This window comes from Caretta caretta, chromosome 18 (genome assembly GCF_965140235.1).
Source record: "Caretta caretta isolate rCarCar2 chromosome 18, rCarCar1.hap1, whole genome shotgun sequence".
In the NCBI taxonomy this organism is placed as follows: domain Eukaryota; kingdom Metazoa; phylum Chordata; order Testudines; family Cheloniidae; genus Caretta; species Caretta caretta.
The window spans coordinates 16,546,775-16,618,091 of NC_134223.1; the positions used below are offsets into that span (position 1 = coordinate 16,546,775).

At 48.5% G+C, this 71,317-nt stretch overlaps 2 protein-coding genes across 6 annotated transcripts; both read right to left on the bottom strand.

The window, feature by feature from the left end:
- Positions 1-16,785: 16,785 nt before the first annotated feature.
- Positions 16,786-24,092, bottom strand: AURKAIP1 (aurora kinase A interacting protein 1). 5 transcript variants are annotated; one of them, XM_048825188.2, is made up of 6 exons: positions 23,911-24,052; positions 23,393-23,485; positions 23,207-23,272; positions 21,501-21,952; positions 20,264-20,410; positions 16,786-18,792 (listed from the first exon to the last, which is right to left on the bottom strand). In XM_048825188.2, exons 2-5 carry the CDS (start codon positions 23,442-23,444, stop codon positions 20,309-20,311), a joined length of 672 nt encoding a protein of 223 aa, XP_048681145.1. In that variant the 5' UTR covers positions 23,445-23,485; positions 23,911-24,052; the 3' UTR covers positions 16,786-18,792; positions 20,264-20,308. The 5 variants fall into 5 exon arrangements, with proteins under 5 accessions (XP_048681145.1, XP_048681147.1, XP_048681144.1 ...); XM_048825190.2 differs by lacking the exon at positions 16,786-18,792 and having other exon boundaries at positions 20,251-20,410; positions 23,954-24,092; XM_048825187.2 differs by lacking the exon at positions 16,786-18,792 and having other exon boundaries at positions 20,251-20,410.
- A 5,011-nt stretch (positions 24,093-29,103) lies between these two features.
- LOC125624468 (C-signal) lies at positions 29,104-48,056 on the bottom strand. The gene is made up of 6 exons (XM_048825184.2): positions 47,888-48,056; positions 33,539-33,590; positions 32,360-32,547; positions 31,519-31,674; positions 30,183-30,293; positions 29,104-29,906 (listed from the first exon to the last, which is right to left on the bottom strand). The coding sequence occupies exons 1-6, from the start codon at positions 48,026-48,028 to the stop codon at positions 29,793-29,795; spliced, it is 762 nt and encodes a 253-aa protein (XP_048681141.1). The 5' UTR covers positions 48,029-48,056; the 3' UTR covers positions 29,104-29,792.
- Between the last annotated feature and the right edge of the window lie 23,261 nt (positions 48,057-71,317).

Genomic DNA, 71,317 nt, shown 5'->3' on the forward strand with positions numbered 1-71,317 from the left:
AGCCACCCCCTTCGGCATATATCTCGCGCTTGTCCCTGTCTGCAGATTACAGACAGCTCTAAGAGCCAGGAGGAAATGACAATGGAATCAAATCAGCCAGTTTGTTTGTCTTAGGCGTGCAAGACAAGCCAGCATTCCAGGAGCCTGCCATTCCACTCACTGTTACTCATCCCTGTTTGTTATTGATTTGAAAAATCTCTTAAAGACAATCAGGGAAAGAGGAGACCCTGATGTGTAGCGGAATAGGCAGACTCAGGTCCTGTTGACATTCCTGGGGGACTCGGTTACAGTACAGCAGCCTCCAGCACGGTTACAAGACAGCTAATTGTAAAATCTAGCTCTTATAGAGAGTTTTTCCTTAGTAGATCTCAAAGCACATTACAAAGGAGGTCAGTATCATTATCCTCATTTGATAGATGGGGAAACTGAGGCACAGAAAGGAGTACTTACTGACTCAAGGTCACCCAGCAGGCCAGTGGCCGAGCCGGAGAAAAAAATCCTCGTCTCCTGAGTCCCAGTCCAGGGCTCTATCCACTCGCCCACACTGCCTCCTCGGTCACACACACTAGATGGGGCCATATCAGGTGGTTGGCTGGTGCAGAAGTCCAAGGCGTAGCACGGATCGGGAGCCCAGTCAAGACACCCTTCATTCCACCTTTGCATCACAATAAACCCTCTTCTAACAAAAACAACGAGGAGTCCTCCTTGCGGCACCTTAGAGATAACAAATTTATTTGGGCATAAGTGGGTTCTAACCCATGAAAGCTTACGCCCAAATAAATTGGTTGGTCTCTAAGGTGCCACAAGGACTCCTCGTTGTTTTTGCTGATACAGACTAACATGGCTACCACTCTGAACCCTCTTCTAACAGTGGCCCTCACCCTACAACTAGAACCTCACGGTCAGAACCCCAAACCCCGTGTGAATCTGACTGAAGCCTAGAATGGGAGTCAGCTGTTGACGAAGTGGGGTTTGGCTCACGAAAGCTTATGCCCAAATAAATTTGTTAGTCCCTAAGGTGCCACAAGGACTCCTCGTTTTTTTTGCTGATACAGATTAACATGGCTACCACTCTGAAACCTGTTCTAAGCAGGTTCCCCTAGCTGCAATAGCCAGCAGCACGAAGCCCTACAGTTCTGCCTGTATTTGGGGTGATGGGGTTCAGCGTGCGCACATCGACTGCCACTGACTTTGGATCAGGCCTGGAGTCCCTCTCCGTTCTCCTTGACCCCTCTTCCCATTCACCGGCAAGCTGCGACACCTCTAACAGGCGCTAGGCTGCTCCTCCTCACTGGAGCATCCCCTCATTTACCTTTGGAAATAACCACTGCTGAGAGCGTGAGTGAATTTGGTGCTGGTGAAGAGGGCTGAAGTGCCAGTCCTCTGCCTCTCCGAGAGCAGCAGCAAGCCAGTCGTCCACCGCCTGGACCTCAGGGGCCACACCGCGAGCTCTCCATGCTATTTCCGTGACTAACGGAAGCAGGCGGGACTCAAAGGTACTCAGGGAGTGGACCCTGTGCTGCAGAAAGGTGTCATTTTCAGAGTCACTTTTCTGACCATCAGCCTCGTGCTTGAAACCACATTGTCTAGCCCCTCCCCACATGAGAACCAGGCTCTGGTGAAACTAGCTTTTGAAGGGACTCCGTTCCCCACGCTAATTGCAGCCCATCAGCTCTGCCCGCCTATAATAATGAGGCAGCAGCATTGCAAGCCCAGCAGCTTATTTTGAGATCGCAAATGACGGAGAGGGAAAAAGAGGGCTGGGAAAATCAATAGCTTTGTCCTGAAAAGAGTGCTTGGAGGCTGCCTCCCAAGAGGGTTTATTATTTTCCGAGGGTTTCCAGACCGCTTCATTTACAAGAAAAGAAAATATCATTTGGGCTTAAAGAAGGCTGCCCTCCAGAATGCCATATAAGCCTGTTGCAAAATTCAGAGGTGTAAACACGGAGCTGGGTCAGCTTTTCAGACCTGGGGCTGCTTTGAAAGGGCAACTTGTGTTTAACTGTATATACACTTTGGGCCCAATTTTCAGAAGTGCTGAACATCCCCAGTTCCAGCTGAACATAGCGGGGAGCTGCTGCTGTTGACCACCTCTGGAAATTGGATGCCACGTGTTTCTCTCTGCTTGGAAACCTACATCCCCCCACTTTTAATGATCACCGTTTGCACCTCTATTGCGCCTTCCATCCAAGGGCCGCAATGCCCTACACAGCACCAGTTAATTTAGTCTCACAACACCCTTGTCAGGCAGATAAGGACTGTTATTCCCAATTTTAGAACTGAGGAAGCTGAATTGATTAAGTGACTTGCCAAAGGCCATAGAGGGAATCAGTGTTCCTGGCTCCTAGGCCCAGCTCCTCTAAGGTATTAGGTGCCTACCTCTCATTGAAACTGGGCCATATATCTTACTCAAACCTTATCTCAGTAGGTCCTGGATGTTACTGCGGTAGTTAGTAATGCACTAGCTCCCCTGAAAGGAATGCTGTAATGTGGAACCTCGCAGCGCACTCCTGTGGGCCTGAGGATCTAGTGTTCTAATAAGCTTCATTATAATCAGTTTCATTTGTGAAACCAGCTGGGGGTAATTTTACCTGTTCATTATCCACGAAGGCCCATTGAGAGCAGCCAGCCATTAACCACGAAATTAATAGTTTTCATAAGTCATCGTGGCCTCGGAAAAGTACAGTTTCTGAAACCACGGCTGAAAAGCACCTCTCCATCATTCCTAATCTTCGTTTTGCAGGTTGATCGCTCTCCGAGTGGCCCTAGAGGACTCATGAAAGAGACACAATGCCCTAGAAGATGGGTCTAGCAACATTAACTTCCAGAGCATGCGGATCCGGGGGGATGGATTGGATTTAGAGAAATACACAGTTTACCAATTTACAGAAAATGGGCTTTTTCAAGCCAGGAAGAGTAGGGGGGCTTCTGCCAGACCACTACAGAAAGGGGGGCGAGCCGCGGTCAGTTCTTTGCAGATGGGCTGCTTGAACAGGGAGCTGGGAAGAGGAGGTACAAAGAAGAGAGTTTGGTTTACTGTGCAGGGCAGCAGGCAAGGCATTCATCCATGGCAAACTGAAATGGGAAAATGTTGCCTCGGGGGTGAAAGAGACATTGACATAGCAACTTCATCACAAAGAGCTGGGCACAGCAACCACTGTCACGCATTACTGAAATGCGGCCACTTCTGAGGTGGAACACAGCAGCACATAGAAACACTGCACAATAGTTTAGAACAGGAAGCGAAGAAGAATCCCATATCCGAATAAAACTGCAGGGGAATTTAGGCAGGTGGAAATGGGAATCTGGCCAGAACACTGGGGCTAGCACCCCTATTCTTGCAAAAAGATACCAGGAAATCTTTAATACTCTGGAGTGGAAGCCCCTGACCAGCAGTCAGAGCTTACAGAATCACAAATCCCCTACCCCCAGTCGATACAGAGTTGATATTCCGCATGCCCGGAAATGGGGACATGAAAAAAGTGTACTCAAAAAGGGGACACACTCTTTTAGGATGTTGAGGGAGGCCTCTCTGAAAACCTGCCTCGTGCATCCAACCTACTGCACCCCTTACACAGTGGCTTGCAGAACAGTGAGAAGGCCAGTAACAGTGATCAGGGTGAGAGAGAAGCAAGAGTCACTCACTAAGTTCAAGTCAAAATTTATGAACACATCAGAGCTGATTTGGACTAAGATCCATACTGGACAATGCTCCTTAAATTCATATCAAGCAAACTACCTCCCCCACCCCTTACTTTTTGTTTAATCTGGCATCCCCCTTTAAATGCAGGGCAGAACTCTCCTCTTGGCTACATACATCAGATCCCAACTCTGCACTGAGAATTTTATCCTGTGCGAAACTTCCAGACAGGAAAACAAGAGCTAGGTTTGCCTGGAGTGGAGTGGATCTGTGCTTGCTCTAAGTTTAAGGCAGGGATGCTTTATATTTCTCCTTACTTTGTCCATCCCCTTGCAACTGCTCAGCATAGCATAGGCCCACAGAAGTGCTGGGCAAGAAGAGAGCGGGCCAAACAGTGCAGCAGGCCCTTTTCATCTCTTCCAACAGCCCCACAGCTCATGCTGCTCAGATCAGGGAGTCTGCCGAAAAAGCTCTTTAAAAGTTCCTGCTCCAAGCTGGAGGAAGCTTGTCTCTGACACCAGCTCAGCACTGGACACCACACAAAGAGACGGTAAAGAGCAGGGAAATCAGAGAAAAGCTGGCCACCCATCTGCAAACCCCAGAACCTCCTCATGGCAGGAGGTAGACAGCCACTTATTACATCTCCTGTCACTCATCCAAGCACATTTCCCCTTCATTTGCCGTCTTCTATTTCCCTGCTTGGCTGATTAGCCTGGTATAGCCTGCTGGAGGGAAGCCCTCCCCCCGTGATTAGCTGGCCAGGGCTATAGTAGGAAGTCTGTTTTCACCAAGCAAGATTTCAAAATTGCTTGTGAGCAACGCTAAGCTAAACCAGTATCAACAGTTTCCACAGTATGCATCCAATGAAGTGAGCTGTAGCTCACGAAAGCTTATGCTCAAATAAATTGGTTAGTCTCTAAGCCCTGGTCTACACTAGGACTTTAGGTCGAATTTAGCAGCATTAAATCAATGTAAACCTGCACCCGTCCACACGATGAAGCCCTTTATTTCGACTTAAAGGGCTCTTAAAATCGATTTCCTTACTCCACCCCTGACAAGTGGATTAGCGCTTAAATCGACGTTGCCGGCTCGAATTTCGGGTACTGTGGACACAATTCGACGGTATTGGCCTCCGGGAGCTATCCCAGAGTGCTCCATTTTGACCGCTCTGGACAGCACTCTCAACTCAGATGCACTGGCCAAGTAGACAGGAAAAGAACCGTGAACTTTTGAATCTCATTTCCTGTTTGGCCAGCGTGGCAAGCTGCAGGTGACCATGCAGAGCTCATCAGCAGAGGTGACCATGATGGAGTCCCAGAATCGCAAAAGAGCTCCAGCATGGACCGAACGGGAGGTACAGGATCTGATCGCTGTATGGGGAGAGGAATCCATGCTATCAGAACTCCGTTCCAGTTTTCGAAATGCCAAAAGCTTTGTCAAAATCTCCCAGGGCATGAAGGACAGAGGCCATAACAGGGACCCGAAACAGTGCCACGTGAAACTGAAGGAGCTGAGGCAAGCCTACCAGAAAACCAGAGAGGCGAACGGCCGCTACGGGTCAGAGCCCCAAACATGCCGCTTCTATGATGAGCTGAATGCCATTTTAGGGAGTTCAGCCACCACTGCCCCAGCCATGTTGTTTGACTCCTTCAATGGAGATGGAGGCAATACGGAAGCAGGTTTTGGGGACGAAGAAGATGATGATGATGAGGTTGTAGATAGCTCACAGCAAGCAAGCGGAGAAACCGGTTTTCCCGACAGCCAGGAACTGTTTCTCATCCTGGACCTGGAGCCAGTACCCCCCGAACCCACCCAAGGCTGCCTCCTGGACTCAGCAGGCAGAGAAGGGACCTCCGGTGACCTTTTAAAATACTATACATGGTTTAAAAGCAAGCATGTGAAAGGATTACTTTGCCCTGGCATTCGCGGCTCTCCTGGATATACTCCCAAAGCCTTTGCAAAAGGCTTCTGGGGAGGGCAGCCTTATTGCATCCTTCATGGTAGGACACTTTACCAGGCCAGTAACACGTACTTGGGAATCATTGTACAACAAAGCATTGCAGTGTATGTTTGCTGGCGTTCAAACAACATCCATTCTTTATCTCTCTGTCTTATCCTCAGGAGAGTGAGATATAATTCATGGTCACCTGGTTGAAATAGAGTGCTTTTCTTCAGGGGACACTCAGAGGAGCCCATTCCTGCTGGGCTGTTTGCCTGTGGCTAAACAGAAATGTTCCCCGCTGTTAGCCACAGGGAGGGGGGAGGGTTGAGGGGGTAGCCACGCAGTGGGGGGGAGGCAAAATGCGACCTTGTAACGAAAGCACATGTGCTATGTATGTAATGTTAACAGCAAGGTTTACCCTGAAAGAGTGTAGCCATTGTTTTATAAAATGTGTCTTTTTAAATACCGCTGTCCCTTTTTTTTTCTCCACCAGCTGCACGTGTTTCAATGATCACAGGATCTTCTCCTTCCCAGAGGCTAGTGAAGCTTAGAAAGAAAGAAAAAACGCACTCGAGATGAAATGTTCTCCGAGCTCATGCTGTCCTCCCACACTGACAGAGCACAGACGAATGCGTGGAGGCAAATAATGTCAGAGTGCAGGAAAGCACAAAATGACCGGGAGGAGAGGTGGCGGGCTGAAGAGAGTAAGTGGCGGGCTGAAGAGAGGGCTGAAGCTCAAATGTGGCGGCAGCGTGATGAGAGGAGGCAGGATTCAATGCTGAGGCTGCTGCAGGACCAAACCAGTATGCTCCAGTGTATGGTTGAGCTGCAGCAAAGGCAGCTGGAGCACAGACTGCCACTACAGCCCCTGTGTAACCAACCGCCCTCCTCCCCAAGTTCCATAGCCTCCACACCCAGACGCCCAAGAATGTAGTGGGGGGCCACCGGCCAACCAGCCACTCCGCCACAGAGGATTGCCCCAAAAAAAGAAGGCTGGCATTCAATAAATTTTAAAGTTGTAAACTTTTAAAGTGCTGTGTGGCATTTTCCTTCCCTCCTCCACCACCCCTCCTGGGCTACCTTGGTAGTCATCCCCCTATTTGTGTGATGAATGAATAAAGAATGCATGAATGTGAAGCAACAATGACTTTATTGCCTCTGCAAGCGGTGATCGAAGGGAGGAGGGGAGGGTGGTTAGCTTACAAGGAAGTGGAGTGAACCAAGGGGCGGGGGGTTTCATCAAGGAGAAACCAACAGAACTTTCACACCGTAGCCTGGCCAGTCATGAAACTGGTTTTCAAAGCTTCTCTGATGCGTACCGCGCCCTCCTGTGCTCTTCTAACCGCCCTGGTGTCTGGCTGCGTGTAACCAGCAGCCAGGCGATTTGCCTCAACCTCCCACCCCGCCATAAACGTCTCCCCCTTACTCTCACAGATATTGTGGAGCACACAGCAAGCAGTAATAACAGTGGGAATATTGGTTTCGCTGAGGTCTAAGCGAGTCAGTAAACTGCGCCAACGCACCTTTAAACGTCCAAATGCACATTCTACCACCATTCTGCACTTGCTCAGCCTGTAGTTGAACAGCTCCTGACTACTGTCCAGGCTGCCTGTGTACGGCTTCATGAGCCATGGCATTAAGGGGTAGGCTGGGTCCCCAAGGATACATATAGGCATTTCAACATCCCCAACAGTTATTTTCTGGTCTGGGAATAAAGTCCCTTCCTGCAGCTTTTGAAACAGACCAGAGTTCCTGAAGATGCGAGCGTCATGTACCTTTCCCGGCCATCCCACGTTGATGTTGGTGAAACGTCCCTTGTGATCCACCAGAGCTTGCAGCACTATTGAAAAGTACCCCTTGCAGTTTATGTACTCGGCAGCTTGGTGCTCCGGTGCCAAGATAGGGATATGGGTTCCGTTCATGGCCCCACCACAGTTAGGGAATCCCATTGCAGCAAAGCCATCCACTATGACCTGCACATTTCCCAGGGTCACTACCTTTGATATCAGCAGATCTTTGATTGCGTGGGCTACTTGCATCACAGCAGCCCCAACAGTAGATTTGCCCACTCCAAATTGATTCCCAACTGACCGGTAGCTGTCTGGCGTTGCAAGCTTCCACAGGGCTATCGCCACTCGCTTCTCAACTGTGAGGGCTGCTCTCATCTTGGTATTCATGCGCCTCAGGGCAGGGGAAAGCAAATCACAAAGTTCCATGAAAGTGCCCTTACGCATGCGAAAGTTTCGCAGCCACTGGGAATCGTCCCAGACCTGCAACACTATGCGGTCCCACCAGTCTGTGCTTGTTTCCCGAGCCCAGAATCGGCGTTCCACAGCATGAACCTGCCCCATTAGCACCATGATGCATGCATTGGCAGGGCCCATGCTTTCAGAGAAATCTGTGTCCATGTCCTGATCACTCACGTGACCACGCTGACGTCGCCTCCTCGCCCGGTATCGCTCTGCCAGGTTCTGGTGCTGCATATACTGCTGGATAATGTGTGTGGTGTTTAATGTGCTCCTAATTGCCAAAGTGAGCTGAGCGGCCTCCATGCTTGCCTTGGTATGGTGTCCGCACAGAAAAAAGGTGCGGAATGATTGTCTGCCGTTGCTCTGACGGAGGGAGGGGCTTCTGATGACACGGCTTACAGGGTTGGCTTCAGGGAGCTAAAATTAACAAAGGGGTTGTCTTTAAATCAAGGAGTATTTCAGGCAGGACTTCACGGAGGGTTCCAATAAGAAATGGTGTACCTAAGTTATTGTTCTTATTGGAACAAGGAGGTTAGCCTGGCCTCTGATTGATACATGGCTAGATTTACCTCGCTGCACCTTCTCTGTGAGTGACTGCAGTGTGACCTAGAAGAATGAGTCCCCTAGACGGGGGAGGAGGCAAATGAGTACAAAACAAATCTGGTCTATTTCTTGTTTTGATCCACTCCATCTATCTTTTACATCTTTGGCTGGCAACAGACAGTGCAGAAGGACTGCATGCCATCCACATCTCATGGCTACTCGGCAGAAGATGGTGCAGTAGGACTGCTAGCCATCCTCATCTCTTGCCTGCCCGGCAGAAGATGATGCAATAGGACTGCTAGCAATCCATATCACCTGCCCGCTCACCATAAGACAGTTCAATAGGACTGACTGCAGGACTAAAGAGAATGACCTGGTCAAGTCACTCCAAATTGGGGAGGGGGGGAAGCAAATGAGTACAAAACAAATCTGGTCTATTTCTTGTTTTGATCCATTCCATCTACCTTTTACATCTTTGGCTAGCAGCAGACGCTGCAGAAGGACTGCATGCCATCCACATCTCATTGCTGCTCGGCAGAAGATGGTACAGTACGACTGCTAGCCATCCTCATCTCTTGCCTGCCCGGCAGAAGATGGTACAATACGACTGCTAGCCATCGTCATCTCTTGCCTGCCCGGCAGAAGATGGTACAGTATGACTGCTAGCAATCCGTATTGCCTGCCTGCTCACCATAAGACGGTTCAATAGGACTGACTGCAGGACTAAAGAGAATGACCTGGTCAAGTCACTCCAAATTTAGTCCCTGCACCCATGTCTGCCCAGGCGCTCCCAGCCGATGTGGCCAGGAGCACCTCGGACATGACGAGGACGGCTACCTGTCGTACTGTACCGTCTGCTGCCACAAGGCAATGGATTGCTGCTACTGTGTAGCAATGCCGTACCGCATCTGCCAGCACCCAGGAGACATACGGTGATGGTTACCTGAGCGGGCTCCATGCTTGCCGTGGTATGGTGTCTGCACAGGTAACTCAGGAAAAAAGGCGTGAAATGATTGTCTGCCCTTGCTTTCACGGAGGGAGGGAGGAAGGGAGGGAATGGGGGCCTGACGATATGTACCCAGAACCACCCGCGACAATGTTTTAGCCCCATCAGGCATTGGGATCTCAACCCAGAATTCCAATGGGCAGCGGAGACTGCGGGAACTGTGGGATAGCTACCCACAGTGCAACGCTCCGGAAGTCGACTCTAGCCTCAGTACTGTGGAAGCGCTCCGCCGAGTTAATGCACTTAATGCACTTAGAGCATTTTCTGTGGGGACACACACACTCGAATATATAAAACCGATTTCTAAAATACCGACTTCTATAAATTCGACCTTATTCCGTAGTGTAGACATACCCCAAGGTGCCACAAGTACTCCTTTTCTTTTTGCGAATACAGACTAACACGGCTGTTACTCTGAAACCTAACAGTATCAACTGGGGGTATTCTGGGGCAAAAATGAAAATGGGCGGAACCAACTGGCACAAAGAGGGTAGGAGTTTCTCATTCTCCTCTTGTTTAGTTTGGTTTTACATCAGGATGCAGTGCTGCCTAGTGGATACAGACCCAGGGGTCCCTTTCCTGGCTCTGCCACTGACTTGCTGGGTGACTTTGGGCAAGTCACTTCACCACTCTGTGCCTGAGTTTCCATCTCAGGTTTACTGATGATAGAATTGGGTAGTAAGGACTTCAGTGGCATCTCCCTGGCTTTCCCAGTGTAACTGAGATCAGAGTCCAGCCCTACATGTTTGCCTGCCTCCTATCCCTGAGAATTCCAAGGCAGAACTAGGGGTTTTTATCTTCTCCCCTACTTTCCAGCTGGAAAGGGATCATGTGCTCAATCCCAGCCTTTATCATGGCTCTTCCCCACCTCCTGGTTCTTCCTTCCCTAGTCCCTTTTCTCTTTCTTTTGTTGACATCATACCTGCTGATAGCTGCTCCCTGCACCACAAGCTGAGTCTTTGCAGAAAGAAGCCAAAATGGAGGACAGACCATTTATAGGAGCCCCACCCACAGGCAGGTCTAAGCTAATTAGTAGGAGGAGTTTGTGCACTATAAATAGGCTTGCCAGAATTCCATTTTTATGTTTTTAATAATTTTGATGGATAACCGTTTACTTTTAGGTTTCAGAGTAGCAGCCGTGTTAGTCTGTATTCGCACCAAGAACAGGAGGACTTGTGGCACCTTAGAGACTAGCCCATTTATTTGAGCATAAGCTAGTTTATTTTTAAGCATTTTTTCTGCGGGTATGGATTTACGTTTTCACAGCTGTGCAAAATTAAGGGGGTTACGCCCTTTTGTTTTATTTGTATCCATTTAACTATTCACACTTCTATGTGAAATTATGGGGGGGGGATCAGACAAGGAAGGGGTCAGTCAATAATGACAGAAGAGGCTGAGATTCAAAAAAAAGCTGAAGCTTTAGAATGGTTAAAACGCAGATGATCAACATCACATGCGTATATAAAGTAGATATCCTGAACTCAAACTCTAAGACGTTCTCAAGCAGCATTTTCCTTACTTTGCCGAGCTGTAACTTTTATCAATGGAAACATTTTTTCATAAGTTTGTGGATGCCATTGCCATTTAATGACACTGACCAGTAAAAATGTCATCCTTCCAAACCTAACAACTACAATACCCACCTGCGGAAGTGAAGAAACAGACTGACAGAGCCAGAAGAGTACCCAGAAGTTACCTACTACAGGACAGGCCCAACAGAGAAAATAACAGAACGCCACTAGCCGTCACCTTCAGCCCCCAACTAAAACCTCTCCAACGCATTATCAAGGATCTACAACCTATCCTAAAGGACGACCCATCACTCTCACAAATCTTGGGAAACAGGCCAGTCCTTGCCTACAGACAGCCCCCCAACCTGAAGCAAATACTCACCAGCAACTACATACCACACAACAGAACCATTAACCCAGGAACCTATCCTTGCAACAAAGCCCATTGCCAACTGTGTCCACATATCTATTCAGGGGACACCATCACAGGGCCTAATAACATCAGCCACATTATCAGAGGCTCGTTCACCTGCACATCCACCAATGTGATATATGCCATCATGTGACAGCAATGCCCCTCTGCCATGTACATTGGTCAAAGTGGACAGTCTCTACGTAAAAGAATAAATGGACACAAATCAGATGTCAAGAATTATAACATTCATAAACCAGTTGGAGAATACTTCAATCTCTCTGGTCACGCGATTACAGACATGAAAGTTGCGATATTACAACAGAAAAACTTCATAATCAGAGTCCAGCGAGAGACTGCTGAATTGGAATTCATTTGCAAATTGGATACAATTAACTTAGGCTTGAATAGAGACTGGGAGTGGCTAAGTCATTATGCAAGGTAACCTATTTCCCCTTGTTTTTTCCTACCCCACCCCCCACCCCCCTGTTCCTCAGATGTTCTTGTTAAACCCTGGATTTGTGCTGGAAATGGCCCACCTTGATTATCATACACATTGTAAGGAGAGTGATCACTTTAGATAAGCTATTACCAGCAGGAGAGTGGGGTGCGGGGAGAAAACCTTTTGAAGTGATAAACACCCATTTTTTCATGGTCTGTGTGTATAAAAAACATCCTCACTGCATTTTCCACTTTTATGCATCCGATGAAGTGAGTTGTAGCTCACGAAAGCTTATGCTCAAATAAATTGGTTAGTCTCTAAGGTGCCACAAGTACTCCTTTTCTTTTTGCTATAAAAATTGTTCCAACACCCCTGATTGGAACAGTACGGATGCCCTGAGGATCCAAAGCTGGGCGGTCTGGTCTGGAGGGAAGGCTGCCATGATGACCTCTCTCAAAGCTTCTGCCCTGAGGACAATTCTGACCTGAATTCAGCTGGCTCTTTCATGGCTGAGCTGGCCCTGTAAAGCTAGCAGGAGTGAGAATACTTTGTCAGTAGAAGAAACGGATCTGACTCAAAGTCACCCAGGGAGCAGAGCTGCTGAGTAAGACAGTGCCATTAACCTACAGTCACATTGTTGGCTATAACCACACCTCAGGCCTCTTTTACTGTTCTCGCTTCTGGCAGGCTTTGTCCCCGGTTGATCATTATTCTGCTTCAGCTCACCCCCACTGCTGGCTTGGGTCACAGTTCAGCTGTGAGACCTCTGCCAAGTTTTGCAAAGCCACTTCAAATATAAAGTCTTAAATATTTCCAAAATCTTTATTTTTATGGAGCTTGCCACATCCTCGGGGAGGGCTTTCCCTCTTAGCGCCTTGGCGCTACGTCACTCCAGGACTATTCGCAGGACTTACTGAGCGCTCGATGCTGCGAGTCCTCCCAAGTGCTGTTCATGTCAGTGAAAAGGCAGAGAACTCAGCCCCACCAGAACTCATCCAGCACCACAGCTGGTTGAGCTCCCTTAAAGATTTTGTGACGAAAAATGACTTTTTGGATGATAACAAAATCCCTGTAAATTTGTCGTATCATTTGAAATGTTCAGCTGTTCCATCAAAATAAAACGAGAGCTTTCACTGTGAATTGAAACCAAATTACTTCCGGTTTTTGCCTCTTTCTCCCTCCCCCGCCAGCTTCTCTCCCATCAAGAGGGGAAAAAGAAAGACAGGGAGAGGAGTGCTAAAAGCTCCCCAGAGAGAAAGAGATGGTTGGTTGATTGGTTTGAATAGAATCAAAACAAATGTTTTTGTTTCAGAGCAAATGCACATGAAATTTCTCATTACAATTAGATGAAAAGTTGAAAAATTCTGCCTGAAATTTAAAAAAGAAAAAAAGGCTTTGTTTCTTTTGAATTTTATGTGGAAAATCCATGTCATTTTTGACCAGTCCTCCTCTGCACATTGTAGGACTGGGCCTAACTCAGCAGCCGCAGCATTTCAATACACAAAGTCCAGGGCAGGACTTTATTAAAATATTTTTTTTCACAATCAGGTTTCATTATCTACGGTGCTGTTTGCCATCAGTGGAGGATCTGGCGCAAATGATCTTTCGATGATGCTATCGGCACAATTTCATTAACTCCACTGGAACCCCACCAGTTTACAGCAGAGCTTAGGACCATTTACTTTTAAAATACATGGGGCCAGGTCCTCCTCAGCTCAATCCCATTGAAGTTAACGGAAACATGCCTATTTACACCAGCTAAAGATTTGGCCCATTGTTTTTAACCTGGCAGTGTCCCTATTAGCTCACCGGTGTAAAAGCCCCCATTGTTTTTGCTCAGGAATTGTTGGGCTGCAGTACCCCTGGGTTTTTAATAAATCCAATCAGCAGCTAGCTGATAAACAGCAGGGGAGCTCGGCGCTTCACTCTCTGAAAGGTAGGCATTGCTCACAGGCCGCTCGTAAAACTTCCAGGACACAGTGGAGGTGGGAATTAGATGGGGTAGAAAAGATCCCTGGCATGTGCCCCTTCGTCTGAGATTGCCCTGGAGCCTTAATGACTCAAGCGAAGAGGATGGTGCCCAAAATACACACTAGGAACCTGGCCCCTGGCATCAGAGTCTTAGCACTGAGCACAGATGGAACCCCTCAGGGTGCAAACAGAAGGAAATTTGCTTTGCAGCCTGGTGAAATCTTCCAGCAGTCAATACAACACTGAAGAATAACTTCCTTTCACATTTTCTTTTACAGCCACACACGGCTGGGTCTACTGGGCACCCCGCAGCCTGTACCCAGCACTTCAGACACACGTGCCTGCTCCTATGAGATCACAGCAGGACTCACTGCCAATACACATCATAAAGAGCTGTTTCAGGTCATACTGTTTGGAGGAAGCGTGTTACCCTGACAAGGCTCCATTATGTGGGCAGCGCCAGCATAAACTGGCAAGCGGGTTTCTCCCAGCTCTCTCTGGTGCTTTCGGATTAGCGCGGGGCCAGCTGAACCTTCACACACAACTCAAACCAACACCAGGCCTTGATCAAAACTTTGAAAGAGCTCCGGGCACATTCCCTACCCCATTATATCCAGGCCTTGCACTGCAGTGCTTGGTGCAGACACACGCAAGAGCCTGGTTTCTTGGTATTTTGAGGATGACCTTGTATGTAGTAGTTCCCTGAACTATTCCAAGGCTCATACAGGAGCAGGGCCTCTCCCTTTGGTTCTGCCACTGGGAGGGGAAGCCAAATCAGAGTTGCTGGCAGGGCTGGTGAGTTTCAGAACCCAGTGAATCATGGGCTGAGAGCTGATTAAAGTCAGCCTGGAGCAGAAATATTCCCAAGAAGCCTGTTCTCAGGAGACTTGCAGCCCACGGTTTGGATAAGCAGCTCAAATCTGTGTTCCTCTGACTCAAACCCATATTCCACACCTTTGAAGGTTCACCCATCACTACGTGTATGGTAGGAATTACCCCCGCTGTCAAAGTTGCCCAGAAGTCAGTCAAGCTAATGCTCTGCCCATGCAGCACGTGTAACATCATCACTTGAATCAGGTGTGGTTTTCACACAAGAAGAATGCTGCAGTGTTGTGACTAACACGGGGTGGAACTGTTGCTATCTTTCATCCATTTCAATTTGATATTCATGGCCATATTGGACTGAATGCACCTGATCTTGTCTGACCTTGGAAACTAAACCGTCCACGGCCTGGATAGTATTTGAACAGGAGACCACCTGGGAATCTTGAGTGCGGTAGGCAGCCTTTCAATTTGATCCTCGTTACCAAAAGGCTTTACTCCACATATGGATAGTTTCCTGTTTGACTGGTGATGAGACAGGATTTGAAATTTCAGTTTGTGCTTTATAAAAGCACACTTGGAATAGACTCTTCCCACAATTTCAGTATCACAGGCCATGTGTGCACCAGCCTTATCCTAAAAATCTCCCGCTGCTACCAATGCAGTGATTGCTAGTGCAGCCAGACCACTGGGAACTGTGGAGTTATTTTCACCATAGCGTGTAGACCTCCTGTGAACAGGAGCGGACACTCCAGTGGTTAAAAAGCCAGTGGCCAGCAAGGAGTTCTGTCTACACGGGCTCTACCCCATCGCCATGGTAGTCAACTGACCTAACAGGCCTGATCCTCAGCTGCTATAAATCAATGTATCTCCAGTGAAGTCAAGGGAACTATATCGATCAACGCCAGCTGAGGATCTGCCCCAGCATTTGACAGGTATCTTGAGCTCAGGATATCTTGAATGCAGAAGCTATTATTTCACAACCAGAAACCACTGGGAATCTCACACAAATCTGGACTCCTGAGATTTTTTCTAGTTCAGCATCTAGACCTGAGCAGGTGGGATACATTTCAATCAGCACCTCATTACTACACTGATAACAGCCACACGCATCTAAATGGAGACACACTCCCAGCCCTTCTGAAGTTCACCCATCACCATTATGAGCTGCCAGTTTTGCAGCAGATTCAGCCCATCCCAGCTGTTTAACGCCACCGTCTTGCTGTGTCCTGGGAAGGGAGCAGGCCGTCTGTGTGAGGTTTATACACTGCTTTGACTGATGGGGAACAAAATACAGCCCCTTTATATCTCTTTGGAGAACAACCGTATTTCTATCTGAGATCCAAACCATGGTTTCAGTTCAAACCAGGTAGCTCTGTAATCACGTTGAGCCAGACGATAAAACTAACAGACTGACTGAGACACAATATTCTGCTCAACAGTCTAATTTGCTCTCTGTATTCAAGCACACATAACCCAAGCACTGGGGGGGGGGGGAAGGAAGGGGTCCATGCGTATAATTGGTTTCATATTCCAGTTTTCAGAGCTCCTTCCTGAGCAATGTCTGAGTCCCAGTTTCAAACATCCATCACGTTGTCTTCCCTGGATAGTTCCAGTCTCTGGAATACTTAGTATGGGTTCCTCTGGCAGCTTCCTGCTGTTTTTCAACCATAATAGGGAGATGAAGGAAGAATCCTTGAAACCTCTTGATTTACCTGAGTCAGATAAAGGTCAAAGCATGTCCTTCCACAGGCTTTCAGCTGCTACCATATAGGTGCATACACATATAGGTGTATACATATTTCCAGCCAGTAGAAGTTCATAACGTTTCCAGAATGGAATATTATGTGCTGGTGCTTCCCCTACAGACAAATATGGGGAACTCTCTTTCATCTATTCCTCCCCAACAAGAGCAGGACGAGGTTAACACAAAGGATAAAGGGCTGTATTAGAGTAGAAAACCTGATCTGTGATTGAGCGACCTAGGACATGGTGATTTTAATCTTGGTGGAGGATTACACAGAGAGAATGAGAGTGTGAATGTGTGTGTCTGTGTGTCCTTATAGTGTCTGGCACTGAAACAGCATGAGAGACTTCAACCATGCTTTACGACAGTGAGTTTCAGCCTGGGGTCCGCAGACTATGTCTAAGATTTCCAAAGGATTCGGACCATGCTTTAGGATAACCATGATTTAACCATGCGACCCCACCTAGAAAAAAAATACACAACTAAGAGCAGGGCACAAATGTCTTGTCCCCAGCCTTTAATTATATAGGAACATACTGGGGCTTATTTGTAAGCACCATTGCAAATTACACAGTACTTCCATATACCTGCAGATTAGGCTGCCATTACGTTTAGTAGATGTAAAGATGATGACTATATGTACTGAACTATGATTTAGAGGGCAGATATAATCAGACTTATACTTAGTGAAGAGATGGAATTCACTACAGAGACCTCCAGCTGTAACATGGTGCCTGCCCTGTAACGAAACAATCCAGCTCTCCTAGGTGAAGAAGAATTGCATGAGGTCTGTGCCATGGAACTTCAAGTGTTTCAGAATTCTTTCCTAGCAGCTGATTCGGTGTTAAAGAACTGGGTTGTCATATCAAGAGGTGGCTTTAACGCTATTGGGCTAATCCCAGAATATGACACGTCCCCTCCCTCCACTCTTGAGCTACCAGACATGACTGCAGTGAACTGCTTTGTGTTCCACAGCCTTCCAGAGTGACTACTGCAGGCAGTGCAACAATGACAGACATTGCTCTCCTACCCAAAGACTAAAGAGCTTTGCATGTTATGTTCTTTCCTATGGCATGCCCAGTAGATTCCAAGGTAGAGTGAGATCAGAACAACCCACAAAGCCATGACCCCAACCCTGCACCCCCTGAAGTAGTAAAATGGGGGCAGAGGGGGAATTGGTTAAGATGGCCATGGGTATTTGATGTACATGGCCAGTCTCCGTATGTTCACTGCCGAGTTACAAAAAGAGGGAGAGTACAACCGTGTTTGTGGCACCACTATCAATATTCCACAGACTATCACAGGGAAAGTCAGGGACGCACGCACCTCACACCAGGTGCCACATTCCAATCACTCACACACCCATTAGGCTGGAAGATGGGATGGCATATCAGTGTTTCTGGATTAAAAGCAGGAGTCACAGGATTCTGTCTGCTCAGGCTGGCAAGAGCAGAGAACATCACAGCAGCACAGCTGTGTTAAACGAGGCATAGGAGGCAGCTAGTCTTTTGGAACAGGTTTTTGCTTGTAATTTTGAAGACCTCTCCCCCCCACCCCCGATACCACAGCAACCAGCACCCTAGAAACACACAGATTGACTGTTCAGACAGGAGGGCAATAAGCGAGAGGCCTAAGAGCCAGTCCCAAAAGCAGCAGGAACGGGAGTGACAGAGCTGTGGACACAGCCCATAGGAATGAGCATGAAGGGATAAAAAAAACCCCAAGGGCCTCACTCCAAATGAGCTAATACTCTAGGCGCCTGCTCAGAGAGAGGCCAGACTGAAAGGACCGGATAGCAAGGCACTGTTGTGCAGTTACACTGTAACACATTCAGACTCTTTAGTGACCCCTGGGTGCCTGCTGAATATTAACCATTCCCCTGAAGTCAGGAGCCAGCATTATATATAGGGACCTTTTAAGGCAGAGGGTTAAGTGCTCCCCTTGTTGATTGGAGCCCTGAAGGAATAGTCTGAAAAAAGCCCCATTTGAGTTGGTTAAAAAGAACTGCAGCTGTAGCCCTTTTTAAAGCTTTACGAGGAGGCAGGGGGTTGTTTTTAAAGCGCTGATCAAAGTCACCTGCTAATACCAGACTTGAGCCTATAGTCTGGAAAACCCACCAACCGTAGCAATGTTCTAGTTCTGCATGTCTCTCAGGGGTCACTTCAATTTAATCTGAAGAAGTGGGGGGTTTTACTCACAAAAGCTTATGCCCAAATAATTCTGTTAGTCTTTAAAGGTACCACCAGACTCCTGACTGTTTTTGTGGATACAGACTAACATGGCTACCCTCTGATCAATTTAATAAACCTCTCATTATAGCAATATGTTTCTGTCAAGAATAATGATTTTTACACACACACACCAATTCTTTAAAATACAAGAACTAGAAAATTAGCCAGCAGGTTCCTACTACAACTCCTATGGCGTTTCAGAGAGCCTTGACTCTACTACCATCTACTGACAGCAAGAAGCGTAGCAGGTGTCTTTTGGTTGCATTGGCAGATGACCTACAGAAGGATACAACAGAAATTAATCAAAAATGTTACCTTGTAGCAATGAGTTCCACAGGCCAATGTACTTAAGAAGTATATTCTTTTATTGCCTTTTAATTTTGTTGCCTTTTGGTTTAATCAGGTGTCCCCTTATTCTTGGATTATGAAGGAAGGAACAGGAGCATGCAATTTATCACCTATGCACCATTTATTATTTTGTATACCTCTAACATAACCCCTCCAAACTAAAATGCCTCAGTCTTTTCCATCTTTTTTCATAGGACATCACCTCTAATTGTTTTCATCACCTGTCTCTGGTGGGATATGGTATTTCACCTCACAGATGGAAAGATTGAGGCATGGAGAAGGAAAGTGACTTGCCCCCGTGCAAGTCAAAGAAGGGCCAAAACCAGAAACCAGGACTCTGGACCCCCACTAAAAATGGTTCAGAGAATACAAATAAAAATCTTTAGCTGCTTCTTCTCTTCAGGACTGTTGCTGAATGCTTTCGCTCGAAGAAGGTGCACACTGAGGCTTCAAGCAAGTGGAACTGCATTGTATTTTGTAATGCTGATTAATGCAACTTCCACTCCTGCCCCAACTCTGCTACAGAAATAATGCTGTTCACAGGCTGTCTTGAGAAGCAAGTAGCAGGATGTATGATGAGAATGAGACATTAAGCCTCCCAGGTATGTAACAGGCAGTATGCCACTATTTTACAACCAACAGAGAGCTTCTCCTGCAGGAACATTTGATATGTGATGGACAAATGACCCTGTCTTCTGCACCAGTATGAGGTGCAGTCCCTCTCACACTCAGAGGCCATTGGTGCAGCAGGGAATGCTTTCCTCCGTCACATTAAGACTATTGTATCACACTTGTGACTCTCTCATTCCATCTCCACCAAGGTAACAAAGCCTACCACATTCATACCCCCATTTGGGACTGGAGACTATGTGCTAGGGTGGTTACACTTCAAGGACTTATTACCAATACAAAAAGGCCCTGATCTAGGAGGAAGGTATGTGCAGAATCATTTCTGCCTTATGCCTTGCACTAAGAAAACTGAGAACAGCTGGATCAGCTTTGATTTCAGTCCCTCACAGCAAATTAGTCCAAATCTGGCTCTCACTGGAACTCCATGAGAATATTCCTCAGAACTGGCAAGTCCTGTGGGTTGGGTCATTTTATTCAGAACCTTACTTGCTCTATTTCCCCTCTCTTCTCCATGCAGCTAGATAGAGGGGCTGGCGCTGGGAGACAGAGGGCTGATTTGAGCGAATGAACCCACAAATTGATTTTTAACTCAGGTCATTTTTAGTTACTATGCCCACAGGCTTTTTTCAGCAAATGGCATTTTATTATTTCAACAGCCAGTATTGCACAGGGTTCGGAATGATCTCCTCACCAAGATTTTAAACATCTACACACCTCTGGACTCATCATTCAGAACAAAGTTAAAAGAACTTTGACTTATTTTAAATACCTTTTAATTACAATTAAATGCCAAAACACATTTGAGGTGTTCCAGTCATTTAGTTCTCACAAATATCTTGGGCAGCTGCCAGCCCTCAGAAGGCTTTTTCAACCCAGCTCTCCTCCAGATGCGTTTCAGATCTTTTTCAAACTTTGCCTGGAAAGAAAAAGGGACGACTGTGAGCTCTCTTGGAAGTGACATGTTCAAACCAAGACACCCCACTGCATAAAAAGTATCCTAAAGAGAAGCTGGGTGTTATCTGTATGAAGGAAGCAGTACATTACCTAGGCAGCCTATCCCGCTTCTCAGAATATGCTCCAGTTCTTATCGCAGAAAATGCATTTCAAATGCCGTATAACTGCATTTTAGAAATGTTCCATTAGAAATACTGAAAACGGAGACATATTTAACGAGATCAAATGTTAAAAAAAACTAGTATCCAGTAGGGATCAAGAAAGGAAATGGGACCTTTAAGACTGGCTCTTTAAACTTGAAGGGGTTAACTGGGACTAACAAGACACAAACACCTTCTAAGGACAGGTGTGGTGGGAGAAAGACTAGAACAGGGATGAAAATTTGAAGCATGGAAGAACTATGGACTATGGAAAGGCAGAGCTAAGTAGCCCATACGACCAATGGAGTTGCATCTGCCTCCACCAGTCTGAATGTGGACCCATGTCCTTCCCTCCTACCCCATTCTAGAAAGTAAAATGCTTCTGGGCGGGAGTGCAGTGTGATATTTTCTCCTTACAGCTGCTGACACTGGCTGTTCTGTGCACATCAGTTGAGGATGCTGGCAAGACAGGTAGAAGATGATTATTACACCAACTATCCAAACACATCTTGGGCATGTGTACTACTCGTTGGTGCCTATGTCAAGAGATTATTTTTATCCACTGAAGAAGTCGTAACCATTCATCTTTTCAAATTATTTGAATGTCAAGATAGATCACCATGCATAGCGATGTATCATTCAAAGTTTAATACATCTCTTTCCAGCTACACAAATTTTAAATAATTGGCCAAGGACATCCAGGTCAAAAAACAAACCAAAAAGTTCAGAGGGTTCCGAAACCAGCATGATCTGCAAAGCCACCAGCCCAATGCACTGGAATTGCTCCAATCAGATTGCTGCTGTTTTTCACAAGTCAATTCTAGATTAAAAGCACCACATAAACTGCTAGCCATATCTAAAGAAAGTGCCAGCCACTTTTTGAAAATATGCCTCTGTTGATCCCAATCTCACCTGACGTTTCTTCCTGCGACCATCTAGTACCTTCCTCCGCAAAAAACGCGTTCGTTTGAGCAGCTTTTTGTACTTATGCCGATTCATTTTCCTCCTGCGGATCTTCAACACATTCTTACACTCAACCTTGTTAGTGCTGACTTCTCCTTCCTCTTCCTCCACATCAGCTCCCCCTTCACATGGGGGACAGTCATATTGTTGGGTAGGCTCATAACCTAGCTTTTCATGAACATTGATGATCTCCACTTTAGGGAGGGAGTATCTAACAGTCAGCCAGCTTTCTAAAGGGCTGATGGACATTTTTCTGGGGATCAGAATTTCTTCCAGTTCAGGGTCCAGTGCATACCAGCGCTGAGGTTGGGCTCCATTCTTATTAGAGGGTTGTGTGCTGTAATTTGCAGATGTGGAACCAGAGCACAGCACAGAAGACGCTGATCTTGGCAAAAAATGTCCTCAAAAAAACAAAAGTTTTGTTTAAACTTCTTGAAGAACACATAACATGAGTGTCTACCTTTAAAATAGCTAAATATTAAAATTACACCCAAAGAGCTACTTTAAAAGTTATTTAGGTTGCAAATTCAAGCACTTGGAAGCCAAATTTACTCTTGCCTGTGTAACTGTAATGCCACCCCTTGTGCATCCATTCTGTTCACTGAATGAGGTAGGGGTCATGTGGAAAACATAGTGCGTAATCACGTAATTAAAGACTGTATCAATGCATATGCACAAGGGGTCAAATTAAAGTGCATTGGGAGGCATAAAACTGGCATTTCTTAACTTCTGAGTGGGTGAGTTTGCAAGAAAAAGTAATTTAGGTTAACATAGAAAATTGCATACAAAAAACTACTTTGTTTATTCAAAAGAAAAAGACAAAACACATTCTATTGTGTACAGCTGTAACAACCCACAAATCGTGCACCACTGGCCAGGTTTGAACCCTGAACCTTCAGGATTGCAACACAGACTTCTACTACAGTAGCCTGCAGCAGCAGTGGGATGTTGTCTCTGGGAAGATATGGGCATGCGGGTCTTGTTGAGGGGAGGCCAGTCCATCTCTTTTCCCCTCCCACTCCTCAGGAGATGGAAGACTCCTGCATCTCATGGTTTCCCCAGAAGAAAGAATGGAATGCTGGGGCCAAGTGCATCAGGGGTGGGTTATGGGATGATCCCAGCCTAACTCTGTCTCTCTCCCTCACTCAGGTGTTGGAGGAGCTCCTAGTGGTGCACCCAAGAGAGGGGATGGATGACAAATCAGGTCCATGGCATGTGTTTGGCTAGGGAGGGGCAGAAAGGGAAAAACCTGGCTTAAATGTACCACAGTGGCATAACTACAGTATATAGTTACTGATGTTGCTTTTGTGGGCCCATAGTTCAAATACACAGGAAATTTCAAATAATTATTTGGACCACTATGTTCAAAAACAGTTTGACACTAAAGAATGCAGACGTTAAACTGTAATTTACCCATGAGTTGAACTAAGGCAAAACGTGCACTTTACCTTAAGGAAAAGGGTACAATTCAACCAGCTAAAATTAAGCTAAAGAGGTTACCCCCGCATCTAGAGTAGGAAAAAAGTCAGATCTAGAAAGATCCTAAGAACCTGAAAAATCTCAGCATTCAACCCTCCTGCTCCCAAATACATTAATTCCCCTTGAAGATCATGTATAAAGTTAAGGCAAAACCTCACAATAGTGTCAATACACACCAATCAGCAGGATTAGTGACCTACTGTTCTTCAGCACAAACGACTGACTCTCCTGACTTGTAATGCCTGCGGGCAAAAGAAACTCTGGAAGTCTAATTACCTCTGAAAACTTCAAAATCAGGTTTTGCACTAGGAGTTCTAACACAGACGCACTCAGGGGGATTTTAGTTTCACTGTTCTGTTTACCTGCAAATCGCGAGGCCTTCGCTAATTGAGAAGTTAGTCGTGATATCAACATATTTGTTACTGATTTCTTCCCTCTGTAAGAACCAGTAAGGACTGCCAAAATAAGAACATTCATTCAGTGAACTACACAAAACTGGAAGGAACTGAACCAGGCACCCACCCTGATCACCCCCAACCGCTCCCCCGCCAGGGCCCCCCCCCCCGCCACGGCCCCCCCCAACCGCTCCCCCGCCAGGACTCCCACCCGCCGCCGCCGCCGCCGCCACCCCCCCAACCGCTCCCCCGCCAGGCTCCCCCGCCGCCACCCAACCGCCCCCCCACCAGAGCCCCCCCCCGCCGCCACCCCCAACCGCGCCCCTGGTCACGCCCCCCCGCCGCGGCCCCCCCATGACCCTTTACTACGGGGACCCGGGGAATAGGCCGCCGCCCCGCGCTGCATGTGGGCTCCCCGAGCCGAGCCCGCCCCGGCCTCCCATCCCCCCAGCGGCGAGGGCCCGGTCCCGCCCGCCCGCACTCACCATCTCAGGCCCGCCGCCCGGGCCGCCCCGCCCCCACACTCACCGCGGTTCCCGGAAATTCCGGCGACGCTCCGGCCCGCCCGGCCCCGCGCCCCAGCGCCCGCGTTCCGGCCCCAGCGGTTCCAGGCCCGCCGGCCGGTGTAGCAGCATAAACGGCCCCCTGGCCGTGTGTGCGCGCCCTAGGTTGTACTGCGCATGCTCAGTACGGATGGCCGCTGTCCAGGGCGGGGGGACACACGTGGGCTAGGCAGGCGGCCAGGCTGGCACCCCCGAGACCCAGACGGGTGGACAGACAGGACCCAGCAGAGAGCCCCAGACACACTCACACACACACAGGTGAGCCCGAGACACACACACACACAGACACACAAAGGTGAGCCCCAGACACACACAGAGACACACAAGGGTGAGTCCCAGACACACTCACACACACACAGGTGAGCCCCAGACACATTCACAGACACACTAACACACACACACAAAGGTGAGTCCCCCCCACACACACAGACACACCAGGGTGAGTCCCAGACACACACACACAGACACACAAGGGTGAGTCCCAGACACACTCACACACACACAGGTGAGCCCCAAACACACATAGACACACAAGCGTGAGTCCCAGACACACTAACACACACACACACAGGTGAGCCCCAGACATATTCACACACACACAAAGGTGAGCCCCAGACACATTCACACACACAGACACGCAAGGGTGAGTCCCAGACACAGTAACACACACAAAGGTGAGCTCCAGACACATTCGCAGACACACTAACACACACACACAAAGGTGAGCCCCAGACACACACAGATACACAAGCGTGAGTCCCAGACACACTAACACACACAAAGGTGAGCCCCAGACACACACAGACACACAAAGGTGAGTCCCAGACACACTAACACACACACACAAAGGTGAGTCCCAGACACACACACACAGACACACAAGGGTGAGTCCCAGACACACTCACACACACACAGGTGAGCCCCAAACACACACAGACACACAAAGGTGAGTCCCAGACACACTAACACACACACACAAAGGTGAGCCCCAGACACATTCACACACACAGACACGCAAGGGTGAGTCCCAGACACAGTAACACACACACAAAGGTGAACCCCAGACACATTCACACACACAGACACGCAAGGGTGAGTCCCAGACACACACACACAAAGGTGAGCCCCAGACACACAAGGGTGAGTCGCAGACACAGTAACACACACACACAAAGGTGAGCCCCAGACACACACATGCACACCCGGGTGAGCGCCCTAGAGAGATGCATGGACACAGATGCATGCACATATAGGCACACACAGAGCTGAGTCACAGAGACACATTCACATCCATTCAGAGACACACGCGGGTGAACAGTAGAGAGACACACGAAGACACACGGCTGAGCCCCAGACACACACATGAACACAGGTGTGTGCATGCACATGCTGCACACAGATGTTTGAAACCCAAATGCTGAAGCGGTTAAAGCACCTGCTGGCCTGGATTTCTGTAATTACCTAGCTCCTAGCCTGAGCAGTGGCGGAGTGGCTGGAATCACATCATTTGCATGTTTGGGCTACATTCCCACATGGTGCTTCTGGCCTGGGTATAACAGAAATGGGAGAAAGAACAGATACTACTTGTGTTCCTTGCCAAAGGGACAAGACTTCAATGTTTCCCTGAAGCAGCTTCTGCACGGGGACGTTGAATGACAGCAGAGCGTTCTGAGGAAAATATTCCTCTCTGGGGAAATTCCTTCGGGAATATGTTTGAAATACCCCCTCACCCATGCAGCCCTCGCCTGTGATGGTATCTCCCTGCACTACCTACTGACTACCGATTATATCTCCCGCCTATATTTGGAGTCACCCCAGCAGATTGGACTCTTTTATTTTACCCAAGTTATCATACCCAAAACTATTGGTCAAGTCTGCGCTCTAGTGTGGCTTAAAGACACTGGGATGGGTCATTCTTCTCTTGCCAGGCCTAACTCTAGTGGGCATTTCTGAGCCTGTTGCTGGCCCTCTCACAATAAACTGACATCAGGGGTCTCATGAGAGCCTGGGGGAAGAGCACAAGACTTCTGGGCACCACACTTATCAGTGCTTCTTCAAACCCCAGAAGAAAATCACTGAACATTTATAAACATTTTCTTGAAGTGGTTAGGGGGGTTTCCAGGGTTGACTTTCCAATGTTCAGCACTTCTTAGAGGTGGGTTTTGCTGAATTCTAGAGAATATTCCATGCAGGAGGAAAAGGCACCTACGACAGGAATTGATGGCCTCATATTACACCACCCATGGCCCAACGTGCCCAGGGTGCTGTGTCCAGAGCTAACATTCAACCAGTAGGCCACCCAGCAAGAGCCTTGGGGCAGCTTCCGACATGGAAGCTCTTCTCCAAGATGGGTTTGGCAGCCCAGACTGGCTGAAGCCTGTCCACATTTAAACTGATACTGGAGAGACCAGGAAGGGCTCTCTGTTGTTAATGTCAATACTCCATATTAATTGGCCCTGGATGCAACACTGTGGGCTGATATCCCTCATTTGTGCCATGGCTTTGTCTGCCAAACTCTTCAACTAAAACACCCTTCTTAACTGCAGCAGCTTCTAGCTTCTTAGGATATGATTGCACTAGTTTTTTAGTCAACGTTGCTTCTTCCAGGGTCAACAAGACCTACATTTCTAAAGGCAAGAAATACCCATGCTAATCAGAGGAAGAGGGTTGGGGCGGGGCGGGGCGCAGAGGAGGCAGAACAAGCTGTGTGCGCCTTCTTTACATGGCATGAAAAAAAGCACTGTCCACCCACCCCCCAGTTTCTCTTTTGCACCTTTCCTTCAAATGAATCAAAGCAAACACACACATTCCATCAGCAAGCAACTTCTGGTTGGTGCATCACAGCACTGGACCATGGACAGGTCATTATGATATGGTGACACTTCCAGATTGCCAGTGGCGGTCAAAGGAATGAGGGGTCTATGGAGCAGAACGTAGACATGCTGCCACCACACACAGCTGCAGGTTATGAACCAGTTTTCAACCAGTAGCTTCATTTCTCCCCCTCTAAAAGGCAGCATGAATGGGTAGCAGAATTAGATATGTCTGAACAGGAGGGAGTGTTTGTGAAGGGAAAAGCTGTAACTACACTGAGTTTAAAAAATAGCTTCTATTTGGACCCCTGAAACACCCTCAGGTGACTATGAAGAGCATTACAATGACTGGATTAACAGCACAGAGCCTTTAACCGACTGTAGTTCTGAGCAGTAGCAACTGACCGTCAGTGCCATCCAGTAATAGTTTGGCAGCCTAGATGACAAGCACTTTGGGGGTAGTTACCAAGATTTTAGAGTTTGCATCACCTGAAGTGATGAAGTTACACCAGCTGGGGGAAGGATGTAAGTGCAGAAGGCAGAGGACAAAGGGAGGAGTTGTAATTTAGGGACAGCCCTGATGCACTTGTAGGGGCAGCTGTAGAACGCACCTAATCGCCAGTCTCTCTGAGACTACTGAGAACATTAGACAGTGTGCAGATGTAGCATGTCCAGAGAGGGCTGCAGCAGCAGAACCCCCACCCCATGGGCATAGCAAGAAGGAATTTAACACAAAGTGTCCCATAGGTGTAAGGTACAGCTATTTCAGCCATAGAAGAGCCATGAGTAGCCCAGGCCACCTGTAATGCCCCGGCTAGATTTAACACTGAAATTCAGTGTACACAGAGTGATTAGTTGCAGTGCCAGATTTGTTTCCTAAGCCTCTTTTGTCTCTGAGGAGCTGAGTCATCTAAAGGCTTTCTGTTTTCACCGTCCCACCTTTGCAGGAGGAGGGGAGTATTTGTTTATGGCTCTAGCACCCAGGGAAACTCCAGGAAGAACTGGATCAAGGCAACCCCAGGCCCTATGTACACCACAACAATGCCAGCTCCCCCACACTAGCTTAGCCCCCTTTGCCTCCCCCGCTGCCAAGACCACCCCACATTGAAGGGGTGGTGGAAACAACAGACCTTGACCCCATTTGTTCCCCACAAGCACCCCTAGTGCCCCTGCCTTCATCGGAAGGCAGGGATGGGCCCCCAGTACGTATCCCACTAGCTGGCAGTGTTTCTGCTTGGGGGGAAGCAAATAGGGGATCCTGCACTCTTTCAGGAGGTCAGATGCTGGTATTAACACCCTAATGAGATGTAGAACAGTGGTTCTCATCCAGGGGCCTGAGGCCACCCTGGGGGAGGGGAGGGGGAGGCGCACCAAGCATTAGACTCACTGGGGCCCAGGGCAGAAAGCTGAAGCCCTGAACATGGGGCTGAAGCCCAGGCCCTGAGCCCTACCACCCAGGGCTGAAGCCGGAGCCTGAGCAATGTAGCTTTGTGGGAGCCCCTGTAGCACAAGGCCCCAGCTGACTGACCTGCTTGCTAACCTCTAACACTGACCCTGGCTTTTATGTGCAGAAAAGCCATTATTGTGGCCCAGGTGGGCCGTGGAGTTTTTATAGCATATTGAGAACCCATGATGTAGAAGGTAGTTTGCACCTCCCACAGCAATTGGTTCAGTGGGACTTAGTTATGGTTCATCTGCCATTGGTACTCTGGCATGAGAACAAGGGGAAAAAAGAGTGAAAACTTGAGCAAGGTCCCTGGCCATGGGATCTGTATCTTAAGCCAGCTTGCAAGATTGCACTGGGGCAGGTTTTGAAGAATATCTTCTGTCCGGGAAGAGACAGCTCATAGCTTTGGCCCTTGTCCATGTTGCTATTAAAATCACACCTCATCACACAGAGGAAGCTATTCTTCAGCACGCCACTGAAGTAACTAGGCAGCTTGACCTAAGGAATTAGTACCTCAGCAAGTACTGTTTTAAAGAAAAACTTAAAAAAAAAAAAAAGTCGTAGTCATACTTCCTGCAACAAGTCTTTGCTTCCACCCTTACCTCAGTCAGCATCCAGAGATCTCTGCTCTGTCCCAGCTACGGGTAATATTTTGTACCCAAGAATTAGTTGCTCTCCATGTTTTGGGCACTACCAGTGAACTGAGCCAGCCTCTAACAGCCACCCTCAAGTAGTACTGGGCAGAGAGCAATGCCTTTCAGCTGGAATTTTGATCTCATGCACCTTGAGCCAGAGGCCCAGACTCCTAAGCTAGGTCCAGTAGAGAGCCTCTGAAGTAGTTCAGTGAACACGTGGTTTTTGCTTAGACAAAAGCAGCTTTTATTAAAGACAATCTAGGAGTCAAACGTGCAAACCCCACCCCTACATGGACCAGGGGATTGGTCACAGCAAGGAAGGAAACAAGTGTCTTGTGCCATGACCAGGGGGACACATCTCCAGAAGTGCAGTGGCCAGGGTTAAAGCTTCAGTCTTTACCCACCTGAACAGCCCTGACCTGCTAAACTGATTTACAGTACAAGAGTCACCAGAATGGTTCAGCCTGCAGGAGCCATCCAGACATGTCCCTCCAGCTTGGAGCAAGGACTGTAACAACCCCTTTACCTGCTGTAAACAGGCCCAACTCCACTGAATGGAACGGTCTCACCTGCAACTCTTACCCATAGAGTAGGTCTTATTACAGATTTGGTTTTGGGATCCAATAGGAATAATCCCCACCCCCTTAGCTGTAGTTTTGGTAAATTGGAGTGTTTGCTAAAAGATATCATTCCCCATGTCCCGTTTCCTTCTCAGGGTTTGCAGAGGTTATTTTAACATAGCAATACCATTACATAACAGAGCTAAAAACTTCAAAATATCTGTACATGTTGGATAACAGATTTTTTTTTTAAATATACTAGTTGAAATAGTCAAAGATCTGGATGAAAACATTAATGCCAGAAGTTAAATATTGGTTGGCAATCTCATCCTGTAGTCCATGGTGTGGGTTACCATGGTAGTGTTCCCCCTTGCCCGTCTAGAAAGGAGCCGTTGTCTTTTTCACTGAGATTAGCCAGAACTGAGAGGATACCTGGGATAGCTTCTTGTATCTGCAAGGGAGCCTAGGAGGATCAAGATTAAAGAATTATTAGGAGTATCCTTGGGGAAAGGCAAGCAACAGAATTCTACTTAAGGGTGTGAAAGAGCTTCCTTAACGTTGCACTTAATATAGTTTCCTAGCTAATGAGATGTGTTAAGGCAACTGGCTCTTCAGGGCCTTCAACAGTTACAATTAGTGTATTGTAAGAATGAACTAGAAAGCCAGCATATTTTAAGGTGTTGAAATACAAGGTTGGTCCTACTTAAAAAAATAAAGAGAGTGTCGTGACATCACTAACCATGTCTCCTCCCATGTCAGTTTGAATCCAGCCTGGGTGCAGAGAAATACAAAGGATACCATCCACTTTCAAGTCTGCAGCAAGACACCTGGTGATCATATTCAGTGCAGTCTAGAAGAGTGAAGATGGTATCAGTAGGTCAGTTTCACATATCAACTTTGAGGTCTGGAAGGAAGGCCACCCAGTTAGTACCTTGCTTCCACCCCCACCCCCCACTTGATGAGTCAGGGAGCTGTAGAAAGGTCACATCCAGAAGATGTACTTCAGACACTGGACTTCAGTTTCCTCTCACCTAGAAGATGCCAATCAAGAGCTGGCCAAAAAAGTCAATGGAGCTAGATTGGTGCAAGTGAGAGGAGAATCAGGTGCCAATCTTTTGGTCAAGTTCTGACAGATCTGGAAGTACAGTTTGACACTCACATGGAAGAGTCTTGTAATTATTCTTAGTTCAAGGGTTCTGAAAGGCTGTATTTATATAGTAGGTTGGGGGCCTGTGAGTATATAGATACAGCCTTTCAGAACCCTTGAACTAAGAATATTTACAAGACTCTTCCATCCAAGCATTTAAGACCAAAGAGAAAGAAAAGGTAACCTCTTCCTTCCCTCCCAGCCTACAGGATACCTAGATGAGTTTAATGGAGCAGTCATGGTTGTATTGAGTGTCTGAAGAAACAGATAATGTTCAATTTAGTTCTAAAGCAGCAAGGTCCTAGCACCTTAGGAGTTGAGAAGGGCATGTTGTTGCAGGAGAGGGGAGGAAGGAGGAGGAAGAATGTCTGCCATAAAGGACATTTATGTCATTTAACCCAAGCAGCCAGTATTATATTAAATCCATCCTTGGATAACAGAAACCAATACCAGATCAATCACAGTCCCTGGATGTGTAGATGTTAAAAATCCATTTACTGTGATTAGTGTCAACTTGAGAGACTTCCACTCCTTGCAATCAGTTTAATATTGACCGCCTTGCTGACGCCTTGCACTACAGGAATAGGTATATCGTAGGTCTAGGGAGCTCTCTGAAGAACGCTGGGTGAATTTAGATGGACTATTGACAAGGCACTTACCTGGATTGTATAGTGGTTAGGTAAGGACAGCGTGTTCCATATTCTTGATGGAGACGTTTGCGGTAAAAGGGAGCTTTGTGCAGAAAGGAGGACTACAACAGCTCTCTCTAGTCTTATTTCATATTGACTAGCAAGTCTTTACCTAGTAAAGTCATCTTATACAGCATATCGAATTAACCACTATTTCTAAGATAGTTACCAGTTTAGGATCCCCCTTAGCTCAGAGCATTGCCTGGTTTCAATTGAGCACAGCGTTGGAAAACACCCACCTTCGCTATTCTATAGGGATAGACTTTGAGGAACATCTCATTTGCCGTGACCAGTTGCATGGAGGCAGCAAGCGATGACATATTGATAATGGCTGCTCGGTGACAACCCATACCGGTGCTCAACTGGGCTGCCTTCCTCAGAAGGGGAAGAAAGGCCTGCAAGAGAAAGAGGGTTCATTTGATTTAAACTTAAAATTTCAGTCTCAGCCTGACCAAGACCAATTTGGGATTAAACACACTCTTCTGTTAAGAGCACAGAGCAATACAGCCATGACAGTGTTATGCTACTAACAGACTAGTAGACCCTCTGCAGAGCTAGCTACTGATTTATGCTGACTTTAGAACCACCACAGACCTATCATTCATATGAAGCAAGCGGCTTCTCAATTTAATCCTTTGCTTATTTACAGTCCCAGAGTCTGCTCAGGGCCTGGCACTATGTACTGCCGAAGAGACACAAAGTACTCTTGTCCCACAAGACAGGGAGATTTGCATTCCACAGAAAGGCTAGAAGCTGGCTTTGAGGAGTCCACCACGTACTGTTCATTACTCAAACCAGAGGGCATGGTCAAACTTTATGTGGAGTGTGACACACTCCTGGCTAGGGTTGAGACTGGCCTACTTGCCTAACTGACCTCTCTCCAGACTAGTTTAAGAGCTTTGAGAATCAGCATTAGCCAGTGACCATGCAGTTAAGCATTAGCTTGTCTCTGGAAGACTCACCAGGCTTGTACAATGTAAAGAGGCATAGGTGGGGCTCAAGACGACTTATATGGGCAGCACAGAAAGGACAGAGCCTTTTTAGTCTCTTTCACAAAGTAAACCCATGTCCCGGTCTTACCTTAGTGACCATCAACTGAGCAACTGTGTTGGTTTCATAAATGGTGAGCATTGTTTCAGCAGTGACTTCTTCCAGGGAAGCAACCACATTGATACCAGCATTGTTAATGAGGCAGTTCAGCCCTTTGTCTCCTAAGATCTCTTCCACTTCCTTGACTACTTTCTTTATGCTGTTTTCACAGACCACATCTGCCACAGGGAGGAAAGGAAACACCAGCAATGAAGTGGATTCTGTAGGACAGTGAGAGTCTGTGTGTCCAGTATGGGCTGGAAATGCAAAGCCAGTGCATCAGTCTGGCTCAGGATAGGTGTAGAAAATACACGTGGTAGAAATTTAAGTCCCACTGAAACAAGCATGGGCAGAACATTTAGGCAAGAGGAATGTTACATGGTCTATGTTGTACCACGTGTCTTCCCTTTAATGAAGGTGGGAAATAAGGGCTTCCTCACCCCAGTTTGATACACATCTGGTCGTGCATGGCCAGTCCTCTTGCTTGATTAGGCTCAGTTTTTCTTCATGCCCAGAAGGGGCTGAGTGCACCACAATTTCATGTTTGTCACATCAAGATCAGGGTACGAAGAGGACGTATGATCTCAATCCAGCACCAGGACTAGTACAGTGTGATCAAATACAAGCTAAAGGAGAGAGAAGGAGCTGAGAGTTTGGGTTTCCCCACCACCACCACCACCCCCGCAAGCCATTCTACATAGAGATGAGATCCAGACAAAGTGTGGATCCAAACTCTGAGGTTGTTTGAATGTGGAGTTTCGCCTCAGTCCCACTCTAGTGAGGGACTGACAATAAGTTGGCGTGCTTTAATGTGTGTGTGGGGGGGGGGCACAGGGGAAAGAGGAGTTCCCTTCAATAGGCAGTAGTCAGATGTCAAAATTGATCTCAGAAACAGTGAGTTTCAGTTAAATGTATACAGCCTGTGACAGACAAGTAAATGAACCCTGAAAGCCAAGTATTAGCATGGACCATTTCTCAAACACTAGAAGGAACCAGACTCACACAAAAGAGAGTTATAAGAAACCTGTACAGTACCAGAGATCTGGGGAGTGGCTTTACGTTATTTGTGAAGAGACGTGACTTCTGATCTTCCACTCCCATGTCTCAAAAGGAACCCAACCTTGCTATGGTAACACATGGTTCAGTTTGTTAGGAGGCCCTTTCACTCACCAAGCTGGAGTAGTTTGATGTGGCTATGCTGCTTGCTGAGCTGCTGGAGTTCCTAGAAACAGAAGGAAAAAGCGAGTTGTGGTCTCGTCTGCCTGTGGTTATGGCTCAGTTTTCAGGAATGTGGAGCACTCCGGTCTAGTTAGCTTCCATGGGAGTGAAGGCACAGGCCACCTCTGAGAAATCAAGCTCTTAGTGACTCACTTAGTAAAGCTGCTAGCAGCCCCACACCAAGAGGGCACCCCGCTCAGGCTCTCCATTAGGTTAGCATGCAGAGCGTGTATGCAGCCAGTCTAGCCATCAGATGGAACACCACTGGTGAGCCCCATCCTGCGATGGGCTTCTGATAGCAGGATATCGTGACTTCTATTGCATGCAGTTGCTGGACAGACATTACACCGCTTCCCACTCAGGGGGTCAGCTCCTGAGTCACACACCCCTCCCCCCCATTATAAAATAAGGTGTTTAGTCATTTACGATTAGGGTACCTCAGCTGGCAGCAGCCCAGAAAAGCAGCACTAGCTTAAGGAGCATTTGATGTTTGAGACGGTAGAAGGGCAATCACTGGGAAGTTTTTTTTATTGTGCAAGACTCGAGACTGAATTCTTTTCAGTTCCATGCACTACAGTTCAGTTGTTCTCCACAAGACATTTACAGTGAAATTAAAGACTGAAGTTTAACTGTCTAGGGAAACAAGAAGGAGTCACTAACTTTTAGCAGGAACACAATTGCAATGGTAATCTAGCTGCCACTAGGCAGTGTCAGATTCAGGTTGATAGATCCTGGGGGAACACTGTCCCTGCTAGGCCCCAAAGCAGGGTGTAAATCCTAGCCAAATGAAACCAACAGGATGGGTGAAACCTGCCACATGGTGCTCCCCCCAGGGTGGGCTCAGAATGCTAAGCTCTGCCTACAGACTGCTCAGGAAGCCCATACAATACAGTGTAGCTATTAGTAAGGATACGATTTTCTATTTTTAAATAATAAATGTCAATAAATTTCACCCTTCCAAGCCTACATATAAACCAGGGGTCTGCTGACTCAATCAGGCGCCATAGCTGGTGAGTTGTTGCACAAGGTGATTCTTGGCTAGCTAGATCCATAATCAGCAAGGATGGAGGGATCTCCAACTTGAAGATATGCATGATCCTTCAAGACCACTCTGAATATAGGACACTTCTCTTTCTAATTAGGTTCCCACATTCAAAGCTAGTCCTTCTACTATGGTCCCCTCTCCTGCAGTGTGTCCCTATGTGATAGCACATTTATCACTAGAAGAACTCCCGTCCAGGGAAAAGTGAAGGGAGGGACAGTGGAGGGCTATCACTCTGGCTTTGCAATAGCAGATGCTGGTGCTTAACAATTCCCTTTGGTCACTGCAGCCTGTAGCGAACTGGGAAACTGGACTGTTCCTTTTACGTAAAAACTTTGGCAGAAGAAGAACTCTGTAGCCAGCAGGACCCACTAAACAAAATGAAGAGTCAAATCTTTTCTGGGAAACTGAAATGTCTCTCTCAGACAGACACAAAGTCTCTAAGGGTATGTCTACACTACGGAATAAGGTCGAATTTATAGAAGTCGGGTTTTTAGAAATCGGTTTTATATATTCGAGTGTGTGTGTCCCCACAGAAAATGCTCTAAGTGCATGAACTCGGCGGAGCGCTTCCACAGTACCGAGGCTAGAGTCGACTTCCGGAGCGTTGCACTGTGGGTAGCTATCCCACAGTTCCCGCAGTCTCCGCTGCCCATTGGAATTCTGGGTTGAGATCCCAATGCCTGATGGGGCTAAAACATTGTCGCGGGTGGTTCTGGGAACATATCGTCAGGCCCCCATTCCCTCCCTCCCTCCGTGAAAGCAAGGGTAGACAATCATTTCGCGCCTTTTTTCCTGAGTTACCTGTGCAGACGCCATACCACTGCAAGCATGGAGCCCGCTCAGGTAACCGTCACCCTATGTCTCCTGGGTGCTGGCAGACGCGGTACGGCATTGCTACACAGTAGCAGCAACCCATTGCCTTGTGGCAGCAGACGGTACAGTACGACTGGTAGCTGTCATCGTCATGTCCGAGGTGCTCCTGGCCACGTCGGCTGGGAGCGCCTGGGCAGACATGGGCGCAGGGACTAAATTTGGAGTGACTTGACCAGGTCATTCTCTTTAGTCCTGCAGTCAGTCCTATTGAACCGTCTTATGGTGAGCGGGCAGGCGATATGGACTGCTAGCAGTCGTACTGTACCATCTTCTGCCGAGCAGCCATGAGATGTGGATGGCATGCAGTCCTTCTGCACCGTCTGCTGCCAGCCAAAGATGTAAAAGATAGATGGAGTGGATCAAAACAAGAAATAGACAAGATTTGTTTTGTACTCATTTGCTTCCCCCCCTCCCCTGTCTAGGGGACTCATTCTTCTAGGTCACACTGCAGTCACTCACAGAGAAGGTGCAGCGAGGTAAATCTAGCCATGTATCAATCAGAGGCCAGGCTAACCTCCTTGTTCCAATAACAACGATAACTTAGGTGCACCATTTCTTATTGGAACCCTCCGTGAAGTCCTGCCTGAAATACTCCTTGATGTACAGGCACCCCCTTTGTTGATTTTAGCTCCCTGAAGCCAACCCTGTAAGCCGTGTCGTCAGTCGCCCCTCCCTCCGTCAGAGCAACGGCAGACAATCGTTCCGCGCCTTTTTTCTGTGCGGACGCCATACCAAGGCAAGCATGGAGGCCGCTCAGCTCACTTTGGCAATTAGGAGCACATTAAACACCACACGCATTATCCAGCAGTATATGCAGCACCAGAACCTGGCAAAGCGATACCAGGCGAGGAGGCGACGTCAGCGCGGTCACGTGAGTGATCAGGACATGGACACAGATTTCTCTGAAAGCATGGGCCCTGCCAATGCATGCATCATGGTGCTAATGGGGCAGGTTCATGCTGTGGAACGCCGATTCTGGGCTCGGGAAACAAGCACAGACTGGTGGGACCGCATAGTGTTGCAGGTCTGGGACGATTCCCAGTGGCTGCAAAACTTTCGCATGCGTAAGGGCACTTTCATGGAACTTTGTGACTTGCTTTCCCCTGCCCTGAGGCGCATGAATACCAAGATGAGAGCAGCCCTCACAGTTGAGAAGCGAGTGGCGATAGCCCTGTGGAAGCTTGCAACGCCAGACAGCTACCGGTCAGTTGGGAATCAATTTGGAGTGGGCAAATCTACTGTGGGGGCTGCTGTGATGCAAGTAGCCAGTGCAATCAAAGATTTGCTGATATCAAGGGTAGTGACCCTGGGAAATGTGCAGCTCATAGTGGATGGCTTTGCTGCAATGGGATTCCCTAACTGTGGTGGGGCTATAGACGGAACCCATATCCCTATCTTGGCACCGGAGCACCAATCCGCCGAGTACATAAGGGCGGTTAGAAGAGCACAGGAGGGCGCGGTACGCATCAGAGAAGCTTTGAAAACCAGTTTCATGACTGGCCAGGCTATGGTGTGAAAGTTCTGTTTGTTTCTCCTTGATGAAACCCCCCGCCCCTTGGTTCACTCTACTTCCCTGTAAGCTAACCACCCGCCCCTCCTCCCTTCAATCACCGCTTGCAGAGGCAATAAAGTCATTGTTGCTTCACATTGATGCATTCTTTATTCATTCATCACACAAATAGGGGGATGACTACCAAGGTAGCCCAGGAGGGGTGGTGGAGGAGGGAAGGAAAATGCCACACAGCACTTTAAGCACAGCACTTTAAAAGTTTACAACTTTAAAATTTATTGAATGACAGCCTTCTTTTTTTTGGGCAATCCTCTGTGGTGGAGTGGCTGGTTGGCCGGAGGCCCCCCCACCGCGTTCTTGGGCGTCTGGGTGTGGAGGCTATGGAAATTGGGGAGGAGGGCGGTTGGTTACAGAGGGGCAGCAGTGGCAGTCTGTGCTCCAGCTGCCTTTGCTGCAGCTCAACCATACACTGGAGCATACTGGTTTGGTCCTGCAGCAGCCTCAGCATTGAATCCTGCCTCCTCTCATCACGCTGCCGCCACATTTGAGCTTCAGCCCTGTCTTCAGCCCGCCACTTACTCTCTTCAGCCCGCCACTTACTCTCTTCAGCCCGCCACTTACTCCTCCCGGTCATTTTGTGCTTTCCTGCACTCTGACATTATTTGCCTCCACGCATTCGTCTGTGCTCTGTCAGTGTGGGAGGACAGCATGAGCTCGGAGAACATTTCATCGTGAGTGCGTTTTTTCTTTCTTTCTAAGCTTCACTAGCTTCTGGGAAGGAGAAGATCCTGTGATCATTGAAACACATGCAGCTGGTGGAGAAAAAAAAAGGGACAGCGGTATTTAAAAAGACACATTTTATAAAACAGTGGCTACACTCTTTCAGGGTAAACCTTGCTGTTAACATTACATACATAGCACATGTGCTTTCGTTACAAGGTCGCATTTTGCCTCCCCCCCACTGCGTGGCTACCCCCTCAACCTTCCCCCCTCCCTGTGACTAACAGCGGGGAACATTTCTGTTTAGCCACAGGCAAACAGCCCAGCAGGAATGGGCTCCTCTGAGTGTCCCCTGAAGAAAAGCACTCTATTTCAACCAGGTGACCATGAATTATATCTCACTCTCCTGAGGATAAGACAGAGAGATAAAGAACGGATGTTGTTTGAATGCCAGCAAACATACACTGCAATGCTTTGTTCTACAATGATTCCCGAGTACGTGTTACTGGCCTGGAGTGGTAAAGTGTCCTACCATGAAGGACGCAATAAGGCTGCCCTCCCCAGAAACCTTTTGCAAAGGCTTTAGGACTACATCTAGGAGAACCGCAAATGCCAGGGCAAAGTAATCCTTTCACATGCTTGCTTTTAAACCATGTATAGTATTTTAAAAGGTACACTCACCAGAGGTCCCTTCTCCGCCTGCTGGGTCCAGGAGGCAGCCTTGGGTGGGTTCGGGGGGTACTGGCTCCAGGTCTAGGGTGAGAAACAGTTCCTGGCTGTCGGGAAAACCGGTTTCTCCGCTTGCTTGCTGTGAGCTATCTACAACCTCATCATCATCATCATCTTCTTCGTCCCCAAAACCTGCTTCCGTATTGCCTCCATCTCCATTGAAGGAGTCAAACAACACGGCTGGGGGAGTGGTGGCTGAACCCCATAAAATGACATGCAGCTCATCATAGAAGCGGCATGTTTGGGGCTCTGACCCAGAGCGGCTGTTCACCTCTCTGGTTTTCTGGTAGGCTTGCCTCAGCTCCTTCAGTTTCACGCGGCACTGCTTCGGGTCCCTGTTATGGCCTCTGTCCTTCATGCCCTGGGAGATTTTCACAAAGGTTTTGGCATTTCGAAAACTGGAACGGAGTTCTGATAGCACGGATTCCTCTCCCCAAACAGCGATCAGATCCTGTACCTCCCGTTCGGTCCATGCTGGAGCTCTTTTGCGATTCTGGGACTCCATCATGGTCACCTGTGCTGATGAGCTCTGCATGGTCACCTGCAGCTTGCCACGCTGGCCAAACAGGAAATGAGATTCAAAAGTTCGCGGTTCTTTTCCTGTCTACCTGGCCAGTGCATCTGAGTTGAGAGTGCTGTCCAGAGCGGCCATAATGGAGCACTCTGGGATAGCTCCCGGGAGGCCAATACCATCGAATTGTGTCCACAGTACCCCAAATTTGAGCCGGCAACGTCGATTTAAGCGCTAATCCACTTGTCAGGGGTGGAGTAAGGAAATCGATTTTAAGAGCCCTTTAAGTCGAAATAAAGGGCTTCATTGTGTGGACGGGTGCAGGTTTACATCGATTTAACGCTGCTAAATTCGACCTAAAGTCCTAGTGTAGACCAGGGCTAAGACAAAAGCTACATTCTGGAAGGCTTTGTAACTTGTTACATTTCAATCTGGGGTGGAGGCAACACCACTGATCCTGGCTTTGCCTAAGTCACGACTGACCCTGGAGTAGGCGCAGCTGACGGTATCTTAACTCGAACTTGTTAAAATAAACACAACCCAGTGACAGTGAGTGGTCACAAAAGTCTGTGGAATTCACCATCTGTGAAAAGTGCCAGGATATATCAAAGGCCCAAGTCTTGTTTAGGAGTTCAAGAGGAATATCGAGACAAGGTTCCCAGCCGACAAGCCTTGTGCCTTATCTGTAAGGGTCACCTCAAGATGTCTGTGGGGGGAACTGAAGTCTCCACGGCTTTTTCCATCGCTCACCACCCTGAGGCTGCCAACAAGAGGGTCAGTTCTGTTTGATTCAATCACTAATCAGACTGATAGCAAGCAGCAGCTTGTTTAGGAGGAGGAGGCTTGGCATGAAACTAACTGAGCCACTGCCATATTGCGAGCGAAAAAAAAAGCCATGCAGACTATTGTACGCTTTGCTGTTTATGCTGTCCTTAACCACTGCTTTTTGAAGATTGTGAGGGCTGTGTCACAGAAAATGGCCAAACCGGAAGATGCCTGTGTGTGTTTTTGCACATATTCAGAACCCCTAGAGTTTTATATCGCATGTTTGTCCCCTCACCATTCTCCAACTTAATCCTTTTAGATTTCTTATAAATAGTCTTTTTCTTAAGCAGGGTTCTGTAACTTTTTGTGCGGACCAGACGGTCAATATAAAGCTGTAAGCAGGCATCTTCCGGTTTGGTCATTTTCTTTAGAACACGGTCAGGATCGCCACTGAATTGCGCAGCATTTATCAAGGTCACCCCTTGTGCTAAATGTTCTTGGGTGAGGCACAGACATTGCATAGCATAACCTTTGGCAATAACAGTGTTTAATAAGCTTTCCAAACCCAGCTCTGCACACAGGCCTTGGAGCTTGCAGTTTATATCCACTGAAGTCCAAGTCACACAGTCATGGCGCCATTGGACTGGTGCGTCTATGACACAGCCCTCACAATCTTCAAAAAGCTTTTTCCTGAGACAGTGGTTAAGGACAGCATAGACAGCAACGCGTACAATAGTCCGCATGGCTTCTTTACGCTCACGACGTGGCACTGGCTCAGTCAGTTCCATGCCAAGCCTCCTCCTAAACTTCTCATAGCTGCATTCTTGGAGTCCTCTTCAACAATTTGTATCGGTGTTGAGCAAAAACAAGGTGGGCCCGGTTCATCTTCGCTGCTTAATGCGACGCTGTCCAGGACCTCCGGGTCCTCTAGAAAGGCGTCATCTAGCTGTTGAGAGATTTTCAGATAAGAAACAAGTGTAAGTTCCCACTGCTTGTTTTTAGATTTACACAACCCCTGGTTCCTAACCCATTACACCCCATGCTCATCCATCACTTCTTAATCATTCATTTACCTGAGCAACATCTTTTCCATTCACCTTGTCCGCCGGTGACTCCCCCGAGCTGCGTTCGCCTTCCTCCTCCAGGGGGGTGGACAACAAGAGGCCACCATGCTCATTGGGGTGTCTCACAAGCGGTTGGGTTGCAGGTTCAGGTTCCGGCATATCCATCAATGGCTGGGCCAAAGGGCTCCCCTCGGTCTCTCCTGCCTCCTACTCAGAACTGTTGCTGATGTAGCACTTTCTCCACGGATGGTCAAAGACTCTCAGGGCTAAAACAAAGTCCGAAGTCCTCACGGGGGTGGTAAAGGAGTCCATGTTTCCAAAAGTTCTAAAACACGCGTTCTTGGTAAGAGATGGCCTCTTCTGCCTGCGCCAGGACTTATGGGGTGATGGTGCTGTGCTCTGATTGGCAGAGGGTCCTCAGAGGAGTTCTTAGAGGGGTCACTTGACCCTCTTCTGGGTGGTTCACCCCGTCCCAGAACCTGCCCTATTTTGGTCAAATCTGCTCTCGGGGCGGTCCTATGTGGCTGAAACCCCTCCTGATTGGTAGAGAGAGGTGGGAGGAGTTCTTAGAGCGGTCACATGTCACACCTTGCTTCTGGCCACGTGGCCGCCTTGACCCCGGAAGTAATACCCCCATAGGGTGGGACTTCCAGTGACACGCGGGCAGGGTTTAAGGGGTCATGGGGCAGGGTTAGGGTTTCGTTGATGGTAGGGCCCTGAGACTATTTACATGCACCTGTAATGAACCCCCTAATAATGGGCTCAGAGTAAATATGCTGGACTCCTCAATTAAGAACACCATACAAGTGTATGAGGAAAGATATTCTCTGAAGAGGGGTGTTCAGGTATTTAATAGGGCTGCACTGTCCATGAAAGTGTGTTTGCAGTGATTGCACAAGTGTATTTAAACAAGTTTCTTGGGCAGTCCCAGCCTCCAAATACCTCTCCAGCGGTTCTCAAACTGTGGGTTGATACCCCAAAGCGGGTTGTGACCCCCTTTGAATGGGGTCGCCCAGGGCCGAAGCCCGAGGCCGAAGCCCTCAGGCTTCGGGCCTGGGTGGCAGGACTCAGGTTGCGGGCCCCCTGCCTGAGGCTGCAGCCCTTGAGATTCAGCTTTGCCACACACCCACCCGCCCAGAGCGGTGGGGCTCAGGCTGTGGCCCCTCCACCCAGGGCAGTGGGCCTTGGGCAGGTTCAGGCTTCGGTCCCCCATCCTGGGGTCGTGAAGTGATTTTTGTTGTCAGAAGGGGCTCACAGTGCAATGAAGTTTGAGAACCCCTGATAGTTATTCTACATTACAATACAGCTTCTCTGGGAGCGCTTTTAAATATTATATAGAAAGAAAGAAAGAAAGAAAGAAAGAAAGAAAGAAAGAAAGAAAGAAAGAAAGAGCGCAAGCTCGATTTACAGGCAATTCTTTAAGCAATTCTTATTCTCGCCAGAGACACTGAGTTGCTGCCGTCTGATGGCAGTTTAGTGGCCTGTGTTAAACAAGCTGGTGCTAGCTATCTGTGGGGAAAAAATCCAGTAGGACTAAACTTCTAAGTAGGCCTAAAACTTTGGTCAAGCTAACTGTATGTGCAAAAGCATAAGTAGAGGCTGAGGAAAATTCCACTGTGGGGCAGCTGCAACAGAACAGCTGAGGAAATGTAACCCTAACAGCTAGAAATTAGGAAAGACTCACTAACCGCAAAGAACAACCTGTCAATAACAGGAAAAGCTTGTTTTGCTATATCCCAAATAAGGAAAACTACTATTAGAGCCTGTACTATATGCCAAATAAGGGAAAATGCTGTTAAAGGAAGTGTGCTTAACAAATTGTGGTGTTCAGCTACATTAACTCCTGTATTTTCTGCTTATACAGAGCCGCTATGGCTGACTCTCCCTGTATACGTATACTTGAATAAAGTTCCTCAGGCATTTCTGATTTCAAACACAACACGTGGTTAATTTTCCACCACAAAATGTAACAAGTTACAAAGCCTTCCAGAACGTAGCTTTTGTCTTAGAGACTTTGTGTTCGTCTGAGATATTTCAGTGTCCCAGAAAAGAGTTGACTCTTCCTTTTGTTTAGTGGGTCCTGCTAGCTACAGAGTTCTTCATCTGCCAAAGTTTTTATGTAAAAGGAACAGTCCAGTTTCCCAGTTCGCTACAGGCTGCAGTGACCAAAGGGAATTGTTAAGCACCAGCATCTGCTATTGCAAAGCCAGAGTGATAGCCCTCCACTGTCCCTCCCTTCACTTTTCCCTGGACGGGAGTTCTTCTAGTGATAAATGTGCTATCACATAGGGACACACTGCAGGAGAGGGGACCATAGTAGAAGGACTAGCTTTGAATGTGGAAACCTAATTAGAAAGAGAAGTGTCCTATATTCAGAGTGGTCTGGAAGGATCATGCATGTCTTCAAGTTGGAGATCCCTCCATCCTTGCTGATTACGGATCTAGCTAGCCAAGAATCACCTTGTGCAACAACTCACCAGCTATGGCGCCTGACTGAGTCAGCAGACCCCTGGTTTATATGTAGGCTTGGAAGGGTGAAATTTATTGACATTTATTATTTAAAAATAGAACTTTCACTGTGGAGAGACCAATTGTTTCCCTTAATTGGAGTTTACAGATAGGTAAAGAAAGAAATAGGCTGCTTGAGAATTTAAAACACTCTGAAATGAGGATATTTTGTATCTTGACAACTTGTCTTTTGACAGTTACAAAGCTTTAACTTTGTGAATCTCAATGTTGATTAAATAATTGTTGTACGACACCCTCCCATTGTTTCCCACAACCATGAAAGTTTAAATAGGTAAAAATAAGAAAATAGTTATTTTTTAAGTATTGTCCATCAAAATAATAATAAAAAATTAAATTCTGCCAAGCCTATTTGCATGTGAGGGACTCCCACCAGGACATTCTCTGTGCAGGGTCCTTAACTTTGAACCCCAGGTTTTGAGGAGGGTAGAATAGGAGGAGTACCAACAAACCAAGGTCCATTGGCTTTCAGGGTATGCTTAACTGACCATTAACTGCTCGCTCATGTTTTCCAGAACAGCACAAGTGTTTTGTTAATCCTGAATGAGTGAGCTGGAATGTAGGATTGATTTGGTGAGAGATCTGTAGCCATTTCTATTGCTCACGTAACTAGGGCAATGGGCAGGTAGTTTAAAAAAATACATTGAACAGTTCCGAATCAGACAAATCCATGCTGAAGTGGGGTATTGTACTCCTAAGAGAAGGGGTAATAGACTGCCTGCAGGCTCTCTATCCTCAGAAGTCCATTTGCTATGCACACTCTGTAGACAACATCTAGGATTTATTCAGCACAAATCAGTCTAAGCCGGCAGAGACTCACATATAAAAGTCTTCAACTGTTCTCATTTATCCCAGGGGTCAGCAAGTTACAGGAAAGAAAGACATTTGCTGCCTTCTGTAGCTGGGAGGGTTGGGTGGAGGGATCCAATGTGTTCCCAGGTCACTGGAGGAGAAGTACCTCTGGGTGTGTGCTGGCAGTGAGCCTACAGAGGGGAGGGTTACAAGAAGATCAAGCAAAATATTTAAGTCCACAAGACAGGCTTTTAAAAGCCAGTAGCAGCTTCTTTTCCACCTTTTCAGGTGCGTTCTGGAAGCAACTCAGGTCTCCTGTAATTGGATTTTTACAAGTCCAGATTAGGGAGGCCTTTCAGACATTTCCACACAAGTTCATCGTCCAGCTCAGGAGAGGACGCTAGGATCAGTCCATTCTAGTCTGGTTAGCTTTTTTACATCCACTTTTCAACCGTCAGGCTACACAAGGTGCAGAACAGTGGAGAATCAGGCCCTAGGTGGGTTTTTTTTTTTTGGGGGGGGGGGGGGCGGGGCGAAGTTCCTGAACTGGATAAACATGACTTTTCCCATAGATCTACTCCATGGGTACAAAGAAGAGCACATGGCTCCTATTTATAGCCAGGTTGAAGTGAAGTAAAAAAGCCTTTGGAGGGGCAGGCTCTAACATCTTGTTGGCTGAAGCTTTGAACACTTCCAGCTCCTGCTTTACTAAAAGAAGTTGAGCTCCGGGATATTTGAGTGGGGAGTAAGGAAGAGACGATGAATAGTATTGCTTTTCTGCTCACACTTACTTAATAAGAGCTCATATCTGGCATTCAAAAAGTTAACACAAATACTGTTGCCAAGCCATGATGTTATCATGAGTTTTGCCAAGTTTGGTGTTTAAGGCCCCAGCTGCTGAAGTCAGGAGAATCTCTCCTTTCGTTGGAAAAAAGGGAGTTTCTAGCTCTCAGGGCTGCCGGAAAAGAAGAGCTCAGACAAGACACCTTGCAGGCGCTGCCGTGCCATCTACCTTCTCATTCAAAACAAGGTTTCAAAGTCTTGAGATTTTCAGGGGCCCCACTCAGGATTTTTGAATGCTTAGTGCAGGCAACATTGTTCTCTTAATTTCTGTAATGTGTAACTTCTGTTTTCCCCTCCTCCGTAGGGTTTCAGAAGCCACCTTTTAGCAACACCCCTCGCTAGGGGGAAGGAGTGTTAATTTCAAGCCATCTTGAGAAAATATTTATTATTTGTACTGATGTAATGCTCAGAGCATTGTGCTTCAACCGGTGGCTTGTGTGCCAGATCCATCCAGCCTGCAAGGGCCTTCCAAGTGGCCCACTGCCTGGTGTCAGCTGTTCCTTCCTGCCTCCTAGGAAGCCAATCAAAACTGCTCAGAAGCTGCACAGATCTCCTCCTCCACCTCTCCCGCATCCCTGTGCCCAAGGTCACAAAGGAAATTTGGGGAAAAGCCAGGAATTGAAGCCCCATCTCCCAAGTTAATGCCCTATCAACCCTCTCAAGAGGGCATAACATAAGAATGGCCATACTGGGTCAGAACAAAAGTCCATCTAGCCCAGTATCTGGTCTTCAGATAGTGGCCAATGCCAGGTGCCCCAGAGAAAATGAACAGGTAATCATCAACTAATCCATTCCCTGTCACTCATTTCCAGCTTCTGGCAAACAGGGGCTAGGGACACCATCCCTGCTCATCCTGGCTAATAGCTATTGATGGACCTAGCCTGCATGAATTTATCTAGTACTTTTTTGAACGCTGTTATAGTCTTTGTCTTTGCAACATCCTCTGGCAAAGATTTCCACAGGTTGACTGTGCGTTGTGTGAATACTTCCTTTGTTTGAAACCTGCAGCCTATCAATTTCATTGGGTGCCACCTAGTTCTTGTGTTTGAGGAGGAGTAAATAACACTTCCTTATTTACTTTCTCCACACCAGTCATGATTTGAGAGATCTCCATCATATCTCCCCCTTAGTCATCTCTTTTCCAAGCTGAAAAGTCCCAGTCTTATTAATCTCTCCTCATATGGAAGCTGCTCCATACCCCTAATCATTTTGCCCTTTGCTGAACCTTCTCCAATTCCAATATATCTTTTTTGAGATGGGGCGACCACATCTGCACACAGTATTCCAGATGTGGACGTACCATGGATTTATATAGAGGCAATATGATATTTTCTGTCTTCTTATCTATCCCTTAATGATTCCCAACATTCTGTTTGCTTTTCTGACTGCTGCTGCATATTGAGCAGATTTTTTTTTAGAGAACTCTCCACAATGACTCCAAGATCTTTCTTGAGTGGTAACCGCTAATTTAGACCCCATCATTTTATATGCATGAAGAATGCAGGAAGGCACACACCAGACATTCTCTGAAGTCAGCCAAGGGCAGAATTTGACCTTGCAATTAGCAGGTTCAAGGACTTATTCCAAAAGGCAAGGGCAGACCAGAGAGATTCGCTGTGAAGTTTCCACCAGGATGGTTCCCCCCTCCCCCTTCTGTGAAAACAGGGTGGGCCACAAATTATTACCCCACTTGCAAGTTAGATACCTCAAAGCTACGATTAGTAATCACTTGCAACAAATGAAGTCTGGAGAGTGCCTGGGCAAAGAAGTCAAGTCTATACCCACAACATTGTAATAGGAATGCCGATTGAAAGGGGGGCAGAGGAATCTAATGAATTGGCTGAGAAGGTTTCAAGAATACAGATTTAAGCCTACAAATGAATCCATTTGGGTAGTGATAAGTGAGCTGATCCCAACCTGAAGGAAAGAGGGATTAAAAAAATAAAAATAACACTGACATATAGACATGAAGCAAGACTGAAATACACCAAGGCAATAAACTCTTTTTCTAGCGGAGCAAAAATCCCATCACACAAAAGGCAAGGGAATCAGTGCAACAGAAGAGACCCAGGAGACTAGTACTGGTTGAGGAGGCTTTCAGGAATCAGGGGCAGTTAGCAGGAATTTACCTATCCAGCCTTGAGTGAATGGGGGAACAAGGTTAGTGACTTTGAGGGAGGTTTGAGATGGGGCAGCTGTATAAGTAGACTGCTTTCCAGATGTGCCTTCCAGCTAAGAAAGGAGCTCTGGCCTCAGCTCTGGAATGTACAAGAGCCCTGGGAATGCCTCGTTAATTAGGTCTGAGTCTTGTGCCCAGGAAAGGTGGAGTGTTACAAGCACTAATCAAGTCAATAGCTCCCCAATGCATAAATGGGAGCTTTTGTACGATCCCGACCCACCTCGGAGTTAGATATCAAGCAGAAAGTTTAAAAAACCAAACCCACCCACCCACCCCCCACTCCTTAGGGAGTATAGCCAGTTTCCCAGCAGGTTGATCGTTTAGAAGAGGACTTGTGCCGCACCAGGGACGCGGCAAACACGGAACTTCCCCCCAGGACTGATCCTTGGGTTTTGCCCTGATCCACACCCCGGAGCCCCATGGGGAACAGAGAGGCCCCCCCCCACCCCCGGCAGGGGTGCTGGGACAATTTGTATACTGGGGGGGGGGGGTGCTGAGAGCCATTGAACCAAACTGTAAACCCTGGATATGATGGAAACCCCACTTCAAGTCAGGGGGTGCAGCAGCAGCAGCAGCCCCCCCCCCCCGGCACCCCTAGTTCCAGCCCCTCTGCCCCAGGGCTGCCTCCCTCGCCTCCCTGGGCTGCAGAAGGCCCCGGTGCACGTGCGCGAACACCCCCGGGACCGGCCAGGCGAGCTGGCCCCGGGGGAGGGGGGTGTCTCGGCAGGGCCCCTCCCGTTTTACCTGCGCCTTCTCCGGGTAGCGGCACGTGGCGATCACCCAGTCGGGAGCGGGGCTGGCGGCCGCCAGCCCCCGCACCAGCCCCAGCCCGATGCCCCGGCTGCAGCCGGTGATGAGCACGGAGCGGCAGCGCTGCTGAGCCATGCTGGGGGCGGGCGCCGAGGACACGGGCCGGCCGGCTGCGGGCGGGGCGGCTTTAAACCCAGCCCGGGGTCTGGGGGGGGGGGGGGGAGGAACCGGGGCCTCGCCCCCGCCCACCCAGGGCCCCACCCCCTGGCTGCTCCCCTCCAGGGTCCCATCCCTCACTCCCACCAGCTGCTCGTCCCATATCCCCCAGTCCCATCCTCGGGTCCCCTCCCGCTCCCTGCCCCCAGGGGATCTCGGCATCTCGCCCGCTAGCTGCCCCGCCGCACCCCAGCCCCATCGCCTCCCAGGGCCCCGTCCCACCCCACCCCACCCCACTCATCCCAATCCCATTCCCCTCCCAGGGTCCCCCACCCCACCCCACTCATCCCAATCCTATTCCCCTCCCAGGGTCCCCCACCCCACCCCACTCATCCCAATCCCCTTTCAGGATCCCACCCCACCCCACTCATCCCAATCCTATTCCCCTCCCAGGGTCCCCCACCCCACCTCACTCATCCCAATCCCCTTTCAGGGTCCCAGCCCACCCCACTCATCCCAATCCCATTCCCCTCCCAGGGTCCCCCACCCCCTACCCCCCTCATCCCAATCCCAATCCCATTCCCCTCCCAGGGTCCTCCACCCCACCCCACTCATCCCAATCCCCTCTCAGGGTACTACCCCACCCCACTCATTCCAATCCCATTCCCCTCCCAGGCTCCCCCACCCATCCCAATCCCATTCCCCTCCCAGGCTCCCCCACCCCACCCCACTCATTCCAATCCCATTCCCCTCCCAGGCTCCCCCACCCCCACCCCCCTCATCCCAATCCCAATCCTATTCCCCTCCCAGGGTCCCCCACCCCACCCCACTCATCCCAATCCCATTCCCCTCCCAGGCTCCCCCACCCCACCTCACTCATCCCAATCCCCTTTCAGGGTCCCAGCCCACCCCACTCATCCCAATCCCATTCCCCTCCCAGGGTCCCCCAGCCCACCCCACTCATCCCAATCCCATTCCCCTCCCAGGGTCCCCCACCCCACCCCACTCATCCCAATCCCATTCCCCTCCCAGGCTCCCCCACCCCACCTCACTCATCCCAATCCCCTTTCAGGGTCCCAGCCCACCCCACTCATCCCAATCCCATTCCCCTCCCAGGGTCCCCCACCCCACCCCACCCCACCCCACTCATCCCAATCCCCTTTCAGGATTCCACCCCACCCCACTCATTCCAATCCCATTCCCCTCCCAGGCTCCCCCACCCCCTACCCCCCTCATCCCAATCCCAATCCCAATCCTATTCCCCTCCCAGGGTCCCCCACCCCACCTCACTCATCCCAATCCCCTTTCAGGGTCCCAGCCCACCCCACTCATCCCAATCCCATTCCCCTCCCAGGGTCCCCCACCCCACCCCACTCATCCCAATCCCCTTTCAGGGTACCACCCCACCCCACTCATCCCAATCCCATTCCCCTCCCAGGCTCCCCCACCCCACCTCACTCATCCCAATCCCCTTTCAGGGTCCCAGCCCACCCCACTCATCCCAATCCCATTCCCCTCCCAGGGTCCCCCACCCCCTACCCCCCTCATCCCAATCCCAATCCCATTCCCCTCCCAGGGTCCTCCACCCCACCCCACTCATCCCAATCCCCTCTCAGGGTACCACCCCACCCCACTCATTCCAATCCCATTCCCCTCCCAGGCTCCCCCACCCATCCCAACCCCATTCCCCTCCCAGGCTCCCCCACCCCCACCCCCCTCATCCCAATCCCAATCCCATTCCCCTCCCAGGGTCCTCCACCCCACTCATCCCAGTCCCCTCTCAGGGTACCACCCCACCCCACTCATTCCAATCCCATTCCCCTCCCAGGCTCCCCCACTCATCCCAATCCCATTCCCCTCCCAGGCTCCCCCACCCCCACCCCCCTCATCCCAATCCCATTCCCCTCCCAGGCTCCCCCACCCCCACCCCCCTCATCCCAATCCCAATCCCATTCCCCTCCCAGGGTCCTCCACCCCACCCCACTCATCCCAATCCCCTCTCAGGGTACCACCCCACCCCACTCATTCCAATCCCATTCCCCTTCCAGGGTCCCCCACCCCACCCCACCCCACTCATCCCAATCCCCTCTCAGGGTCCCAGCCCACCCCACTCATCCCAATCCCATTCCCCTCCCAGGGTCCCCCACCCCACCTCACTCATCCCAATCCCCTTTCAGGGTCCCAGCCCACCCCACTCATCCCAATCCCATTCCCCTCCCAGGGTCCCCCACCCCCTACCCCCTCATCCCAATCCCAATCCCATTCCCCTCCCAGGGTCCTCCACCCCACCCCACTCATCCCAATCCCCTCTCAGGGTACCACCCCACCCCACTCATTCCAATCCCATTCCCCTCCCAGGCTCCCCCACCCATCCCAACCCCATTCCCCTCCCAGGCTCCCCCACCCCCACCCCCCTCATCCCAATCCCAATCCCATTCCCCTCCCAGGGTCCTCCACCCCACTCATCCCAGTCCCCTCTCAGGGTACCACCCCACCCCACTCATTCCAATCCCATTCCCCTCCCAGGGTCCCCCACCCCACCCCACCCCACCCCACCCCACCCCATCCCACTCATCCCAATCCCCTCTCAGGGTCCCACCCCACCCCACTCATCCCAATCCCATTCCCCTTTTGGGGTACCAGCGCAACCCATTCCTTCCCCAGGCCCCCAGATCATCTCCTTCCCCAGCCCCCCTTGAAAATCTCCACCCACTGCCCCCTCTCTCCTTTCAGCCCTTCATCCCACCCCACACCCTCTGCTGGGCCCCTCATCCCATTTGCTCCCCGTCCTGCTTTGTGAGCTGCACTTCCCTCCCCAGGGCCCTTATCCCATCCTGCCCCCCCTCCCCAGGCCTTCCCCTCCAGTAAGTGGGGTGAGATGAGGGCTTGACAGCTCATCATCATTCCAGTGTCCCCATAGAGAGAGCCCCGTTCCCCCAGAGATGCCATTTCTCTGCTGTCTTTTCGCCCTTTCCATGGGTAGCCCCTGGGCTGAGAGCGCTTGGTCAAGTAGAAAAGTCGCGGGCTGAAAAGTAAAGAAAAGATCAGTTCCCAACACATGTGCTGCAGCTGCAGCTAGTAAAACACATTCCTCAGCATGAAGCCGTTTGTTTGGTCTTGGGGGCCACTGTAACCAAAGAGGAGGCCCCTGGGCAATGCAATCAGAAATGAATGGTCGGCCGGGGGGGGGGGGGGGGGGGGAGGGGTTCTGTTGAAAAAACAAATGTGCTCAGGAATTGATTAGATTTCCATGGAGGAAGGAGAATTTTTTTTTTCTTCCCCACCATGGAAAGCTTTCTCTCCCTCTCTCTGCTTTTTCAGGGTCACGACCCCCCTCTTTGTGACGGGCTGAGGCGTCCGGCTGCCAAGTGGGTTAAATGGTGAACCCATTCAGCATTAATATTTATATTACAGTAGCAATTAAAGGCCCCAGCCAAGGATAGGGCCCCGGGGAGCTACCTTCCATTCCTTCCCCACCCCTGGTCCTCCAGTGATGTAGGTCAGTATTATTCTCCTCTCGTTTTACAGATGGGGAAACTGAGGTGCAAAGAAGTTAAATAACTTGCCTGCATTCTCTGTTAGGTGGAGCTGAAATAGATCCCGGGAGTTCTGACTTCAGCACCCTGCATTGCACCAACCCGTTCTTTGTTGGTTTCTTTGTTATTTCTGCTTAAGAGAAACCACTCTGATAGCTCTAAATAATGTTTGGGATCTGCAAATCTTCATCATTGCTGGCCAGCCCGAGAGAAGGATTGCTATTCATTTATTCATCCCAAGATCTTCTTCCACCTGTACTGGGGTGGGTGGGGAGCTCATTTCTGATTTCTCATATCTAAGGCACCTCAACACAAGAAAGGGCTTGAGTAAAAGCTGCACTGACTAGTCAGATAGCCTCTTGTATGAGATCTTTGAATCTGTCTCATGTAAAGAGGCACATAGGTATGGTAGCCAGTTTATTCCTTATATGCTAAGTCTCTGTACACAACATCAGAACCACGTCAAGGCTTCCATCTTCCCATTACTTGCTTGCAGGCCTGTCAAAATCAGTCAGAGAACATTCAATGTCCAAAATACCCAGCTGATTTACTCTGTGTGAGTGAAAGGAGACAGATCCTGCCGAACTGTAGTACTGGGAATAGTCTCCATATTCATGGAGGCAGCTACTGATACTGTGGGTAGAGTGTCAGGCCCTGCTTCAACAAAGCTCTGAACCATGTGCTAACTTTAAGCAAAAAAAAGGACAAGTTCTGAGAAGTAGAAGGTTCTTTCCAACAGGGCAGATTGTGCAGGGAAAAGTACATTAGATTATGTGTATTAAATTGTGGTATTTATCACAAATACATATGACACTTCATAAACATACAGTCAGAGTGATAGCTAGCACAGAATAGCCCTTTTCATGGATACATCTTACAGCACTTTACAAAGGTGGGAAAGCATTACTGGCCCCATTGTGCCGATGGGAAACAGGCAAAAGGTGAAGTGACTTGCCCAAGGGCATAGAGTGAGTCAGTGACAAAGATGGTAATAGACCCCAGGTCCCTGATTCCCGGTGATGTGCTCTATGTGCTGGATCATACACCCTCATAAGACAGGTTACCTGCCCCAAAGAGCATACAGTCCTGAACAGAGCTTTATGGGGTTTTCAAATGCTTTCAAGTTAATGTGTAATTAAAGACACAGGGCCAGATTCTCAGTGGGTGTAAGCCAGCATAGCTCCACTGAAGTCAATGCAGCTTCCCCAATTTACACCAGCTGAGAAGCTGGCCCATAGCTCCCATGCAGAACATCAGCTGCCCCGACCTAAGTTGGAGTAGGTGACCTGGTTCAGAGTATTCCCGGCTGATTGTTGCTAGGCAGCCTCACTAGAAACAGGTTTTTTTTGTTGTCCCTGTCCCAGGTGCTAGCTAGCAACCTTATCCAGCTGCCTTTCTTCTTAAACACAATCCAAAATTCAACCAAAAGGATTTATTTGGCAGAGCGTAAAATCAGGGAGTTGGGGGCGAAAGGCGGATCCCATATCTCTAGCCCACAAGTTGAAGCCAGTGGAGCTGTGTCATTTCACAAGATCTGAGCCTCTGCCCCCTAATAATTATCAATACATCCATCATCCTGCAGCAGGGGCCGCATGTTGGTGGTGGATAAAATGGAATGCTCCCCATGTGCATATGGGACATGAGCTGACTCAAGGGAAAGACACCCTTTGATTTTAACAGGCTTTGGGTCAAGTCTATAGGGCTGCCCTATACACATGGATTAGTTGGGAGAGGCCACAAGAAATGTCCTCTCCTTCCAGTATACTCAACGTAATCTGTCTTTGTATAAATTATTATTCTCTCCATCCATTAAGACTGGGCTAACTAACTTCACACGCCGTTTGTACAGGCATAGGTTTCCTCTCAACCATGCGCCTTATAGGACATGTCTACACTGCAATAAAAGACCTGCAGCATGGCTGTGGCTGGCCTAAGTCAGCTGACTCAGGCTTGCAAGGCTGTGCTCTGGGACTATAAAATTATAGTGTAGACATTCAGCCTAGGGCTGGACCCTGAGGTTGGAGACCCTGCCGGGTGGAGGGTCTCAAATCCTGGGCTCCAGCCCACACTCAAATGTCTACATTGCTCTAGTTAGCCCTTCAGCCTGAGCCCCACAAGCCAGAGTTAGCTGACTTGGGCTCTGAGACCCAGTGCTGTGGGGTTTTTATTGCAGTGTAGACACACCCACAGTCACTCAGAGGCACAGGGGGATGGACAACAATCCTTGGACCCAAGGGCCACCTGCTGGTTATGAATTCAAGTTCTTCTCTGATTTCAGAGAATGTCTGATGTGTGCACTTCTGCATTCTTTGGAGAAGAAAGATGAGCTAGTGGTTAGGACATTGACATGAAACACCTGGGTTCAATTCCTGGCTTCCCGTGTGACCTTGGGCAAGTCACCTTGTCTCTGTGTGCCTCAGTTCACTCACCTGTACAATGGGGAGGATAGCACTGCTCTGCCTCACAGGGGTGTTGTGAGGACCAATACATTAAAGAGCTGTGCTCATGGTAACAGGGTTACTGTGAGTACCATAGACAGATTGTAAGTGATCCTCCATAACAGCACCCTCAGGGAGGGATTTTCAACTCTAGCATCCTTTCAGGCACATCAGTTTCAAGGCTGTATCCGAATGTTGTCCATTGACATTTCTCTGTTGTCGGGTTGGCTCCCCGGTGGCAAGATTGCCTAGTGAGTGAGTTACAGGCACTTGGGATTTGCTCAAGGTTCAGTGACTTTGGAAATAGTAATGCCTGGGGACTGAATGCCCTGGCAGTGATGGGTAATATAGTTGCTTATCAAAGCTTGACTCAGTCTTGCAGATAAGAGGTTGATTTCATGCAGGGAGCTGGGAACAAACACATCCTCACCCATGCATAAAGGCAACCGCTCATGCACACACACACAAACCAACAGCCGGGGCCAATTTCAAGAGGTCCCAGACCATGCAAACAATCCAGCCTTGGGTGTGCTCAACATGCTTTGTTTAAGGTGGATCCTGGGATTAGATTCTACTGCTCCCTGCAAATGGAAGGGAGCGATTCCTCTTCCTGTGCAGACGGGGTGTGGTATGACCCAACAGTGAAGCAACAATGTGTACCGATACCTGCACCTTCTCCTTACCAAACAAAGCCCCTGGAGGCACTATGTTCCAGGGGCATCCCTCTCCCGCTCTAATCTGTTTCATCTATGTGTTGATTTGGGAACAATACTTTCTGTGCGTTAACAAAGGCATTTTGTGGCTTTGGGGGATTTTCGAGAACTCCCCTTCATGCTTAACGTTTCTCAGTTGTCGTCTTGGTGGGTGTCCTTTTTTCAGCCCTTGCTGTCTGGACAGGCCATCGGTGTCAGACATCACTGGAGTGCTGCACCACTGAGTGGATTCAGCAGCAGAGCATGGCCTGCCAGCCATCCTCTGGGTGAATGTGTATACTGGTATTTCTGTTCTACATTCATGAAGGATACATTCCTGTAGATCTTTGCCATGCCTGCCACCCAAGTTGAAGGGTCAGAAACATTTTCAGTGTACGTTTTCAGTGTACTGTACACAGAACTGTAAATAATACTTTGCCTTCCTCAAGCGCTTTTCATCTGAGGATCACAAAGCCTTTGAGAAATATTAACAACTGCAGCCTCACGGCTTGCCTGTGAGGGTCAGTAAGTATTATCTGGAGGAAATGATGCGCAGAGAGGTGAAGTCACTTGTCCGAGGCTACATGGAGGTTCAATAGCGGAGATTAGAATCCAGCTCTGAGTCCTGAACTCCCAGGCCCTTGCATTAGCTACAAGGCTGGGATGGCTCATATACGGAGAGCGGTTCGTGAATCACTGAAATTTTGCTTTACAGGGGTTTATACAGATGTTTTCTTTCATTTCAAATAAACCCAAAGCTTAAGCAAAACTCCACGGAACGTGCTTCCTCCTGTTGGGGACACGGGGGCATGGCCACTAGGTAACTCGAGGGGAATGAAGACCACGAGTGTCGATGAAGCCCCCTCACACTAGGCCCAAGTGTCCTTGGCCCCCCCACCTGGAGGCACTCACAGCAGTTATGCTGAGGATCTGCAACAATATGTTGCACAGTCAGGCTGCCTGAAACTAAACAAGGCCAAACAAGGCAGATATGGCAGAACAATGCTGAATAAAGCAGCTTTATGTATGGTTTAACAGATGGTACAGAGAACAAGGGAACTAGCTGGGAACTGGATTGGCTAGCTATATGGATACTTAGGGCAGCTTGCTATTGGATAAGTATGCTGAAGAAAGGATGTATAAAAGCCTGTGTAACTTCCTGCTCTGGGTGCAGGATTTGAGATTCTATTCTCCCTGTACCTTTTTGAAGCTTCAAATAAACTTTTCTGCTTCTCCACCCCATTGTGATTATTGGGTGATGCACACCGGACAACGAACCTTGCTGTTGTTCGCCTCTGGCACCGGGTCCCGGCAACACTCCAGTTCAACTCAGCAAAACCATGAGAAACAACAACCTGTATTGGGCATGGATGCAAAGCCATGAACTGTTCTTCTCAGAGTTCCCAAACGTTACTGAACCTTTCAGCACATCTGGCCTGCTTCATGCTTTCAGTGAAAATGTGAAAGGAGGTGAGTTTCATGTGATTTCAGGGTCAGGTGCAAGCATTTTATTGGCCAAATGGGCAACTGTCACAACACATTTCCACAGGCTGTTCGCTTTCATTGAAATCATTGGCAAAACTCCCATTGGCTTCAACGGGAGCAGCATTTGGGCTATGCTGGATAATTTATGGGGCCCTCTGATCCTCATTTATACAGTAGGGCTGAAGTCTTCAAGGTTGCCTGAGAGATTTGGGCACCCAATTACCCTTCAAATCAACAAGGATCAAGCATCCAATTGCCTTCGGAGACTTTGAAAACCTCAGCCCATGTTATTCGAATCCATGTGCTATGTCACCAATTGGCCTGTTATTCTGCAAATCTCCCCTTAAGAACAGCCCTTTCACTGTTACACACTTCCTGTTTGAGTACCCTGTCTGGGGACATTATTCTGTTGCACTCACCCAGAAGGGAAAATATGTTCTTTGTTGACTGTTCCTTTCTTTGTTGATCTAGAGCAAACATAGGTGTGAGGACAAGAACTTCTGCCTATCCAACAACAGTCACAGCTGCTGCATCCATTTATTAGGAAACATCAGCCAAGTAACCCTGGTTAAATATTTTCCTTTGACACAGGAGCCCTTAGCTCAGGAGAGAAAGTCTTATCTGTGGGACCACTGATAGCCCACAATCTCAGTGATGATCAATGAGGTGGTTTGTTTGGTGTTAGTTGAATGCCAGATCTCCCGCTTTGGGCCTGGGTTAAACATGACGAGCAGCAAATGCTTATTCCTTGTCTGCACTGCACCCCACAGCCACATGAGTTAACACGTGCGAGGACACAATTACAAACTCTAGCACAGACAAGCCCTTTAAGCACAGCCCACTAAATGTTATTAATGACCATTAGCACTTACATCGAGTTTTCTTCTTCAAGTCACTAGTACTGATATTAACTGTTAATGCCTCTCTCTCGGCGCTCAGTCCTGCCAGGTGCCAAGCAGCCTGGCTGTGACCCAGCGAAGCATTTAGGCATCTGCTTGACTTTAGACACTTGAGTAGCCCCATTGACTTCCAGGAAAATTAGGGCTTAATTGACACTCATTTAAGCTAATGGCAAAACTCCCCTTTACTTCCATGGGGCAAGATCAGGCTCTTACTCCCATGGTTTAAGGTAAGCGCATGTTTAAGTACTTTGCTGAATTGGGGCCAGACTGCTCAGCACCTGGCAGGAGCATGTTTGTACTCCACTTTTCATGTAGACGTCTCCAAGCACTCTGCAAAAATGAGGATCATTGGCCCCCATTTTATAGATGGGGAAACTGATGCCCTGTATTGCTTCCCCTGTACATCACAGCACCCATGGGAAAGGCTGTCTTGGCTCTTGTCTTGTGGAGAGTCAGAGCATTACGGACCAGAAGCCAATCGAAAAAGAACGCTGTTCATCAAGAGCACATTTCACTCGTGAGTCAATACAAAACCCAAATGCAATGTTCACGTGTCATAGATTCCGAGGCCAGGAAGGACCATTGTGATCGTCTAGTCTCACCTCCTGCAGAGCACAAGCCATAGGACCTCCCTGAATTAATTCCTGTTTGAACCAGAGCAGATCTTTGAGAATAACATCCACTCTCCATTCAAAATACCAAGCCTGCAAAAGTCAGGAAAGTGAAAAAAATAAAAAGGCAGGTTGCTCCTACCAGGGCTGTCCCTGGGGCGGTGCAGGGCCCTCCCCACTAGTCTTCCTTGCCATCCACACGGCGTGCCCGCCTCCTCACCTCCCTCCCGCCTGCCCACCTGTCCCGCGTCTCCCTGTTCACTTCCTCACCTTGCTCGCCTGCCCGCCTACTCACCTGAATATCGGGACAAATGGCATCCCGATCGGACATCGGTTGGGATGCGGGACAAAGGGCTAAATATAGGGACAGTCCTGATTTTATCAAAGCAAGGGGCCCCCCAAAGCAGAGGGCCCAGGGCAGTCGCCCCGATTCGCCCTACCCAAGGGACGGCTCTGGCTCCTACCTTAGCAAGGAGCCATGTTCCACAGACATGGTGCTGCATCCAAGTTTACATTTAAGCAAAACAAGCGAAACCAGGAACAGAACATCCCACATCCATGCAACAGGGCCAAGTTAACATTGTAGGAGCCTGAACTTTTGGAACTTCCTGACTTTTCAGTGCTTGGAATTATTTTAACTGCAGACAGCAAAATTAGTGGGGAGCGAGGGGAGGAGCCTTATGTGAGATTTTTCTGGCTTTGTGAAGAAATGAATCCGACAGGAGAGTGGGAGAACAGAAGGGAAGAGAGCAGGAAAAGCTGGAAGCTTGCACATTCCTTCAGCTCTGTGAGCAAATTGATCTGGCCCTGTTCAGCTTGTTGAATGTCCAGGTTCAGAGCAGAGGCGTCCTTGATTCTGGGACTATGCAAAAGACTCCCAAACCTGACAGCTCTCTTCTCCATGGGGTTCATAAATACGGCCTGCCCTCAGCTCTGGGACTGTCCTTTGACCAGCATTGCCATCAACATCTCCCCACACACCCCACTTTCTGTGCTGACCAAGCAGAAGTGGACAAGCTGGGAAAACTGTGGATGCTGTGATGAGGTGTGTACCCCACTCCAGCCCTGATAGGGTTAGCGGGGGCCTGATAGGCCAGTTAATGAACCCTGGCCAGGTAACCTAAGAGTGAATCCCGGCTGGGCCAGCACTATAAAGCCATCTACTATGAGGCCATCTTAAGGGCTGACTGGAATTGAACTTTCCTGCGCTCTCTCTCAGATGTGCCGGGGAACATTGTGTGCCCTTTGCCCGCGGGATCTTGCACATTTAAAGGGATGATCAGGACCCTGGTGATCTGCTGCTGGCAGGCCCATGCTAAGATAGGTTGGCCCCAAGCTCACCTCATTCTAACCTCCCCTCCTTCCCCTTAACGGGACAGGAGGGATGGAAAAACCTGCATTCCATCCTCTGGCAGAACACCCACTGAAGACCACGAGAGCGGCCCCCCGTGAGCAGGAGATGTCAAGGGAGCTAGTGTCATCATCTCCTATGTCCCAGGAGCACTGGGACACTAAAAAGGTGAGCACCTTCTGAAGCAAATGCAAATGGGATTCGCCAGCTGCTCAGAAACGTTTCTGAACAGCAAACAACAGCCCATTCCAAGGGCAAAGTCATGGCCTGCAATACCTGTTATCATGAGAACAGGTTTCAGAGTAAAGCCGTGTTAGTCTGTATTCGCAAAAAGAAAAGGAGTACTTGTGGCACCTTAGAGACTAACCAATTTATTTGAGCATGAGCTTTCGTGAGCTACAGCTCACTTCATCGGATGCATACCGTGGAAACTGCAGCAGACTTTATATACACACAGAGAATATGAAACAATACCTCCTCCCACCCCACTGTCCTGCTGGTAATAGCTTATCTAAAGTGATCATCAAGTTGGGCCATTTCCAGCACAAATCCAGGTTTTCTCACCCTCCACCCCCCCACACAAATTCACTCTCCAGCTGGTGATGTTGTCACTTTGGATGGGCTATCACCAGCAGGAGAGTGAATTTGTGTGGGGGGGTGGAGGGTGAGAAAACCTGGATTTGTGCTGGAAATGGCCCAACTTGATGATCACTTTAGATAAGCTATTACCAGCAGGACAGTGGGGTGGGAGGAGGTATTGTTTCATATTCTCTGTGTGTATATAAAGTCTGCTGCAGTTTCCACGGTATGCATCCGATGAAGTGAGCTGTAGCTCACGAAAGCTCATGCTCAAATAAATTGGTTAGTCTCTAAGGTGCCACAAGTCCTCCTTTTCTTTTTGTTATCATGAGAACACTGTTAATGGGGCCGAAGTGCCTGCCCCAAATCTCTCCCCTTGTGTCCACAGAAAAGCAGGTGTAGCAATGCGGGAGGGGAGGGAAGCACATCTTGTTCTAGCCCGGCAGCATGGGATGCAGCAGTGGGGGACCATACCTGCAGAGGCTGCTACTTGAACCCCTTACAGGCAAGGACGGGAGCTCATGAGAGATGGGCCCAGGCCACAAAGTATGGATTTCATAAGCACCGGGATCGGGGCTCTGGGGTTTTGGATTGGGCCCAGCCTCTGTTCTTTGGATGGATCAAGCAGTGAATCAGTGCCCCTCCCTCCCTGCATCTGCAAGGGCATTTCCTGTCGGAAACCGCTGAGGAGGAACTGACATCATGCAGTCCTTGTGTGTTTGTTTGTCCTGTTTGGTTTGTGGCTAATCCTAAGGGAGGGACCCGCATGGCTCAGCAAAACTCGTACAGCTGAGATATGGATCTGTCTAGTCAGGTACCACGCGCTCCTCCATCACTGCCATAGTAGCTTTCACACTGCGATCCCCAGCTTGATCCCAACGCAGGGCAGGAGCGAAGGTAGGCCACTGTCGCTTGACACATCTGTAGCGTCCCACATGTCATGGGCTGGAGGGACTCAGCCAATCCCTTGTCCTCATCGTACCGCGGGCAGCAGCACGAACCAAGACCCATTGCTGGCACAGGGACCAAAGACACATTGGGCCAGGGAGACAGTGAACGCCCTTCACAGCCCAGAGCAGGACTCCTGCAGCCAGAACTGAAGCCCACTGGGGAAAGTGCATAGGGCCACTGCCCAGCTCGCTGCCTGCGCTCGCTTTGCCAAAGCCCTTCAGAGGAGGACAGGAATACACGAGGGCAAACAAGTGAATTTGTCTGAGCCCAACCTCCTCTCCCACGGGTCTCCCCGCGGCCGGTTGAGCGCTGCACACGGGGGCTGCAGTCTGAGCCTGCCAGGACACACATTCATATGCTGAGCTCAGAGTTCTTTTCTGTGACATCAACGCATAGTGTTCCTTTGAAAAGGTTTCAGGCGAAGCTGGTGCTTATGAAAGGTAACAGCCCTTGGCTAGGTCAAGGCTGTACGCAGCTCTGCCAAGGCGCCTCTGTCCCAGACTCCCCACCCCTGCTCTTCCAGGCCTTGGCTCTCCCCAGAAGCTCTGCCAGTTCACTTTGCTCCTTGCTATTCCAGACCGAGCTCTCAGGCAACGGCAGCCTGTATGGCAAATTAGAGGTTTGTTTGATGGGCAAAATGCAGAGGGGACTCAGTTCACTTCAGAGCCAGCAGGGGTAAAGAGCTAGGGCATCAGTGCAAAGCTAGTTGGGGCAGAGCGCGTCTTTCTGTTCTGTGTTCGTACAGCTCCTAGCACATTGGGGCCCCGGCCCACGAATAGGGCTCCTAGGTGATACAGGAATACCAATAATCAATCATCACAGATTGTCACTTGGCTCCTCTTTTTTGAGGGATACCTAAGGCAGAGGTGAAAGGTCCCACGGAGGGAGCTGGCAGCGGTCCCGTGTGCATGCTTTTATCTGTAGCATACAGCATGCCTGTTGTTACTCTACCCAGGGAAGTGAATGCAGTGGAGGAGGGAGTGGGAATTGGCTTGCATGGCTACAAAACAACCCAGCATCTTATTGTCAGTCTTAATATTTTGTGCCAAATAATATGAGAAAGTGACGCAAAAGACCTGGCTTGTTCTTTAAGAAAAAGGGAAACCATGGTGCCGGTGGGGTGGGCTGGCGATCGCACTTCCGAGGTAGGTCCACAACCTGAACAGATTAAGTCACATTGTTCTCAGCACCCTGTGGAGGAGGAAGCATGGCCCAGTGGTGAAGTCTCTGTTCTGAGCAACTGCATTGTTCCGTAAGTGGCATGTTGTCATGGAGGCTGGGGCAGGGCTGTGTTTCCTGTGTCACTGGCTCTGAATGGCACCCTGGAACCGACTGCTGATTTCTCTTGCCTGGGTGCTTTGCTTTGGCAGTGACAGATGATCTCTTGGCTGCTCACTTCTACACTCGCTCTGCCTCCTACTTCAATTTCCAGAGGGGCTGAGCACGCACAAACCCCACTGCCGGCCAGGGGAGCTCAGCATCTCTGGGAATCATTGGCCACTGCCATGTTTGGACAGCATTTTAAAGATTAAAGGTGAAATCCTGGCCCCATTGAACTCAATGGGAGTTTAGCCGCTGACTTCAATGGGTGGAATTTTTCAAAGTTGGCTACAGGATTTGCCCTCCCGGTAGCCATTCCTTTGGAAAATCCCTCCCTACGAGTGCTAAGCACTAGGAAGTGTCAGGTGTCATTCTGCAAGGTACCTTGTTAAGGAAGGGAGCACTTTATTTGGTAAAGCACATTACAGTGCACAGATGAGGGGTGCTATCTCACTATTAAATATTATTACTCCTAACACACCTTTACTTGAAATAACTCAATCTGCTCTATGTACATTAAATTAAACCTCATAGCTCCCCTAGCAACACCATAAAGTGCCATAAACCCCCTAGATCAGTGGTGTCCAATACATTCACCACTAGCCACATGTGGCTAATAGGCTAGTGAATTGTGGCTAATGCATGTGGCTTTTTTATACTGTGGCTTATAAGAAAAATTCAAAACCACAAGTGTGGCTAGCATCGAATTTCCATTGGCCACCGCTGCCCTAGCTCTTAAAGACGTGAGGAAGCAAATGCGGCTGGGCTCTTTGTGGTGGCTGGGCTCTTTGTGGTGGCTGTGTGTGAGAGCTGGTGGAGTTGTTATCCCAAGGCATGACAATAATCAGGGCTTGGAAGCCCAGCACAATTGCTCTGTGGATCGCAGGACTCCTGTCTGTTTGTACATTGCATAGATTCTGACTTTCTTCTTTCCAATGCACTGATATGACCTCAATGGATAGTTTTGAAAGGGTCTTTCTCTAGCTGGTGCCACACCCAGGGCTGCTGCTGAGGTTGCAAAGGGGGCAGTGGGTGAGGTGGGACCAGGGAGTTAATTTGTTTGTTTTACTATTTAAACAAACCTGCTCTCTCATCCACAAAGAGGGAGGCAATGGTAACTGGCAAACACACCTACCACCTGTAGTGAGAAATGCTGACACTTTGTTCCTGGTAAAAACCACACTGAACAATACTGATAAACTCTCAGACCAGTAGCTGCTCAGCTTGGGTCATCTGAAGTTGGCAGCGGGGAGGGGAAAGAGGTCAGAGGCATCCTTCATGTTTTGTGATGATCTGAGGCATGGTGCATCTGAAAAGAAGGGTTTTAATGAGCATTAGGGATCGGATAAATTACTCCTGTGATCAAGTCCAGGAAGGCAGACTCCTGCCCCCATTGGGCTCCTAACCCAGGGATCTAATTTTTATTTGCATGACAGTAGTGGCCCACCGTGCTAGGTGCTGCACAAACAGTCTCTGACCCCAAGAGCTCACAACCTGAATTGACAAGGCAGAAGATGGGAGAGAGAAAGCGACTTACCCAAGGTCACAACTAGTTCAGTAGCAGAGCTAAGATTTGAACCTATGCCTTCTAACTCCCAGCCCACCAGACCATGCTGCCTCAGCCCCCAGCTAGCAATACCAAGAGAGGAATTCCCATCAGCAGCAGGGAAAAGTACAAGATGCTGCCAGCTGAGGATCTAGCTCTATTTCTTTACACCCAAAAAGAACCTGCATCCAAAATACATTCTCCAAGGCAAAGCACTGTACAAGCATTACAAAGATAGGAAAAATCTCCTGCTGCCACAAAGAAAAACACACAGTTCTCAGGCCCCGTGGGCAGAAGAGGAGAGCAGAGCAGGACAGGGGCTGGAGAATTGGGCAGATCGTAAATATAAAGGGAAGGGTAACCACCTTTCTGTATACAGTGCTATAAAATCCCTCCTGGCCAGAGGCAAAACCCTTTCACCTGTAAAGGGTTAAGAAGCTAAGATAACCTCGCTGGCACCTGACCCATAATGACCAACGTAGGGATAAGATACTTTCAGATCTGGAGTAGGGGGAACAAAGGGTTCGGTCTGTCTGTGTGATGCTTTTGCTGGGAACAGATCAGGAATGCAGCCTTACAACTCCTGTTAAGCAAGTAAGTAATCTAGCTAGAAATGCATTAGATTTCCTTTTGTTTAACGGCTGGTAAAATAAGCTGTGCTGGATGGAATGTATATTCCTCTTTTTGTGTCTTTTTGTAACTTAAGGTTTTGCCCAGAGGGATTCTCTATGTTTTGAATCTGATTACCCTGTAAGGTATTTACCATCCTCATTTTACAGAGGTGATTCTTTTACCTTTTCTTTAATTAAAATTCTTCTTTTAAGAACCTGATTGATTTTTCATTGTTCTTAAGATCTAAGGGTTTGGGTCTGTGTTCACCTGTACAAATTGGTGAGGATTCTTATCAAGCCTTCCCCAGGAAAGGGGGTGTAAGGCTTGGGGGAATATTTTGGGGGAAGACATCTCCAAGTGGGCTCTTTCCCTGTTCTTTGTTTAAAACGCTTGGTGGTGGCAACATACGGTTCAAGGACAAGGCAAAGTTTGTACCTTGGGGAAGCTTTTAACCTAAGCTGGTAAGAAGAAGCTTAGGGGGTCTTTCATGCAGGTCCCAACATCTGTACCCTAGAGTTCAGAGTGGGGAAGGAACCTTGACAGGGCAGCTGGGACCAACAGAAACACCTGGGATGAAGTCTGACTATGGAGAGCAGCATAGAATCATAGAATATCAGGGTTGGAAGGGACCCCTGAAGGTCATCTAGTCCAACCCCCTGCTCGAAGCAGGACCAATTCCCAATTAAATCATCCCAGCCAGGGCTTTGTCAAGCCTGACCTTAAAAACCTCTAAGGAAGGAGATTCTACCACCTCCCTAGGTAACTCATTCCAGTGTTTCACCACCCTCTTAGTGAAAAAGTTTTTCCTAATATCCAATCTAAACCTCCCCCACTGCAACTTGAGACCATTACTCCTCGTTCTGTCATCTGCTACCATTGAGAACAGTCTAGAGCCATCCTCTTTGGAACCCCCTTTCAGGTAGTTGAAAGCAGCTATCAAATCCCCCCTCATTCTTCTCTTCTGCAGGCTAAACAATCCCAGCTCCCTCAGCCTCTCCTCATAAGTCAGCATGGCCAGCCTCAGCTGTTCAAAAATCAGCCAGCTCCCACCCTCCAGTTATCAGACTGATGTAAAAAAGTATTTTTTTTTCAGGTAAATTTTGGGTTCCTTGCCTCCTGTTTGTTGATCCTTTAGGCTCCACTCAGCTCAGGTTTTTCTACACAGCCATGAGGGCTAGAAACTTTATTTTGAGATTCTCACATCATTTCTTGACTCCTGGAAATGGAATTCTAAGTAAAATACCAAACATCCAAAGAGCTGGCGATGCTTGGAATGTTCCACTGATAAGTCGAAGGAGCTCCAACCACAATGCAAGCCCCGTTCACACTTATGTTGGGAAAACTATGGCCAGGTGGGAACCCAGCTTCACTTACTCTGGGAGTGCCCAGTAGTCACGTGTACATGAACTAACAAGGCCTGTAGGACATTCCCAACCCCCTAACTTGTGTGCTGAACCCAGTACTGACAAGGTCTAGCAACAACTGGCTGAAATAGCTGAACCTACTCTTCAAATGAGCAGCAAAAGAATGCAGGAGCCCTGAGCTGCCTCCAGCAGGACTGACTCTGTTTCCGGTTCTGGTTAGAAAAGCTGAAGGACATTCAAAAACTAAAAGCAAGTCAAACCAATCTCTGACTCAGAACCAATGCCATTTGTTCATGGACAGTTAACTGCTCAGCCGCTGTTTTTAGCTTAGACTCCACGCCTACTTAGTTAGCAGGGGCTGCCCAGAAGCCTAGCAATTTGGAGGAGGGTTTTTCTGGGAGGCGGGCAAGGGATGGGGCTGAGACCTGAATAAGTCTCTTCCCATGCGGGCCACCAAACATCAATGGTTCGTGATCACTCCTGAGCCAGGCTAGATTCACCCCAATGACCTGAACGGGAAGGCTGGTTGTTCTTCTTGTTGAACAAAAACATTCCTGTGTTCATTTCAGTTCTATTTGAAAGACCTGGGGAAAACAATCTGCGCTAGCCGGATGGAAAGAGACAAAAACCAGGCTTGTCGGAGAGTACTAGCAACATGGGGGGAGTCAAGAGAATGCTACTTAATATGACTTAACTCTGCGTTTCCTTTAACAGCTTTTTGAAATCCCTGGGATGATTTCCCCTCCTCCCCCCACTGTTGTGCCCAGTCATGGGCACTCAGCAGTCACTGCTGGAACTGTGCTTAGAAAAGATGAAGTGAACAAATGCTAAACGGGGCCAAGAAAAGAATCTGTGTAAACTCCATTCGTGGAATTCCTGGCTCACCCATCCTCAGCAGTGTTCACTCCCAGAGCCACCTGGGCAGCTCCCCTTGTCTGGTTCACATCAAAACGGCCCTGATTCTCATCCGCTTTGAAATGTTTTCACATCCTGCGAACTGGCACCTGGCCACTTTCCCTTTCTTTTCTGTGTGTCTAGGGCTAATTCTTTGCCAGGGCTCTTTGGATAAGGAAAAGAAAATAAGATTTTGCATGAATTTCACAGAAATTGGCATCTCTGGAGATTTTCTGGCAGCTGGTTACAGTTAAAATTAAGGTTAATTTTCTTTTTTTTTTAAATGGGACTTTCACATCCCCAGTCCAGAGTCCATCCCCAGGTGGGTTTAATGCCAGTGGGAGGTGCTGGATTGAGAGTGACCTGGATACCAAAGCCCTCTGTTTATCCACAGGAATACAGCACAATGACTCGGCCAGAGGATGGCACCCCTGGAAGAAAAGTGTCTCCTTTCACACCATGGCGGGGCCTGGCTTCAACAGACTTGAGGGAAGAAGAGCCAGCAGTACCGCTCCCTAGAATGTCTGCAGGGTCCGGCATGCAGAGAGTGGCCTAGTCTGTGAGATCAGAAGGTTTTAGTGTGGGGACTGTGTCCCATTAATGTGGTAGTGGGTCTCTTTGCTGTGTCTGTTGTCCACATATTATTCCCCAGCTTCTTCCAAACAGTCCTTCGTTTCTCCTGTCTGAGATAACAAACCTGAAAGGGGCTTTTGGTATGCTCCTTACCATAAGCAGGCCCCGGTGCTGAACTGGCATCTGGTCCATATTCCCTACTTCCAATGACGTGGCATTATAAAGAGCCTGTGTCTTTCTGCTTCAAAAACAAACATAACAGAGTCTCATAAATCATGGCTCTGTAATCCCTAGATATTAACTGTATCTGTTCCCTGTGGGGTTTATTAATCATCTTGCAAGGGAAGAAGACAAGACCTGACTAGCATTGCCATCCCTGCTAGAGAGCAAAACTAGATGTTGGAATTATTAATTATTAATATGGGAAACCAGCAGACACTAATTTCACCATATGTTCCTTTATTAAGTCGAAAGGACAAATGGTATTTTATACAATGGCTTTAAACATGCCTAACAGCCAAAAACCAAGCAGTCACTACACCCAAACAGTAAGCATTTGCTCAAGATACTTACAAACGGGCTAAACCCACAGGTGCTTAGACCCATACTGGTCAGCTCCAGTGCGGTCAGGCAGGTATTAGCAATGAACCCTTTAAGAGTTTACTTTTTATACTCTTCAACAAACAAGTGATGTCATTGCCAGTTACTGACTTTTTGAACTACACATCCTTCCCACAGTGCAAGTAATACGTACCTTTTTATTCTCACAGCCTTCTTTTACTTGCTGATTGGGGCCTTTTCCTTACTGGCCACAAACCATAAAGCAGACATTGTGTTCTTTACCAAACTTAAGCTAACTTTAATTCTTTCAATTGCATAACTATCCCTACACTACGTATAACCACTTACTTGGCTACATTTATGGTTCAGTAAAAATATTTAAGAGACCAAATAGCCAAGCGTAATCAGTTTACCAGTCAAAGACAAAGCAATCTCACGGCATTCACCTTAAGTCGAAGGACTGGTTCCAAAGTATGTGCTCAGGGCTACCTGTGGTAATTTACAAGCTGAAAGCTAATCGTCACCCAAGATTCAACCCACCAACCTGTCTTGTCTTTCTGTACCTTCTTTATCTTAGTTTTGAATTCCACATTTCAGGTACCTGGAGGCTGTGCAGGTACCAGGACATACTATTCATTTTTCTTATTTTGGACAGATTTTGTATTTGTGCCAAGAGCAGAGCTCAACTATAGCATGAGTGAAGAGCATTCTGGGAAAAGCATAATTCAAGCCACGTTTATACAGCTTACCATAGACGAAGGTTAGGTAGCAATGCTGTAATGTGCAGAGTGGTAAGGTCATGCATGTAATACATATTAGCGTGGAGGGCCATACGCAGAGCAATGCTGGAAACTCAGCTGGTGTCTTCCGGCTACATTTTTAGCTAGTAAGTGGAATGCCTATTCTCCCTCACAATGTGTACCATGTAGAGCTGGACAAGATGTTTGCTACACACTGAAGAGAGGCCTGAACCAACTCCCTGGCTCAAATACTGCCTGAGACTTTGAGAACATTTGGATCTGGTTCCAAACTTTGTGACTATATCTTGCGGCTATGGATCCTTATTTAGGATTCATAAAGAAACCGAACCAAAGACCCAGATCCAGTTGCCTCAGAATTTTGCAACAGTTCAGATCCAGCGCCGATCTTTGCAATTCGGTTTTAAAAAAGGCAGAAGGACTTTAGCCAGATTCAGAAAAGTGTTCTTGAAATCTTGCAGCGAAGCTGGGCTAAGGTCTGAGAAGCTGGGCTTGGTTTCAAGCTAGCCTGTATTGATTTCAGATCGCCGGTGGAAAGGTTCCAGGCCCATTCCCAAACACCACGCCCATCTCTATGATGTCATTGAATCGCTCACGTAGGGTTGTCAAAACACCAGTGTTTGTTTCAGGGAAAAGAGCCCCTTAGAGCCCCAAAAGAGGCTGAGAGTAAAACTGACTGCTGCTGGGTCACCTACCAGCACAGATATGCCCATGGACCCTTTCTGTGGCTGGATCGATCTTCCTGGTGTCACATGAAAACAAAAGGATTTTCAACTACCTGGAACCCATGCAGTAAAAACCTGCCTTTGAAAGGAAAATAAAAGACAATAGGTGCTGGTGTACGTTCAGCTCAGGTGAATCAAGTCGAGATTATTTCAGGGCTGAATGGAATATTAGGGAACTCTAAACCCTCAGTGACCTTCAGAAGAACCCCTCACAATCCCTCTTGAGCAAACAGAGGAGGTGGAGTGTCATTGGAATGTAGACAGCCTCGACAGCTTGCCATTAAATACAGGTGGGGGGCTTTACTGGGCTCATTAGGAACTGTGGCTTCTCAGATCTCCACCCAGTGGCAGGCTTTAAAATCCTAAGAGTGAAGACTCCAAAGGGATTGTGTTGAGAGATGGAGTTACTGTCCTTAACCCGTAGGCCTGGGAAGCCAGAATTGTTCCCATGTTGATGGCTCGTTCACTCTGCTCTGCAGAAGGAGACGTGCTAAAGGAAGACTCCCCGTTCCCACATTGCTTTAGCCGGTGGTCGTCAGTTATGCCGTGCAAAGGATGCAGCAAAGTGCCGGGGTGGTGGATGTTAGGCACAGCCAATTCTTGAGCTCTCATCAGTCAAACCAGGAGATTGCCCTTGATTTTGGCACATTTTTCATTTTCAAGGCACTTCATGAGCATGAGCCAATTAATTCTGGCCACCCATCTGTGAGGAGGGGAAGTAAAAATTATTATTCTCAAATTCCAAGATAGAGAAAGCAGGACAAGAGTGAGAAACAGTGACCTACCCAAGACCTGCTTAGGAAGTCATCCCTGCTGGGATTAGACTTGAGAGATCCTGACTCCCACTTCTGTGCTCAGACCACACCGCTTTGTGCTGCAATGTCGTATTGCACCCAGTGATGGCTCCAGGTAGAGCCAGGCATGATGACATTCGGGTAAAATACAAGTGGTGAGGAAAGCACCCTGGAGCTTCTCTTTTTTTGTTGTACAGCATCTGCCGACGAACTTGAAAGCCATCCTGGATGGACAAGAGGCAGAGCGCGGAGGGTCGACTGCACAAATTAGAGAGGCCAGCCGGTATCGATAGCCATCTCCAGCTGACTGAGCCATGGGAAGTGCAGGAGCTTGGGAAGGGATTCTGCTGGCCAACACCTGCAGGGATTGTAGCCATGAAGAGCAATGGATCTACAGGGGCCGTGAGCAGCCAGAGGTTCACGGCGAAGCTGTTTGGGGTCCTAATGAAGTTCCTCTTCCAGCTGGTGTTTGTTCACTCGGCCTGGGGTCAAAGCCAGGTAAACAAAAAGAAGAAAGTTTTGGGTCCCTTCCCCCGGGGCAATCAGAACTACAACTACCTACAGGTTTCAGAGGAACAGCCGTGTTAGTCTGTATTCGCAAAAAGAAAAGGAGTACTTGGCCTATGTGAGTTTGCCAGGGAAGCGTCTCCCCTCCTGCACACATGCTCATTAGGATAACAGGACGAACTCACCTTCCTGGGGCCTGACAGGAACCTCACTGCCTTCCTTTATCCCATGAACAGAAGTGGGGCAGTAGCTGTGCCTTGCTATCAACCTGTGACAGGTTCCCTGCCCCCCCGGGGTGCCACTTGGAACGCAGGTACCACTGAGCCCCCCAGGCCCACCAGCCTGGGCTCTCTTTACACTGTACTTCTGGCTGTGCAGCCTGCCAAGCCCTCCCCCAGGCTTCACACTGCACTTTTACCAGCACACACAGAGGTAGGGACACACCCTGCTGCAGAAACACACAGACACTGAAATCAGCTGTGCATGGGACGACTCAGCTAAGGAACTACCCAGCACTCAAGTGCACACCCCCCTCTAGAGGATAAACCCAAAATGATACCGCCTTGCACTGCACAGAGATCTGTACAGCGTAAGCTCACGAAATTCACCCCCTCCCTCCATGTGGAGGAAGAGATGCAACAGCTTTTGCCCCCCAGTAATGTTTATTAACTACAAAAGATGGTTTTCCCTTATAATCACTTAAAATCTAACAGATCAAAGCAGATTACCTAGCAAATAAAACGAACATGCAACCTAAGCTTAATATAGGAAAGAAATTGGATATGTGTAATAAATTCTCATCCTAAATGTTGTTTTAGGCAGATTACAGAGATTCTTGAAGGCAAACTGCACTTGTTTGCAGCTTAAAACTCCAGTGGTGTTCGGATGGGAAGGGAAGGCACAGCCTGGGGGGTGCTATGGGTACTCAGGGGGGTGGGGCAGGTTCCCTACCCAGCTCCTGGGAAGCAGCGATCTCCAGTTCCTAGCTCGAGGTGCGGTCTCCCCTCCACCCCAAGCCCTGGTTCTGCAGCTCCCATTGGCTGGGAACCATGGCCAATGGGAGCTGCGG

Bases quoted from the DNA above. Each gene is read 5' to 3' on its own strand.
- AURKAIP1 (XM_048825188.2), bottom strand. From the start codon at position 23,444: ATGTTGATATCACGACTAACTTCTCAATTAGCGAAGGCCTCGCGATTT. The intron at 23,273-23,392 runs GTAAACAGAACA...TTTTGCCCGCAG, and splicing joins GAAGGCCTCGCGATTTGCAG to GCATTACAAGTCAGGAGAGT. The intron at 21,953-23,206 runs GTGTGTATTGAC...TGTTTTTTTGAG, and splicing joins GTCACTAATCCTGCTGATTG to GACATTTTTTGCCAAGATCA.
- LOC125624468 (XM_048825184.2), bottom strand. From the start codon at position 48,028: ATGGCTCAGCAGCGCTGCCGCTCCGTGCTCATCACCGGCTGCAGCCGG. The intron at 33,591-47,887 runs GTAAAACGGGAG...TTCTGTTTCTAG, and splicing joins GCTACCCGGAGAAGGCGCAG to GAACTCCAGCAGCTCAGCAA. The intron at 32,548-33,538 runs GTGAGTGAAAGG...TCCCTGTGGCAG, and splicing joins CATCAAACTACTCCAGCTTG to ATGTGGTCTGTGAAAACAGC.